The following is a 72,089-nucleotide window of genomic DNA, read 5'->3' on the forward strand; positions in this document are numbered from 1 at the left end:
CCCACTGGGGGGATAGCCAACATTGGCAAAAAAAAATAAATAAACGAACTGCAGCGTTCGCCGTAATCATGGCAACACTTTCTCGGAACTAGAAATATGCGTCATAGCGTACGCCCCTCCAATTGATTGATTGTAGGGTTTAACGCGCTGACGCAGCGCAGGCGATGAGGCGCGCCGTAGTGGAGGGCTCGGGATTGATTTTCACTACTTGGAGATCTTGAAAGTGCGCCGGAATCTCGTACATACGGGCGTTTTTGCTTTTCGTCTCCTTAGAAAAGCGGCTTCCGCGGCCGGAAATCGAACCCGCGACCCCGTGCTCAGGTACGTCGCTCCAAGGTGATATCCAGTGATTATCACTTCTAAAAGCAACGAAGGAAGCTCACACCTGTAGTAAGAATAATAAAGGCTCTTGCGGCAGCGAAGAAGAAGCAAATCTGCTGCAATTTTGGACTTAAATTGTCGTGATACTCGTGAAGGTTGCGTACAGCTTCGCTACTTTCATGCCTTACGCGTTAGTGTGAACTACCTTCATTTTTTATTTTGTAGAAATAATTTAGAGTAACATCCTGAGGAAACTGTGTTCTTCCATGGCGGTGTTGTAGTGCAATCTGCATTTGTGGGGGCAGGCTGGGAACGTACAGCGACCAGCGAATGATTGGCGTACACGCCAATAGGCGGGTTCTGTATACTTTCTTCGCGCCCCTGCGTGCAACTTGTTTCTATATAGCGGCGGGTCTTTTTTATGCCCTAAAGGTGCTGCATCGTTCCCGTCACAGCACTTAGGCTTTTCCCGACGTTTGTTTGATGATCGCGTGGCAAATCTAGGCGTGCGAGAGGTCATGGGCTTGTTTATCTGTTTGATCGGGAACTTGTTTCTCGTTCATTTTTATTTGGAGATGGCCCCCTCTTTTCTTTTTTTTTTTTTTTGTAAACGGCATTCGCAAATACGACTCGCCCATTCTCGCCCCGACATTGTAGTTCCAAAGCGCCCGAAACCCCCAGGGAATCTCCCAAAGAAGTGCTTGACACCACCCGCTTCGTAGAAGCTTGTTTCAGTTTTGAGAATGTGTCTAGTGATTTACGGAGCTCCATTTCCAATGCCCTCATCCACGTGTTTTCCCATTCCCTTTATATCGTGAGCCTTAACTTTAGTAAGGACACGAGGACACCCTCAATAGAAGGAACATGTCTTTCCAATATCGCAAGAAATGCCAGGCTTTTACCTATATTAAAACGATATATTGTCATCATAGAACCGATAGGCAGCTCGCCAGCGAAAAGCTCGCTTCTGTGCAATAAAGCTGATCAGCTAGTCACTTTAGCAAAGGGTGAAAATTGCGTCAGTACGTCCGAACATGCTCCTAGATGGCGCATTGCGTAGTTCCTTTCTCTACGATCAGCTCATGATGGTCGAGAGGGCCAGGGTAGGGGACACTGCCTCAGGAGCCCTAGAGACGGTCTTCTGCCCATATTTGCTCCCTCTTCCGTCACCCTCTTCCCTTTCTCTAAGAGAAATTTATCCCCCACCATCATTCCGCAAGACATTGCGAAGAACCTTTCCCATCAAGTAGAAGGACCCAACAAGTGCGCTACTGTAAAGGTCTCTTGTACAATTTACCTTAAGCACCTTGGGGGACTTGTTGATCAATAAATCCTGCATATCGTTTCTAGCCTTTGCTTTGAGGAGTTGTACGTACTCACCTTCGACGTTTTATTATTACGATAAATCTTCGTTCGCAAGTTAAGCCAATCCCCTTCTAGTGCGCACGCTCGAGGATGCAAGCATCATCATGGGGATTTACTGCCGGAATGGAGCCCCAAGACAGCGGTTATGCCTGACTGATTCCCGGCTCGGGTAAGCCATAGGGAGAAATCGATTCCATTCGCGGGCAGAGCGAAACTACTGGCACTTTGCACAAAACGTCGAGAGCGCGCCGCCGAAACGCGCGAGGGTACGTTTAGGACGCCGCAGCTTTCAAGTGACAGGTCGGCTCAACGGGCCACTTAGGTCGCCTCAGCGGGCCATGGAACGAATAATCTTAGGAATACCCCACATAGACAGGAAACGAGCCACCTGGATCAGAGAACAAACTAGAGTTGACGACCTCATTGTTCAAACAAAGAAAGGGAAATGGGCTGACCCTGTACTGAGACGAACCGACAACCGGTAACAGAGTGGATACCAAGAGATGGTTCTAGAAGACGGGGAAGGCCGTTAACCCGACGGAAGGATGAAATAAAGGAATTCGTGGGTAAATTATGGACTCCAGTAGCGCAGGACAGGAGCGGTTGGAGGTCAGTGGGAGAGGCCTTCGTCCTGCAGTGGACCTGAGCAGGCTGATGATGATGATGATGATTAGCCTTGAACAGCTGTTCATATGTCTTCGCGCAGTAGGAAAAAGTCACAGCTGGGAACTACATGTTCAAATGTAGCTTAAACGGTTTACCAAGCTTTCGCCACAGTTTGTGACGTTTCAGGGCTCACAGTAAAATGGCTTACACAGATGAAACGCTCTGAGTCTGGCCCTTTCGGACACGTAAATCGCCTTCCAAGGCCCTCTATGTAAAAACAAACTCCGAGACCAGCTTAAATGTAAAATTAACTGTGTGCAATTGCTCGGACAGATTGATTTTTGTCCCGCGACGCCGTTAACATGTCACAGGACACTCAGCTAAAACGGTGAATGCTAATAATGTTTCCTCGAATATGACTCGCAATGCGGCAGTTGAAAGCATCTGCCAGGCGTTTCATTTTTTCTTGCTTTTTCTTCCTACCGAGGAGTTTCTGTAGCATGAATAAAGAGATGCTCTCTAGAAAGAAAGATGTAGAAAAAATCCCAACGAATATAGGTTGCGCTACGCGGTCTGTGGGGGTTCTGCAGAGACCACGTCGTCTGGAGCGCTGCTGCACTAGAAGCGGTAACAGAACAAGCTGGATGTCTCTAGGAGGCGCATTACAACTTCCCCAGGTGCATTAAATTTCAGCAGACGCGAGGGATCGCGAGAGGTAGCGCAAGGAACGTTGAGCATCCAGGGAATTCATATTACATAGTCTTGGTCAAAAGTTCCCAGGCCGCAGTGCGAGAAGTATAACTGTTCTTGATCGTGCGAGCCACCAAAGCACCCGCCACGGTGGCTCAGTGGCTGTGGCGCTTTGCTTCTTTGCCCCAGGAGGCGGCTTCTATCCAGGCCGCAGTGACTCCTTTTCTGGTGGAGCCTAAAAGCGAAGACGCCCGTGTGTCGAGATTTCGGCGCGGGGTAAAGATCCCTGGGTGGTCAAGAATTAATCCGGGGCCCTCCACTACGCGCCCCCCATAGCCCAGGCGGAGCTTTGGCGCGTGAACCCCCAAAATCCATCAATCAATCAATCAATCAATCAATCAATCAATCAATCAATCAATCAATCAATCAATCAATCAATCAATCAATCAATCAATCAATCAAATGAGCCACCGTAGTGAGGTCAATGCTTCTTCTCGCACTCCTTTAACCTCGCAACCAGAGAGCGTCTGAAGCGGCGCTGATGACAGAGCAGCGATAGCGGAGCGCGGCTACTGGGCGCGCGACCGTTGTGGCCTGGGAAGTTTTGACAAAAACAGCACGTTATGGGGTTGCTGCCGAAAACGTTTTAGTGGGGTATACCTTTGAGTTTGGCAATTTAATGGTCGGCTATGTCTCAAACGAGTGTGGGTGCAGGCCGAAAGAGAACCGCAATCGTATCGGTTGAGAATGCGCCGTCGGTTGGGAAAAGGAGATGAGGGGAGGGTAGTGGTGGCGCATAGTGCCCAAAATAAAGGTTTCCGTTTTGCACGGTGAAGGAGTCCAGCATTACAACAGTACCTATTCCCCCGGTGACAATAAGGCGCTGCGGCAAGAGTTTCGATTCCGGAAAGAGCTACAATTTCCCTGTTTTAAATGTTTTTACCATTACAAAGTTTTTTTCAGCGCATTGCCTTTTTTCACTTTCCAGCCTAAATTAGAGGAAGGAGCCTTTCCTTCGGCACCCGTTGGCCTGAGTACTCGGCGGCAAAAAGGTGAGCCGTGTCAACTCGCTTTTTGCCTTTTCTGAAAACGGATTATTGCGTTGACCCGGATAGAACAATCAGGTCTTTAGGCTTGTGCTAGTTATTCCAATAATGAATTACAGTGCAGCCACTAAATGGAATTCGGTGACTTTATTCAAATGGACTTGCCGCGGTGGCTGAGTTGCTAAGTAGTTGTGCTGCTGAGCTTAAAAACAGGGGTTCGAACCCGCCCATGGTGGCCGCGGAGGCGGAAAGCAAAAAAGAGCGCTCCACCACGGCACGCCTCATAGCCAAGGTGGAGCTTTGGCACTATAAACCCTACTCTCTTCTTCCTTCTCAATAAAAAAAAACTGTTTCATTCCTTTGTCCCTTTAAGCTAACACTAAAAATTGTAAGAGCCGGTGACGATTAAACGCAGTTCTACCTGGTGGGAAATCTTCTGAAACAGTGTAGCTGTGGTTATTTTGTGTCAGCTAGAAGGTCAACGGGCGCCCACGCGAGAGCGGAAGCTCTGTTGCCGCGATAATTCTACAGTTCGCGTAAAGAAATCGCTAGCTAGACGTCAGGGAGGCTTCTCCCCTCTCCATACTCTACCGGAAGGGAGAGGGACACGTTCTTCGAGACCACTGTGCCCTCTATCGCTGGACCTGAGAAGCTGCTCCCACCCTGCGTGACGAATGACCTACAGCAGACGGAGGCCCATAACAGCTTCGCTTTTAAAAACGCCTGCGTGTCGGAATTTCGGCGCACGTGTAGGATCCTCAGGTCGTCAAAATTAATTCTGGCCCCACACTACCGCACGCACGGAAGAAATCATCAAAGTGTTCTTAATTCTGCGGAGGAGAAAAATATTTAGGCCAGGTAAAAATTATTACTCCCTTTTTACTTTCACTTGGTGCTAAATAGCAGCATATGATAAAGTACACACATGGTATCTTCTGGTACCTAGATGGTATCTGTTCCAGTTTTAACGTCAGAGCTGTTTACGCTTTTAGTGCCGCCGTATAGCGTTACCAGAAAAAAATACCAAGAAAAGAGACAGACCGCCCGACGTCGGCCAGGCTTGCGCATGAGCTTGCGCCACGTGAGGAGCTTGCGAAAATACCAAGAAAGAATACCGAGCTCACGTGAGCATGCGTCTATTAGGGAGCGCCCAACGTCGGCCAGCTCGACCTTCGAGAACGCTCTCCCCAGCGTTCATGGCGTGATCTCTCCCGCGCTCTTCTTCTCGCCAGTTCACGTCTGTTCGCGCCTGAGTAGGGGGGCACAGAACAGCTAACGCTACAGACGCCCAGTCCGTGAAGCCGGTTGCCGCAGGTTCCAGCTTTGTGAGAGATGTGAAAGACTGCGAGCAAAACGATTTGGGCGTGCCAGTCGTGGAGAGCTTTCAGCAGCACGTTCGGAAATCTGTGCGAGGCGCAACATCCGAGTCTTCGACGAAGGGAGAAGGGCCGCCGGCTCTGCTGTTTCTCCAGCATTTCACCGCTAGTGCAAGCTACGGATTTTTTTTCTTTTTCTTGAACTACTAATGACAAACCTTCGTGGCGCATGCGGAGGGAGCAAATAAGACAAGCCGTCCCCTAGTTCAGGGGACGTAGGGCCGGAACTTGCACAGGCTAGGTTACTCTAGCAGAGACTATGCCCGTGGAGAATAGAGCTGGCCAGTTCTTTTGACCGCGCTAATCACCGGAAATTGACGTCCGTGTGAGCTGGATATTGCCTCCTGCAAAATGTATATCGAAGTACCACAGGGGCAGTCTAATTGTGGGCACGTTTAACAGTAGGAAAATCAATTTAACGTGTTCCTGGGCTTTGGATCGTTTATGTTGGCTTGTTGGCCACGGTTGTGAAACATTATAGTTCGAGCACCGGGGAACAGGACGGAAGGATGTAGCGCTTGTCCTGTGTTCTTCCGCCCTCTCCTTTCTTGCGCTGAGTAATGATATCTGACAGTCCTTCGGAGTTCACCTGCCTCGACTGCAATTTTGCGTAGCGACTGTACGGAACTGGGTGCTACAATACTTCCAACTGACAAATAAGTCCAAATACCACGCGTAATAAAAGCTTCACAACCGTATAATCGGTGAATTCGGTAAGCTTGGTACTTCGACGTATTGAGCGCAATTGCATACCTATTCGTCCTCCGTCTTGGTTTTTGTTTCTCCGTGATGCTCCCAACCAATCTAAAGAACAACTCAATAAGGGCTTTTATTGGCGCTTCTTTCAGATGGAAAAATTGGCAACTGCACGGGTGCGCACAGGCGTGCTGCTTCTACTCCTTTCTCTATCTCACGTTGAAGGGGCTCCCAAGAAAAATCCCATTTCATTTAAGCAGTACAACTTCACGACGAAGGTAAGGTGACGACATGTTGCAGACAATTTGCTTTGTCCGCTTGTAGCGCGTGCCACGCTCGCGTTAAAACTACATCAAAAGATTCGAAGCACGTTGGTATACGTTTCTTAATAGCGTGAACCCTCGTTGAAGGGGCATACACAGTATTGAGGGCCAGCTACAAAAGAATCTTCAATTAATTTCTTTAAAGTACCCAACTTACGGTGTAAATACACATGAATCTTGCCTCGCAGATCGACCACTTCTCGTACCGAAACGATGACACCTTCCAACTGAGGTACGTGGTGGGCGATGAGCACTGGAACCGAAAGGGCGGCCCGATATTCTTCTACGCCGGCAACGAGGCCCCCGTCGAAGCCTTCATCTACAACACGGTACGATGCACTCTTTTATTTGGAGGTCGCAGTGAGAGCAAAGAACTACCCAACCATGCTAATCCCTGTGGGCGGTTTTCTAAAGCATGATGTAGACCCTCAAATTGCCCTCACCCAGCCTACTATAGCTCAGTCTGCATTTTTGCCGCAATTAACCGGTCAGGTCGTACTATGCGTTCCGCTCATGTGATCTACTTTTTTTTCCCCTAACAGGGAATCATGTGGGAATGGGCCCCCCGGTTCAAGGCGATGGTCGTGTTCGCCGAGCACCGATACTACGGAAAATCTTTGCCATTTGGGAGGGACACTTTCAAGGCAAGTCAAAGAACGCAAATACATACATTTTACAAGCCCTTACGCTATCATCATCATCATAATCATCATCATCGTCGTCGTCGTCGTCATCATCATCATCATCTTCTTCTTCTTCTTCTTTGTCATTGTCATTATTATTATTATTATATTAATATTACTAATATTATCATTATTATACATTTTCATAATTTTCATCATCAGCAACAGCAGTAGCCCACTACGTCCACTGCAGGACGAAGTCCTCTCCCATGGACCTCCAAGCGCGCCTGTCCTGTGCCACTCGAGTTCATTCTTTGCCTCCGAACTTGCTTATTTCGTCCCCCCGTCGAGCAATTGGCCTTCCCCTTCTTCGAGAGCCGTCTCTCGGTATCCACTCTGTTACACTAATTGTCCACCGTTTCTCATTTCGCCTAACTACGCGGCCAACCCAAGTGAATTTCTTTTTCCTTTTTTGAACTATGACATCTTCTACTCTTTTTTGTTCTCTGATCCAGGAAGCTCATTTCCTCTTCCTTCAACTTCTCCCTATCATTCATCTTTCCATGGACCGTTGGGTCGACCTAAGTTTTCTTTCAAGTGGATTAGTAAATCATCATCATCCTCATCATCATCATCTCTACGCCCACTGCACGGCAAAGGCCTCTCCCATTAATCTCCAATTATCCTGCGCTAACTGCGACCAATTTATCCCCGCCGACTTCTTGATCTCATCCGCCCATCTAACTTTCTGCCGCCCCCTGCAACGCTTTCCTTCTCTAGGGATCCACTCTGTTGCCCTTGATGACCAATTAGTAAATAGGGATCCGCAAATTCTTAGCGCAGAGATCTCTTGTAAGGATAAAGTGTGAACACGTGCATTCGAATGAAGTGATTCAACAGATTGTGTCATGAAACTGAGGCAGTGGCCCATTTGGCGTCGAATAATTTGCCAAGTATGGTCAGTGTACTTAACTAACGAAAATTGTTTGCCAACAACTATCGAAGTCTGGATGATATATTTTGGTTACGTCGTGCGTTTCCGTTCGTACAAAACTTCACTGGCATAGAAATTTCGAAAAATTTACAACACCACTGCGAACTAAATTTAAAGAGCCAATAAAACTCGCCACAATGACGGACCATCTGATTAGAAGACCATTTCATGACGACTTTCTTCCAAGATTTCTGCAATGTACTAAGAACTCCAGTGATTTCGCAAAACAACCGAGTTTACCGCAGAGCGTAATTCTGCTAATGGGCGACGAGAAACATACCGTCCAACGTCCCAGAAACAGCTTCGGTTTAGAGAGCTTGTAAGTTGCCCCCTTTTAACAAAATTACAAACTAATATTGAGCACTGGACAGAAAATTATGTACTTCAGCAGGAACATTTTTACGGCAAAAGGCTTGAATCTCTTTGTTTCAACCGCGTGTGTTGTGAGGCGCAGAAAATAGATAATCCAAGAAAGGTTGAATTTGCGCGAACCGGGGTGTATGAGCCGCGTAGTGTGCGCCAGGAAATAGAAACAGCAGTGCATCAGGAGGATTGTAGGAGGGCCCTGAGAAATGGCATGCAGCGCGTACCTCTCTCTCTCTCTCTCTCTCTCTCTCTCTCTCTCTCTCTCTCTCTCTCTCTCTCTCTCTCTCTCTCTCTCTCTCTCTTTCAGCGACCGCCGTAATTTTAATCTCAATATGAACGGAGTGAATACCGCTTCGTTGTGCGTGTTCGCGCAATTTCGCGCTACAGCGGTCGCTTCCACGCAGGGCCCGGAGTACACGGCTTATCTGACCAGCGAGCAAGCCCTGGCCGACTACGCCGACCTGCTCACGTGGATCAAGAACAACACGCCGGGTGCCTCGAAGAGCAAGGTGGTCTCGTTCGGCGGTTCGTACGGGGCCATGCTGAGCACCTGGTTTAGGATGAAGTACCCGCACATCGTCACCGCGTACGTTGCCTTTTCGACAATCACTGCGGTCCGTGCCCGCACCCGTTTGTTAAACTGCTCAGTGTAAAGCCTGGTAGCGACGCACCATTACGTTGTGCACCATTACGACCTCCCCTACACTGTACAACGATTTATAGGTTTTTTTGTTTATAACTAACGCCTTAACACCCCATCAAAGAATACACTCTTTGAAAGGGTGCAACCTACGATAAAACACCCTTTGAAGGGGTTTATTGTGTTTTTGTAGGGTGTAAAGCTGCTATAAGCCAGAAAAGACCCTGAAGGGTGTTTTCTTTGGTTTTTTGCGCTAAGGTGTAGGGGTGTCGGCTATAGCCAGTGATTCAGGGAGTAAATCACTGGCTATAGCTAACACCCTTATGGGTATAAATCTTCTTACAGCTTATAGTGCGATGATTTGTCGCGGGGATTATTGAAGGAATCGTTTTCGTTTCTCGTCATGGACCATATGTTATAGCGGTTATGCCCAAACCTTTGATGAACAGATTGTTTCGCTGTGTGCGCTTTTGAAGTATACCAATACCTCTGTGGGCAGGAAGCGGTGCATACAAAATAACGGCTGGTACGTTGTAGTTTAAGCGGTGGCTGTATGTGATTTTGAATTCATTTTGATGCGCGTTTTCTCGGACGATGGGGCGGTGTGGCTCGGAAGATTTACGTTACGGCGCCGCAATACTCTCCGAGACACAAACTCCGAGAACTCCTTCAAAAACGCGCAGAGATGCCCCATTTCCCCCTCTTCCTACATCCAGACGCAACCATGCGGGCAACGCTTTGATCTTTTCCGAGACGAAGCTGGCCGTCTGTATTCACATGGTTGTATGTGATTTGGATGGGTGGAAGCGCATCCTTTGCATCTGTTGAATCTTCCGTCCCAATGCGCTGCACTTCTGCTTATTTAATCGACCGAAAAAACCGGATGTTTGCTTTTTGAACCAGGGTTAGAGCTTGACCACTCCCCAGTCAAAACGGAGTACAGTAAGATCCCGTTAATTCCACTCCCGTTAATTCGGAATATCAGTTAATTCGGACGCGGCGTCTGGTCCAGTCCAAAATGGGCATTGTTCTATGAATGAGAACTGTCATAATTTCGCACGCACGCACGCACACACACACGCACGCACGCACGCACGCACGCGCGCACGCACGAACACGCACGCGCACGCACGCGCACACACGCACACGCGCACGCACGCACGCGCGCAGCCGCACACACGCGCACACACGCGCACGCGCATGCACACGCACACGCACACGCGCACGCACGCACGCACGCTCTCACTAGGCACAAATGCTAGGCACGGATGAGCTTTGCTCATTCGTGCCTAGCATTCGTGCCTAGCATGCACGCACGCACGCACGCACGCACACTCGCACGCACACTCGCACGCACACACGCACACGCACACACACATACACACACAGACACACACACACACACGCATTGCGCTGGTTTACGAAACCAAAATGAAAGGCAGTGCATTGCTACTGTCGTCAGCTACGGGCAACCGACAGATTTGCCATTTCTTTTTTCTTGTGCGTCCAACGCGTTTGCGCTGCGGTTGAGTCGCATTGTTCTCCTGTAGCGTGGTGTTGCTTATCTGCGGGTCACCACCGCGCTATCAACGCCTGGGTGTTTCTCCTGTGTATCCTGCCCCAGCGCCAGCAGCGAAGAGGGCGAAGTACGAAGCAAAGGATTTGGCTGCGAAGTGGAAAATTTTGAAGGCGTTGCGAGCGGGAGCATCTCGAAAAGAAGGGATCTCAAGTGTTTTTAAGATGTTTTTATCGCACTCGCGATAATTCGGGCCCTCGGTTAATTCGGACATTCTCCCCGGTACCGTGAAGTCCGAATTAACGGGGTTTTAATGTACGTAGCAGATATTGTAAAAGAATAGAATCGTAAGCCGTTTTCCTCCCTGAAGTTGCATGACCAGCGCAGCTTTTCAGCGCACGACATAGAGGTAACGCAGAATATCGGTGAATGGTAAGCGCAAATTTTATTTCTCTTGTGCGTTAACGGCGGCCATCCCTAACGAAGACACATGCTGTTAGTCATTGTCTGCTGAACATTCGGGATTAAGTTGGGATGGCCACAAAGTGTCTTTGCGCACACATAACAACAATACACGGAACCCCAGCCCATGTCCGCTCCGCACTTGGACCGTTTCATCCTTATTAAGTAATCTGAACTATTAAAAAAAATATTAGCAGTGGCTCAGCTCGGCTATGCCAGGATATACGTAGCGTGAGCTAAGGTTCAGCTGGTTATTCTTAGGTTTCCTGGTTGTCTAGAATTAGCTGATTATAATACTTACTGCCGCTAAAACGATTTCCAATCCAATCCAGTCCAGTCCAATCCAATCAAATCCAATCAAATCCAATCCAATCCAATCCAATCCAATTCAATCCAATCCAATCCAATCCAATCCAATCCAATTCATTCCAATTCAATCCAATCCAATCCAATCCAATCCAATCCAATCCAATCCAGTCCAGTCCAGTCCAGTCTAGTCCAGTCCAGTCCAGTCCATTCAATTCCGGTCCAGTCCAGTCAAGTCCATTCCAGTAAGTGGTCATCGCGCATGCGCAGCACGGCTCTCCAGGAGCCACGCGAAACGGCTATCAAGCAGCTCCGGCGCAGCGTCAGACTTGGCTACTGCGCATCGGAGGCGCACAGCTAGGCACGCGCCTCCGCTAGTGCGTCTGCCGCGGCTGTGACGTCACTCCTCTGGAATGCGCAGGTCGGCGAATGTGCTGACCCTATTCTCTACATCATCATCATCATCACCAGCCTATCTACGCCCACTGCAGGGCAAAGGCCTCTCCTATTATTCTTCAGGTACCCCTGTCCTGTTCTAACTGCGACCAATTTATCCCCGCAAACTTCTTGATCTCATCTTGATCTCTGGGTGCAGCGGTGGCGTAGAGGTAGAGCATCCGCCTCGCGTGCAGAAGGACCATGGTTCGAATCCCAGTGCCAGACAATTCCCACCGGATTAAAAAAATCCCCGTATTGATGGAATTGCATAATGGGGCTTAGGGTGCGGCCTGACCCCGGCGACCATTGCCGGTAACGCACTCCCTCACCAGAGCAGGATTGGCCACCCTGGTGTGGTAACAGCCGCAACCTCCCATGAATACGTTAATTCTCTACACACCCGTACTTCCGTCGGATTGGATTTCATCCGATCCAATGCAATCCAATTTAATCCAATCCAATCCAATTTAAATCCAATTCAAATCTAACCCAATTCAATTCAATCCAATCCAATGCTCCTCGCGTTTGTGCATGACGGCCCTTCAAGGTTCACGCGAAACTGCTCAACCTCGGCCAGTGTAGCTTACGCTACAAAAATTTCGACGTGTTCCGGGCGTCTGCTGCACTAGGGTCCAAGCTTGAGCTCCTTTCGTGGGGCTATCAAATATCCCTGCGTGTCCTACAATTGAACGGAGCCATTTAATTCACAGGTCGTTTGAAATATGAGGACGTACACATACGAGCATTCGTTTCTCAGCGCTTAGCTCTGTAGAATGTCTTGCACCTTAAGACGCGTGCAGCTTCAGTAGTTGTTTGCACATATATAAAATACATCGAACCCTAGCGATATAGATTCGCTTTAAAACATTTCCAGCCGGTGCCTTACGCCCGCTAAAACGTTAAACATCAGTACTATTACTTAGATGACTGAACATTCACGAAAAAAGTATTATGGTAAGGTAGCACCCTGGAATCATTATGATAATTATAGTCAATTTTTCTGATTTTAATTCTCTACCATTCTGGAAGTTACGAAAAGATGTTTTAGGCTCGCGGAGTAATAATATATTACACGGTAACATCCTTGGAGGCTAGCCCAATTCTCACCGCCTGTTCGCAAGCTTTGTATTTCATCAATTGCAAATTTTGACAATAATATCTGTGCTTTTCTATAAAGCAAGCCTTTGAAATGTAACTTTTTTAGCAGGGAAGCTGTTAGCAATTCGTTGATTCCGGCATTTCACAAAACTCAGTATAGCTGCACAAACAAAATAAATCACCGGCACCTGCCGTATTCGATCCAGTGTCTGGGAGATTAAAGAGCTGGGCTGAGTGTGGTCTTACGCACTTTGCTACGACCGTTTTTTTCTTTATTGCCCGAAGCAGAAAACTTACACAGAAAGGGGGGAGAGGTAAACCGGGGTGATTGATTGTCTCAAACATTACTGGCATACTTTCAGCTGGCAGTTATTTGCGCACTTTCATCACAGTAAGTCCATGCATTACTGACAGCAAGTCATCATCACGACCTTGCTTAATGAACACTTAGCGTAATGTACAAACATGTTCCACGAAATAAGAGCACACTGACCGTGCATCCACATCTGCATTTCTCCAGATTCCGTGCAGCCCCAGGATAAAAAACAAGTCATACGGTGCAGTTTAAGGCAGGATAGATAAGTATCGAATGCCGTTGGATGTGACTTTAGCCGAATCCGTGTTTGCCGAGCATCTGTATAGGGCCCGATTCCGTGCTGGCCCAGGTCAGGATTTCTTAAAAAGACTTAAAAACTGACAGTACCGGGAAGGGTAAAAACCTTTTTATTACCAGGTGCACACAGAAACGCTACCGGTTAAGACGTGGATGCAAAGCAAGGATCTGTATCTGCCAGTGGGTGCCGATTGATTCTTGTGCAAGAAGCCCGAAAGTGTAGAACACGTTTTCTTGGATTGTTGGGATGCCGTATCGAACGCTTGAAAAATACCTTTGAAAACTCGGCTACGACCATGAGTTAGTACCCCAGAGTCAAACGGCTTACTCACTCGGCACTGACTGGTTCGAGGAATCACGTCCTCTGCTCTACACAGAACACTTGAGAGGGTACACGTTGCATCTGCGGCCGCCTGGCGCCTAGTTTAAGTGTTCTGCTTCTTCGATTTGCTTTTTCTTCGCCACTATAGCAACAAAGATGGAGTAAAGTTCGTTGCGGCAGCGACGAAGCAGCAAATCGGCTGTAGTTGTGGACCTAAGCCACCGTGGTGGTCGTGAAGATTTATTACCGCTTCGCTGTCTTCAAGTCTTACGCGTTAGTGTGAGCTGCATTAATTTTTAAACAGGTTCCGTGCCTAACAGGAATGTAAATCACCTATACGTTACTACTTAGGCGGTTGTGACCACTGTCCAATTGTGCGGGGATTTTTTGAGCACAGCTACATATCACAGTGCGGCTTCAGTGGTCGTCTTCAAGATTACCACATTTTATTGCATTATTTCTAAGCGTTTTCTTTTGAAAGGGCTATTTTATACGCAATCGAATTCGAAGGGCAGCTTTGTTTGGCATCTCCAGTATTTTCAATTTTTTGTTGCTTTTTCTTCTTTTTTTTAAAATAGAATATTGAAGACGTGCTTCATTTTTTTTTTCTGTGCAACGAAAATCCGCTCTGGAAAAACGTACCTATTTTGGAAAATCAACACGATTTCACAGTGAAAGACAGCGACAGTTGTGCGTTCGCAGTTGGGCGGAAAGGCTATTCAAGAGAAAAAATACGCACAAATCCTCTCTCATTAAAATTCCCGTTGTCCCAAAAGCGTTCTCGGTGTTTCGATACTGTGAGACCTAAATCTCTCAAATTACCTGTCATTTTATTCAGCCTAAAACTGAACGCCGGAAGCTCTAAGCAAACTGTTAAGGTTGAGCGCGTCATTTGCCCTCACCAATGACGAACTAAGCAGACGGAAATTTCCTGCTCAACAAATTGTAATTCTTTAAGCCCGTAAGAAGCCCAGAGAATATGTATGACTTGTAGAAGGGACTCTAAGTGGCATAAGTACGCTACGCCAAGGCTGAATTGCCTCTGTCGGTATTCGCCTCTAGGCCCGACAGGCTGCAAGGTGAAACAAGAATACAATAGCTTTTTTATTTTATTTATTTTATTTAATAAATACTGCAGGCTTTACAGCCCCAGCAGAAGTGGGCAAGAAACGTAAAAAATACAAGAATACATGAGTCACAATTGTGTAAGGAATAATACAAGGTATAAAGAGAAAAAAACAAAAAAAACAATGAATTTAACAAGGGCGAGGCATCAGCTCAGCACAGTGGCATTTGGGCTAAATTATGCTTCGAGGGATTCAACCGAAGAAAGTGCAGAAGCGGGTAACGAATTCCATTCTTCAATAGTTCGGGGAAAAAAACGAAAACTTTAAAATGTTAGTCCTAGCAAATATTGGGGATAGAGATTTGTCATGGTTGTGACGAGTTCTGGTTGGAAGTATATTTACATACAAACCTCTATCTAATCCCAGCTTTTTACTGATCAATTGGTGCAGAAATTTCAAGACGAAGAAATTTGCGCCTTAATTCAAGAGTTTGGATGTTATTTGTGTTGATTCGATTCAAAGCGGTTATATTTTGAATAGATGAAACGTACAGCTCTTCTTTGGATTTTCTCGAGATTGTTAATGTTAACTTTGGTGTACTGATCCCAAACTGCACAAACATCTAATTTAGGTCTGAGGAGGGTTTGTAATGTGCACGTTCGAAGTAATGCAGGGGCTGTGTTTTGTAAATTTAATGCCACGTACACGGAACATCGGTATCTCTCGGCGGATATCATTTGCCGCGATTTGCCCTACATGAGTATCGAAAATTCGCTATTCATTTGCCTACAAACTAACTGGCATTGTCCTGTTAGCTGTGCGCGAACACGCCGTAAAACTGCTCTTCTAATCGAGAGTGTTCACTGGTTAACAATTAGCAAAAAGAGATGAGTCGGCTTACAAGACTGCACAGGAGAGTAATTATCTGGAATCTCTTGCCGAAGTTATCCGGTTTTTATAATTAAGAGCATGATTGAGCTTAGAGCGGCCATGAGGGTAAAATAAAACTTTGCCTCGTTAAGGAGACTGCTTTGTGCCGTCACCAATTTTATGGCTAATGTAAACCGAATGATCGAGATATTAAAGAAAGCAGATAAAGCGGTGGCTACTCTGCAAGAATATTTCGGCGATTTTTCTGAGTTATCATATCTTGTTCGCTCAATTGCCGGCCGCCGAGTTAAGCCCCTCCTGCCCATTTTGCCACTGTGGCGCGATATTTGAAAGCTTTTCAACCTTTGTTTCAAGTTTTTATGGTTAAAAAATATCTCTCGTGGCTGGAGTAGAGCTGAGTGGACTGCCAAATACTAGGTCTTTCAAACTGAACAAAGGCGTATTCTGTTTTCACGGCCCCTGTAAGCCTTTTGGCCCTGGCACTGGCAACTGACGCCGTCACATATAATTCCCTCTAGCGCGTACAGAACAAAACAAAAATTGGAAGTTTTCCGGGAAATTATCCTTCGAGAATGACTATTGCAATACACATCACCACTGTAGCGATATAGTGGAGCTGGCAGCTACAAAGATGAAAAATCTCCAGTGAATACAGTTTCTACATTGAAGCTATGTAAAAAAAAAAAAAAAACAACAGATGTCATAGTTTTATTCCCAAGCTGTAAATCGATAAGTATATGCACTAAGAACCTCATTTATCGTTTTCAGGCTTGTGTGGTCATAAAATTTAAGAAAACATGCAAGTTTTCTTCCTCAACATAACATTGTTAATTACTAGATGCTTAATTATTTGCCTTATTCGTAATTAAGTCAATACTTGCACTACCAGCTCCATTTTTTTGTTGTGGGCTTATGGCAGCCGTAACATTTAGTAGAACACACAGAAAATGTTTTGTAGCGTAAACTACACTGGCCGAGGTTGTGCAGTTTCGCGTGGACCATGAAGGGCCATGCTCCGCAAGCGCGAGGAGCATTGGATTGGATTGGATTGGGTTAGATTAGAAATCCAATACAATTGGAGTACGGGTGTGTAGAGAATTAGGTCTGCACATTCGCCGGCCTGCGCATTCCAGAGGAGTGACGTCATAGCTGCGGCAAACGTACTGGCGCCGGCGTGGGCCCAGCTGTGCGCCTCCGTTGCGCAGTAGCCAAGTTTGACGCTGCGCCGTGGCCGCTTGTTAGCCGTTTCGCGTGGCTCCTGGAGAGCTGTGCTGCTCATGCGCGAGAAGCAGTGACTGGATTGGACTGGACTGGACTGGACTGGACTGGACTGGACTGGACTGGACTGGACTGGGCTGGACTGGATTGGATTGCATTGGATTGAATTGCTGAACCTTAGCTGACGCTATGTATATCCTCGCATAACCGAGCTAAGCCACTGCTAATTTTTTTGCTTAAAAGAAATCGGGGTTGAAAGGGTTCAGCAAAGCACTCTGACAGGCTAATTGGTCTGACATTACGAAAGGGTTAAAGGAGGAAACACTTAAGCGATTTTTCTGCGCGGTCTGTGTAGTGCACTGGCAAGTAGCGCTCCGCTGAGGATGTTCCCCGGACTCACCCCGTGCGGAGCCTACCACCACGCCGTGACGACCGCCTTCGAAAAGTCATACCGTGGGTGCAGCAAAATCATCTCCAAGACCTGGGCTGTGCTTGATAAGTTTGGTTCCACAGGTGAGGAAGTTCAAATTAAGTATATGTGGCTACTACAGAATTGACAAAAAATATTCACTTTTCACCCATTATACTTTCCGAAAAGCGGATTTCAGAACAGGCATGCGTCGTCGACGGAAGGTGAAAAACATGTCCTTATTCTAGGGGGCAACGCAAACATATACCATCCCTTCGTAAAGTAAGTTGAGGGAAGCACAAAAACTAAAAGTGCGTCCATGCTTCGCTGAAAGGGCGTCCAATCAATTGTCAAACTTGCAAAAACCCAAATCGCAAACGGCGAACGAACGCAAGTTTTTTCATGCTGAGTAAACAAATCTACGAATTATGGAAATGTGTACCGATACATCGTTTGTATTATAGAGGTATACTTATGTACTCCTTCTTCACTATCGGTGCGTGTAATCTTTCATCTGAAACCGCTCCTTTCAAGAAACCGCTTTCAACTAACTATTTTGACACAATGGAAGCACGGTTTTACGCACGCTACGTGCCTCCAGATATCTTATCAGTGCTTTTCGGTCGACCGACCGGTCTATGGAGGCTTGCATTAGTTTTTTGACAGAACGCTCGATCCCAATCAGAAAGCTCTCGCTTTAAAAAGTGATCGCTTCGTACCAGTCATACTTTCTGAAAAAAATCCCCAGCCATCTCCACTAACGTGAAACCTGGAGAGGGGCGAAGCATGCAGTGTATAATCGTAATCCTGGCCCCTTGCGCTTTTGCCAATGGAGATGAAACCGTTGGGGTAGAGGTGTACAGCTTTGCTGTAAAAGTGGGCCAAGACGAGACATGCCAAGAATGCAACGTGCTTCATTTGATCTGCTTGATTTTCAAGTCACAAGTGCTTAAATTCCTCGTTCAGAGAAATTTCAAGATAATCATCGTGTTCAGCGAATCGCACAGAAAACTGCGGACACCGCCTTTGACCCGGTGCGGACACCGCCTTTGACCCAAGGTAGCAGCACGGTTTGGAGTGGACGTAGTGTTTTCTTCCCCGGTTAAATTAAATAGCGTTTGTCCGGCCGTCCAGCGGCGTGCTGAAGATGAGGTGGGAAAGAGGAAAAGTGCGTGTGTAGTAAATCATGTGTCACCCTTTGTACCGTGCTCTGTGGCTGTTGTTTACAAGATTCCTTTATCTTGCGGAAAAGTGTATGTGGGTCAAACAGGTCGCTGCTTGAACGTTCGATTATTGGAGCATTGCAACAAGCTTAAAAAAGATGATTACGCACGTCTGGCCGAACATTGCCGCACGTGTGAGCACCGATGCTATCCGCTTTTCCGCGAGACAGATATCTTGTTTAAGCATAAAGACAGACGTACTAGAGAGTTGATGGGAGCATACTACATCAGAAAGTGGGGGAGAGGTTGTATCAGTGAAACATCAGTTGTCCTGCACGAAAAAGAATTTGATTATTTGGAGCGGTCGTCGCGATAAGGTGTTCCTGTGTTAGGAAATGTGCGTTGTCAACAGTGGAGTGCTTTGGTCTTGATAGTATGTCATTGGCTGGTGTGGGCACGTGGCGTGGTGGGGGAGGAGGATTCGGTGTATGTATAAGTAGTTACGTTTTTTCCAATAAATCGAGTTGAAAGTCAGCGCTAGTCCTGTCCACTTCTTTCTTTTTGTGTCCCTGTTAGTTCGCGCTGTTCCCCAAGATGCATTTTGTCAAGACCCACGACGTGTTTTTTTCTGGGCGGGTGCGCTACGCCTACTACTAGCGTGGTGGGCTTCGGCGACAGTACGGCATGAACTCAGCCTCACCAGGGGATGCTGGCGCAGCCACGGCGGCGCCGGGCCATCTGGCCGTTAACCCAAACGCGGATGGTGAAGACGCAATGTAGCAATAATCAAGTATAGACGGCAAATTGAACTCATCGCCGGAGTAAGAAGGAAGTCGGTGGACCGAATGCGTTTCAAAGGCACAGCGCCGACGCAACCGGGAGCCGGCATCGTGCCTACCCCTACACTGCAGGCCGCACACGTAAGCCGAGTCCCGTCGGAATTTCAACTAAGCCAGGTCAGCTGCAAACCTACGCCCCGGCCCGCTCCCCTTCCCAGCAATGATATCAAACTGGTTCTGCGCCCGCAGGACGGCTTGAACTTAAACAAAGTTCTTCCCTCCACGCTATCGCTTGCCCCGCTCCACGCGACCAACACATCCTGGAAGCAGGCCAATCTCCGCCTTCCAGTCGATGTCAAGCAGAACACAGCCACGGTGAGCACACCTTCCGCAGAGACAGCCAAGCTTTTACTCAAGACGAAGCAGATTGTACTCAACAACGCCCATCACGCCTAGCTCTGTACGGCCTTGCGCCTGAAGATGCAGTAAAAGGAGTAATCCGTGGGGTACCCGTCGAATTTACGGAGAACCAAATTATTCAAAACATTGATCTGGAAGGCTTCGAACTCTACTCGTGTCGTCGCATAGGCAAAGAATCGACCACTGTCATTCTCACTTTCGCGGGATCCAAGGTCCCTCATTACGTACGACTACACAGGGCGGAACACCGTTGCACGTTATACAAGAAAACAGTTCTGGTCTGTGCGAGATGCCACGAGATTGCCCACCGCAACACCGCCTTCCCACAGCCCCGAGTCTTGGTCTGCTACCTGTGCGGCACACCGGACCCTGTGCACATCCACGACTGCCGTGCCAAATGGGATCTCTGCTCAAGTCCCCACCTCACGGCGTCCAGAAGGTGTCCGAAACGTTACATTACTCCATACATCCTACGTCCATGGGAACTCCGACGCCAGCCATAGCAACTAGCCGGTCTATTGTCCCGGCGGGACGTGGAACCCCAGGGGGGCCGCTCTCGGTCCACCAATCCTGACGTTCGAGAGCAGTCCAGAGACCGGCACCGGGACAAGTCCGCCACTCCGGCCAGTAAAGGTGGAAGTGGCCAGGACACAAGCGTCACCTTCGCAAACGCATCAACGACTTAACAAGACAGCGGCGGAATACGCCAAAGTGCTCTGTAGAGAAAATTGGCTTGAATTTTCCGACGGCTTTAAGGGACATTTTCAACCAAGAAAACGCGGCAACTTCTCCGTCACGTGATTGACCCAATAACAAGCAAGAGCGAAACCAACCGCAGCTTAGTTCGCATTTTCAACAACCACGACGGCGATGCTCCAGCACTAATCAAAGCACTCAAAGAAAAATACCTTCAGACAGACCCGCCAGACACACCTCCAGGTCACCACACGGGCGCCTCAACAGCGCCCTAGACCGGCCAATCCTTCTTCATGAACTCAAGGCAGCGATACCCGAGAGCAAAGAAAGCAGTGCCTCCAGATCCAACAGGATCCCGTACAAACGTTTAAACAATCTGAGAGGCTATTCTCTTGCCTCACTCCTGGAACACCTCAACTCATTCTGGGCCTCAGGCACTCTACCTCCTTCATGGAAAGCAGCAGAGGTACGAGTCGTTCCTAAACCTGGCAAATTCCCCATGTGGATAACCTCAGACCCATATTCCTTACGTCCTGCGTGGGAAAGGTGATGGAAAGGATCACCTTCAATCGGCTACAGAAACACCTCCACGACACCGAGCTGACGCCTACGTCCATGTATGGCTTCAGGCAAAACCTCGGCAATCAAGATATTGTCACGTAGCCAAGGACGAAGCAGTTGTTTGGAAAAGAAACAAGTTTATTGGAGCGAACTTGTGCTCCCCTAACAACTGAAAAGAATACAGAGGCGGCGAAGCAGTGGTCAACAAAGTGACGTACGTGCGTCGGCGAGCGTCGCAGAATCGAATGCCCCGGCGTCTGCTCTGCAGGCTTTTTATCTTTCGGCGCGCGTGGTTCTGGAACCGTCGATTCGCATCGAGAACATTGTAGATGCAAGAAGATTATTCCGGGATGTTCACGTTAGATCGGAATGCTCTCCCTATCTGAACAGATAACACATGCGGCACAGAAAGAAAGAATGGAACACGCGCTTCCCTTGGCACGGAGATAACACAGACTGGCGCAGCCGGGCGGTAAAAGCAAAACACAAATAAACAAACCCAATGCATGGTTCGCGGCATTACCCCCCCTCTAAGAGTGCATCGACCCGATGCTAACATAAGCGACAGTCCGAAAATGAAAATAAAAGTTCGTCATCGTTCGTAGAAAGGTTTTAAGCGAACCACGTGGACAACTTCGGGCCGCGTACGTCGTCGTGATGTGCCGGAGTCACCATCGGGGATCACTTCGTAGGTAAGTTGGCCAACACGTCGCAGAATCTGGTAGGGTCCGAAATACCGTCGCAGAAGTTTCTCGCTCAGTCCGCGTCGTCGGATGGGAGTCCAAACCCACACACGATCCCCTGGTTGGTACTCGGCGTCTCGGCGTCGGAGGTTGTAGCGGCCGGCATCCACCAGCTGCTGGTCCCTTATACGAACTCGAGCGAGCTGGCGGGCCTCCTCCGCACGTTGAAGGTATCCTTGGACGTCGGCGTTGAGGTCGTCGTCTTCTACATGCGGAAGCATGGCGTCGAGCATCGTAGTCGGTCGTCTTCCGTAGACAAGCTCGAACGGTGTCATCTGCGTAGTTTCCTGCGTAGCTGTATTGTACGCAAACGTGACATACGGGAGGACTTCGTCCCAAGTCTTATGTTCAACGTCGACGTACATGGACAGCATATCCGCAATTGTCTTGTTCAGACGTTCTGTTAGTCCGTTCGTTTGGGGGTGGTACGCCGTCGTTCTTCGGTGATCCGTGTTGCTGTAGCGTAAGATTCCTTGCATCAGCTCCGCGGTAAAGGCCGTTCCGCGGTCCGTGATTAGGACTTCAGGGGCTCCATGTCGCAGCACAACTTGGTTTATAAAGAACTTGGCGACTTCTTGTGCAGTCCCCCGCGGAAGAGCGGCGGTCTCTGCGTAGCGCGTCATGTAGTCTGTCGCTACGACAATCCACTTGTTCTCCGATCGTGACGTCGGGAACGGGCCTAGAAGGTCCATTCCAATTTGTTGAAAGGGCCTCCGCGGGACGGCGATCGGTTGTAGAAGTCCGGCGCGTCTTGTCGGCGGCGTTTTTCGTCGCTGGCAGTCCCGGCAACTCCGAACGTAGTGGGTGACGTCGGATGTAAGGCGGGGCCAGAAGTACTTCGCCTTAATTTTTGCAATAGTGCGAGCTGTGCCGAGATGTCCGGAAGACGGGTCGTCGTGGGACGCTTCCAAAATTTCGTCACGAAGGTCTGCGGGGATGACAAGTAGATAATTCGTTCTTGTTCCGGGGCTGAAATTCTTCTTCACGAGGACGGAGTTTCTGAGGCTGAATGCTGGTAAGTTACGCTTGAACGCTCTAGGCACGGCGACGTTACGTCCTTCGAGGTAGTCGATCATTACTCGCAAATCGGGGTCGGCACGCTGCTGGGCGGCTAGGTCGCTCTCCGTAACAACCCCGAAGAACGCACTGTCTTCATCGGAGTCTTGTGGTGGTGGGTCGACAGGGGCGCGGGACAGGCAGTCGGCGTCGGAGTGTTTCCTGCCGGATTTGTAGACGATTGTAATGTCGAACTCTTGCAGGCGCAAACTCCACCGCCCAAGACGGCCAGAGGGGTCCTTCAAATTGGCGAGCCAACACAGCGCATGGTGGTCTGTTACAACCTTGAACGGTCTGCCATACACGTATGGGCGAAATTTTGAAATGGCCCATATAATAGCCAGGCACTCTTTTTCGGAGGCAGAGTAGTTTTTCTCCTCCTTCGACAGACCACGGCTGGCATAGGCGATTACGTTTTCGCACCCGCTTTGTTTTTGGACAAGGACGGCACCCAAGCCTATATCACTGGCGTCCGTGTGTATTTCCGTTTCGGCGTTGTCGTCGAAATGAGCGAGCACGGGCGGGCTTTGCAGGTGTTTTTGCAGCTCGCAGAATGCCTTTTCTTGGTCGTCTTCCCAGCTGAAAGCGGTGCTATCTTTCGTCAAGCGCGTGAGTGGCTCTGCAATGCGTGCGAAGTTTGCGACGAAGCGCCGGTAGTATGCGCACAGTCCAAGAAATCTGCGCACGCCCTTCTTATCTTTCGGCCTTGGGAAGTTCGCTATGGCTGAAGTTTTCGCCGGGTCAGGCAGGACTCCCGCGGCGTTGACGACATGGCCCAAAAACTTGAGTTCCTCGTATGCGAAACGGCACTTTTCAGGCTTCAGTGTCAACCCCGACGTACGGATGGCCTCGAGTACTGACTGCAACCTTGCGAGGTGTTCGTCGAAAGTCCGGGAGAATACCACAACGTCGTCGAGGTATACGAGGCAGGTGTGCCACTTCAGGCCAGCTAGCACAGTGTCCATGACTCTTTGGAACGTTGCTGGTGCCGTGCATAGCCCAAACGGCATTACCTTGAACTCGTATAGGCCGTCCGGGGTTATGAATGCAGTCTTCTCTCGATCTCTCTCGTCCACTTCAATTTGCCAGTAGCCGGTCTTGAGGTTCATCGATGAGAAGTACCTCGCATGGCAGAGGTGGTCGAGGGCGTCGTCGATTCGTGGCAGGGGGTACACGTCCTTTTTGGTGATCTTGTTCAATCGCCGGTAGTCAACGCAGAACCTCAGTGTGCCGTCTTTTTTCTTCACGAGTACGACCGGCGCAGCCCACGGACTTTTCGATGGCTGTATAATGTCGTCGTTGAGCATGTCGTCGACTTGAGTCCGGATGGCTTCGCGCTCGTGGGAAGAGACGCGGTACGGTGACTGTCGGGTAGGTCGGGCTCCATCCTCGGTTATTATCCGGTGCTTCGCCAGAGGTGTTTGACGTAACTTTGAGTTCGACGAAAAACACTCGCTGTAGCGACGCAGCAAAGCCAATAACTTGTTCCTTTCTTCTTGCGGTAGCGCCGGATTCACGTCGAAGGGGTGCGGAAGCTTGAAGGTATCGTCGGGTGCGCGTTCAAAGTCGGCGACTGCTATCACGTCACTTGCTAGTTGCGTTTCTTCGACGAACGCAATTGCAGCGCCCTTGTTTAAATGCTGGTACTCCTCGGTGAAATTGGTGACCAAAACGTGGGATTTGCGATGCTTAAACCGCGCAATGCCTCTTGCGACAGACACACCGCGGTCAAGAAGCAACCTTCGGTCACTCTCCACGATAGCGTCGACGTCGGGAGCAGCACCTTCACAGTAGACGGTGATCATCAAGCTTGCGCGGGGTGGCAGGGTGACGTGATCATCGGCGATCCTTACAGCTGCACGGTGTTCGGGGTTCGATTCCGGCGTCATGGAGTGGTCGGAGGAAAAAGTTATCGACTTCGTCTGGAGATCGATTATTGCGCCGTTGTCTGTCAAAAAGTCCATTCCGAGAATTACGTCGCGGGAGCAGTTGGACAAAACGACGAACACTGCAGGGTACGTCGTGCCATCTATGGTGACGCGCGATGTGCACGTTCCACTTGGCGTCACGATGTGGCCTCCTGCTGTGCGTATGTGCGGACCGTCCCATCTGGTCATAACTTTCTTCAGCTTAGACGCAAATGGTCCGCTCATTACGGAGTAGTCGGCTCCCGTGTCTACGAGGGCGACTACATCAAAACCGTCGATGGACACCTTGACGTCGGATGCCGCCTTCCTCGAGTTCCGGGTGCGTCGGGGCGTCGCATCTCGGCTTGTGCGTGTTGACGGTCGGGCACTGTGCGTCGTCGTTGTCCATGTCTTCTCAGCGGACGTCTCGGTCAGGTCGGGTAAGCGTCGCGGCGTATAGCTGTCGTCGTGTTAGGGAGTCTCATCAGGGTTAGGTCGGGTCGTCGGGATGAGGGCATGTCGTGAATCACTGTCTTCGGCGCGTCCTTGCGTCGTTGGAGGGTTTCCGGTTTTTCGCCGTAGAGCAACTTCACCTCCAGAAGTTGCTGCTTTCAGTTTCCCCCGCGTGGGCTGGGGGACCTTCCACGGGCGAAGTCAGCGTTGCTACGGCGGTTCGGCGATTGGTATGGGTAGGGCGACGGCGAACGGTTGAAACGCGATGGGCCACGGCTGCTTTCAGATAGATACTCGTCGATCTCACGTGGTCGTTGGCCAGGGAGAGGGCGAGGTGCGTCGACGGAGAAACCACGCAGTCCGAGTCTCTTGTATGGGCAGCGACGGTAAATGTGGTCGGCCTCTCCGCAGTGGTAGCACAGAGGACGGTTATCGGAAGTTCGCCATACGTCCGTCTTCCTCGGCGTCTGGTTTCGGGCTACCGGGGGTCGGGCGGGTGACAGTGGGCGGCGGTACGGCGGGGCCTCTTGACGGCGTGTTGGAGCAGGGCGGGGTCGACGAACAGCCGCGGAGTATGTCATAGCTTGTGGCTCTCGGGGTACCTCGGATGGCGTAGAAGTTCCCAAGGCTTGTTGCACTTCTTCTCTAATCACGTCGGTGAGGGAAGCGACTTGGGGATGCGGCGGCGTTGGGAGAAGTTTCCGCAGCTCCTCTCTCACTATTGCGCGGATAGTCTCGCGTAGGCTGTCGGCCGGGATCCGCGTGCTGCCAAAGTCGTCCTCATTGGCCGCGCCAACAAAGTTGCGGTCATACTGCTTAGCACGCATTTCGAGGGCTTTTTCAATGGTGCTGGCTTCGGTCACGAATTCGGCGACGGTTTTGGGCGGATTTCGGACAAGTCCAGCAAACAGTTCCTCCTTCACTCCGCACATTAAGAAGCGCAACTTCTTTTCTTCCGTCATTTCGGGGTCCGCGCGGCGTAATAGCTGCTTCATCTCCTCAACGAAGATCACGACACCTTCGTTGGGGTGTTGCGTGCGTGTTTCCAACAAAAGGGCGGCTCTTTCTTTCCGCACGACGGTAGTGAATGTCTTAGTGAACTCGCTTTTGAACTGAGCCCAGTTTGTCAAGGAGCTCTCGTGGTTCTCGAACCAAGTGCGAGCCGAATCTTCCAAGTAAAAGAAAACGTGCCGGAACGTTTCTGCGTCGTCCCACCTGTTGAATTTCCGGACGCGCTCCAGTTTCTCCAACCATTCTTCTGGGTCTTCTGCGGGGGCTCCTCGGAATGATGGCGGTTCCCGTGGCTGCTGCAGAACGACAGGAGGATTGGCTTGGTTGAGCATGGTGCTGGTTGCGACGTTTTTCTTCTTCGTCTTCTCCGGTAGTAGACCGAACTCGGGTGGTAAATCTTGCACGCGGAGACTGGCTCTTGTTGGACTGGCTTGGCGGCTTCCAGAGGTTGTAGTGGGCATGAAGGGTGCGTACCCAGCACCTCCACCAGATGTCACGTAGCCAAGGACGAAGCAGTTGTTTGGAAAAGAAACAAGTTTATTGGAGCGAACTTGTGCTCCCCTAACAACTGAAAAGAATACAGAGGCGGCGAAGCAGTGGTCAACAAAGTGACGTACGTGCGTCGGCGAGCGTCGCAGAATCGAATGCCCCGGCGTCTGCTCTGCAGGCTTTTTACCTTTCGGCGCGCGTGGTTCTGGAACCGTCGATTCGCATCGAGAACATTGTAGATGCAAGAAGATTATTCCGGGATGTTCACGTTAGATCGGAATGCTCTCCCTATCTGAACAGATAACACATGCGGCACAGAAAGAAAGAATGGAACACGCGCTTCCCTTGGCACGGAGATAACACAGACCGGCGCAGCCGGGCGGTAAAAGCAAAACACAAATAAACAAACCCAATGCATGGTTCGCGGCAATATATTCCTTCAACTTAAAGGAGTACTGACACTAAGTTTCTCGCTTTCAGCACTTATGCTGTAAAGAATACCTATCGGTGCAGAAATTACAAAAATCGAATTAAAAGAGGTCAGCCGCCAGCGTAGAATTAATTATAACGCATTCATTCTAATCACTTCCAAATTCGGTCATTGCGCGCCGAATGGCCACTCAATGTAGGACGGGCTATGTTACGTCACGGTTTTACGGTCCCAAGAATTGCTGGTGCTAACGTCGATCGAAAGTCGTGACGTGAGGGACGTTTGGCGCATCTTATGCTACGATTACATTGATTGCACATGGTCCGCACTCGCCCGCGCAGTCAATGTGTCGTCTGAATCGCCCGACTCGGATGAGTCGCTGCCATCCGACAGACGGATTGAAACAACAACTTTATTTGGCCACAGCTGAACCGATTAGGCCGGCGACCTCTTCGCCGTCGCCCGTTTTGTAATATCGCTGCGTCTCCGACCGGCGCAGACCATGGTAGCAGTAGCTTGTTGCCACTCTTCCAATCAATCTGATCGCGGAAAAGAAGTTTCGCATGCGAGAAAGTATATATTAGTGTGGGGAAAAATTGTGCTAAGGATTGTTATCGGCGCCGAATTTAGAAGCGTAGATCAGCTATCTGCCGCGATGCTAAGCCTACGCTGACCAGCAGCGGAGGTTCGGCGGTACGACTCGGCACTGCCGGCACCGCGGTGTGGCAAGCGGCCGGAAGATCGCGCTACCTGCGCAGTAGAATCAAAACAGGCCACGGCAGCTGTCTTGGTCACCGATCGCTCAAATGGCAATTATCGCCAAAATAAAGTTCCACATGCGAAAAAGGGGACGATATTGGGGTGAAAAGTTGTGTTAGGGATGGTCATTCGCAGTTGTACAAATAGCGGTGATTAAATATTCGTCACGATGCTAAGCATTAAGTTACCAACACCCGAGCTGACCCGAGCTACGCAAGCCGGTTGCGGGGCTGGTGGGGCGGCACTCTTCTAAAACTCGCCTCGCGCAAGCGCGTTGCGTTTGGGTTCCCCTAACTTCTTGGGGGCCCCAACGCCGGCTTCCACTATTCTAAAGCTGTCTAATCATTTCTACTCCACTTTTACTGCAGCCCTCTCCGTAAACTTCGGCCTCTGCAGCTAGCAGTCATCGGAGAAGTGCAGCGAGCAATTCTGCTCGCTGGCTTCGGCGACCAGTTCTTGCGGCCGCCGCCGCGCACGAACTCAGCCCACGTTTCGCGCTGCGTGTCGTCACGTGGCAAATAATACATCCTGGTGTCGTCCGCCGATTTGCTCGTACAGGCTTCCATTGAGCAGTACTTCGCATTCCGCGAACTTGCCGTAGCAGAACTTTCGCGAGCTCGACGACGCGCACAGGCCGCTCAGATAAGACACCGCACAGATTTCGACACCAGTGCAAGGGAACACCATGCGCCGGCTACGAACTGAAGGGCAAAGACGTCGAACACGCAAAGTGCGCAAAGATTACAAGCATTGCTCACAGAGGCACACCTACGCCTCCTGCCGAAACAAAAACCACCGACAACATCAACGCAGGCTATCGTTTCCTGTTCCGAAAACGACTATGACGTTCCCCTGAACCGGCCAGACTCGCTGGAAGATGTTTCGTCATGCCGATAGCGATTTCGCTAGTGCAGCCGATTGATGGTAGCACGCGGCCAGGTCAATTAAAATCGATTTTTGATGTGACTCCGGCCTCGGATCGCTGCAACAATTTCTGTGAGGCATCTGTACAACTACTGAAGCCAATTATATCATCTTCTAGGCGTCAAAATGTGGTGTCAGTACTCCTATAAGGGGTTGGTTCACCCGAAATTCCCCTAGAGCAGTTTTGGCCGTCGACCTGAAGGGGCCTTCGACAACGTTACTCATGACAGCATGCTGGCTGCCCTTATTGCCATTGATAGCGGGAACGAACTTTTTTATACATCAGAGACTTCCTATGCGATCGTACGGCGACACGATCGAATAGGAGCGAGAACGAGAAGGAACGTTGTAGTGACTCAAGATTGGCACAGCTACATCCGATCCCATCCTGCTTGGTGTCCACGGCACCCCTCAGGGGTCAGTGCTCTCTCCGTTGCTGTTCAACCTGGCCCTACTGAACCTCCCTAAAATACTTGAGGATGCACCAAGTCTCGGCTACGCCCTGTACGCCGATGATATTACCCTTAGAGGGGACGGCGCCCCTCCGAGAGTTCCAAGACACATTCCAACAGGCCACGGATGTAGTACGTCAATATGCTAAAGCCTGTGGCCTCCAGTGTTTCCCTCAAAAATCACAACTCCTTGTCGTACGCCCTCACACCAAACGACATCAAGGAAGACATTCAAATACTCCTTGACGGCCTGGTCATCACTCCAAGCCACAGCATCAAGATCCTGGGCCTACATCTCCAGTCCAACACCAAGAGTGACGTATCCTTGCAGCGCCTCAAACACAGCATCACTGAAATCATACACATGATCAGACGAGTTGCCACCAAGAAGCGAGGCCTCAAGGAAGCTGATACCCTTCGATTAATTCAAGCTTTTGTCCTTTCAAAAATCAGTTACATTACCCCTTATCTTTTTATCGGCCAGAAGGACATCAAGATACTTGATATAATGATCATAAAGGCGGTTAAGCAGGCCATTGGTCTTCCCATGAGTGCGTCTAAGGAGAGGGTACTTAGGATGGGCCCCACAACATGGTGGAAGGGCTGATAGATAGCCATATTTCTAACCAGAAGCTCCAAGAAGAAGTACCCGCACAGAACTGCAGTGGGTCGCAGCATCCAAGGCCCGATTGTCAGGGCAACACAGAATGTCACTCCGCGTGATTTACTCCCGGCCTCTTGGCAACAAGAACTAAAAATTTCCCATTACCTCGAAATATGAACCCCTCACACCACGAAGGTCGCCGACAAGCACGGGCTCAAGCGCTCAATATTGGCCTCGGCGGGGATCATGCAGGTATCTACACAGATGCCTCCTAACATCGAGGGTAGAAGCACTCCGTCATCGTGGCTACCAGCACAACCAATCTACTTGCGTGTGCCTCACTCAAGGCCCAAGACATAACTGCAGCAGAAGAGGACGCCATCGCCTTGGCTCTGCCTTAACCAGGGGTTCGGAAGGTAGTCGCCGATTCTCAACAAGCCTACCGGAATTATCGGTTTCATACGGCTCATCTGGACGCCCGCTCACGCTTCCATGGGGGGCAACGAATACGTCCACCAACAAGCCCTCGCTTTACTCCCAAGGCTACACACAGAACACAAATAAGCCGGAATGGGAGTAAATGGCTTGTGTCATAACTCAGTACCAATTCGGAGTTTTCAAAACTCCTTCCAATGGGAGTTTCGCCTTACTCCCATTATTTCGGCAGTTTTTTTAGTAGCATATGGGAGTTTCATTTTACTGCCACTACAATGGGAGTTTCCAGGGGTACCATTGGGAGTGTATTGTTTCCTCCAACTGGGAGTTTTCAGGGGGCGCATTGGGAGCAGTGTTGACCTGCATTCGAGGTTTTTTTTGTGTGTTTTTGTGCGCTTCATATATATGCGCTGCAGTGGAATTTATTACTGCATTTGGGAGTTCTTAATAAGGGCACAGGCCGCATTTTTATTTTTCGTTGGGGATCACGTAATTTCTAGTCTTTTTCCGCTTCAAACATTGAATGGCGAAACGTGAAAAGTTTGTTTTCTGCACAGTCAATTTATTGCATAAAAAATACATGGATACGATACACGTGTGAACACGTTAATAAGACAATAAAAACACTGAATCAACAAAACACCTACATCGAGAACACAAGGTATCTTGGTAAGAACTTTATCTACTACAACACTGAACGAAAAAAATTTAAGCCATTTGCAAACAATGAGGTCAGCATGGTGTCGGTGCGCTGTTTGCTTGCACCTGCCTCCCAAACGCTGACGTTGTCGCACCCCCTGGCACGTTCTTCTGGAAGCCACAGCAGCACATTCATTAGAGGGATAGCGAAACGCTTTAAATCTGCGGTAACAAATACATAAGCATATTGGGCATCTGACCTGAAAAAAAAAAGAAACGGCACTGTAAAGACGCTGAACTTGTCACTCCTGTGTCCAACTTTCCGTAATGTCTGAATGTTTGTTTAAAGCTACGCAAAATTGCACTTCTGTCCGAGACACCTGCGCTCACTAGTTCGTCAAAACGAAGTGTTCCTCTGTTCAAAAAAGTGCGCGACCCTTCCTTGTGGCGACCAACTTCTCAAAATGCTTCATTTCCCTCTTTTCCTTGCGTGTAGTGTTCTGGGAACGAGCTTCAGGTTTTACCCCCCGCACTTCCCCTCTCTCCCCTCACCGAAAGTTAAGGAAAAATTTCGGTCGGTGTGACGCCTGCGCGTGCCCCCCTTCAAAAAAAAAAATAAAATAAGCAGTCGTCTGTCGACTCTACAGAATGCTCCTGAATGGCGTTTGCTGGTTATAGTTACACGCGCCTAGCGTACGGAGAGCTCCCACGGAGCCCCGACCTTCTCCCTTTCCAGTGAAAGCAATTAATCGCCGGCGGCACGCGGCAGTCACCCTCCTCGTAGCAGGCGCGGCTGGCACCACACCTACTTCTCAAGAAAAGCGGCTGTCCTGCGACGTTTGACCGGCCAACTTCACCCTCGCTTGCCAGTAAGCCACAGACACAGCCTAACAAAAACACCTAACAGCTGTCCAGAGTTCGGACAGTTTTCATTCTGCTTGCGAGTGTAAACCAGTGAGTGTTCTGCTCGAGACCCGCGCAAATACGCATTGCTTTCACACCGTTCGGCCTCCCCAATGACGTTCCGGGCATGGTGCCGTCTTTCACGCACAACGCTCACCTCCAGTGGCGGAGAATCGCCCGTGCAGTGGCGCGGGAAACACGTTGAGTTTATTTGACGCTAGAAGGGGCACAAGTCTCCCAAAATGTTGCGTACAATAAAAAACGTGAACATCTTACCTTCAACCACCTCGCAGAGGCACAACCGCGTTGTTTTTAACGAGCCACTCTCAGCGATCACTGCATTTAGGCCTCGCGTCGGCTCGCTGGCGTATTCCGTCGGCTCGAAGGTCGGTGACACGGAGGCGACGTTGCAGTCCGTCGCACGTCAGTCCAGGCTGGTTCCACAATGTTCGCAACGAGCTTCGGTTGTTGGGAAGCACTTCACATCCGTTCGTCCGGCCGCAAGTTCACACTGGCAATAAATTTTCGGGGACGGTGGAGCTCACACAACACACGACACCAACTGGCAGCCATTTTGTAAGGACGCGTAGAGGAGGAAGGGGTGAAGGAGGAGGAGAAGGAAATGGAGGTGGCTTGGTAGTTTTTAATACTCCCATTCGGACAAACGCAGTAATCACAGCCAGATACTGCGTTTTGTGAAGAGGTACAACCGTGGTAAATGCGCTTATTTACGACGGCTTGTGGCCTCCGGTGTAAACTGGCAGTTTTTCCACCATCATACTACCACACGTGGGAGCAGGCCGCCTGTCGTGAGGAGTTTAAAAGACGTATTCCAGCCAAGAAACTCCCATTCAGGCTAACTTGTGTTTTGTGTGTATGGTGCTGCACGAGGACAGTCCCCTGTTTGTCACTTTCCGGAACAAAATCTAGCATTATCGCCTTCAGAGGCAGACCCTACCTCGCCCCACCCTGACCTTTCCAGGGAACAACAAACTACCCTACGCCTCTTACAATCCGGCTCCTTCCCACACCCGACGCGTCTTCACTTAATGCACCCGAACCGCCACGGCGCTGAATGTAATTTTGCTCAGAAGTAGGAACACTCCACCACATTATCGGGATGTGCGGCTTTAGCCCTGAGCCCACTCCTCTCTTCCCGTCCACTACCCAACAGAAGCAATGCGATATGTTACTGTCCAGCCCCTCTCTGCCTACCCAGCTGCAGCTGCTGGACAGTGCCCAGGTGGCGCGGACTGCATATGGGCTCCAGTGAAGAAGGAACCACTCCCCTGGACCGCGCTCTGGGCCGTTCAGAAATCTGTATAACAGTATTTCCTCCTCCTCCTTGCTGTGAGAGGCTCTTGTCTTTGAAGCATGAAGCTCTAGTGCGAAGCGTAAAGGAGTTTACCCAGTGTCTTAGTAACGTGACTACATTACTACGACGACAACGATGACAACGATAGGAGACGCCAATAGCCCAAGCCCCTAACAGGCTTCGCCTAGCAGAGCTGTCAGAACAGGCATGTGTCAACGGAAAGTGAAAGACTTGTCCTAACCGTAAAGCAAACACAAAAAATCCCGGGCCATCTCCACTAACGGCAAACCTGGGGAGGGGCAAAGCATGCAGTGTAGAAGTGTATTCTTCACGCCTTTGCGTTTTTGCCAGCGGAGATGAAACCGTTGGGGGGTAGAGGTATACAGCTTTGCTGTAAGAGTCTTTTGTCTTTGAAGCACGAAGCTCTCTAGCGCGAGGAGTAAACGAGTGTCCTAATGTGTTTTTTTAGTACGAGTTAAGAAGCGCTCCAGCGAGAAACGTAAACGAGTGTCCCGGTGTTTTTTAAAGCAAACGTTACGTTCTAGCGCAAGGCGTAAACGAATTTCCCGGTGTGTAGTACCATGACTACATGAGAAGACGATTATTACAACGACGACAGGACAGGTCAACAGCCCCAGCCCCTAAGGGGCTCCGCCCCTAACAGGTATTGACCTTTGCTGATGTATCATCGGGTACAATTTTCAATCCTTCCTCACTTCATGTCAGCGCCTAACTGCCCCGTCAGAGCGGACTTCAGGAACCATGGATGCGTGTGGACAGAGCCTGTTAAGGGTCTGTAAAAAACTACCCGTGCATGTTCCTGAAAACGCCGGTATAATGTGGGTATGCTCTTTCGACGGGTGCTTACGGATGCACTCATAGTGCGAAATTGCCTTGCTGATGAATTGGGACGCCCCTACGTAAACCGTCATTGAGCGGCCAATACGGTAAAAGAACTTCTAAGAGCTTCTACTTCTAAAAGAACCTCTACTCCATGCCCTCCCAATTTTTTAGCTACTGCGGTGGTTCGGACTAAACCAAACGTCTTCTCATTGTATATTAGGTCCATACGTAGTGTTTTTGTTCCGTGAATGTTTTAGTTACCGGTTCCAGTAAAATACGGTGGGGAACCTCCGAGGCAAAGGCTTGAATTTTTAACGACGTGGTGAACAATGATGCAATGGGCACTACCCACCGTACGATCATCATTCCATCACTAAGATCCTCCTCCATGTGGAACTTGGTTATGAGGTGTAGGAGGATGTAGTGGGGTAAGCTGGAGTAGGGTTGGGTGAGAGTTCTCACAATGAGCTCCTGTGGCAACGCCATCCCGGGTACCAAGCCGCGTGCTCCAGCTCGACCCGGGAAAGCATGAAGGTGGACCCTGCTCGTGGTGGGTCCCTTGAGACCCTGGAACAGAGCCGTCAATTCCCCGCGGTCTAATCCCAATATCTTTGGGAGTTCTCCCTCGAAAGTGCGTACAGAATACGAGACAGGCGGGACAATAGGTTGCGTTATAGAAAGGTGGAGGCATGAAACTGTAACTTTATTATTTCCAATTTAGAAGAGAAAATATCGACCTGTTGCAGTATGATCTCGTCGACAGTAGTAACCCATTGTCATACGAGTCCTGGTAGGTGCATCAAATGTTCCCCCAGTACATAACTTTCTATTGAAACGCAGGTGCCGGCCGCAAGATGCTGCGAGAGAAGTTCCGGACCTGTGAGACCCTGGACAAAAGCACGTACCCTCATTTTCGGGAGTGGGTTCGTGACACGTACACGTTCCTGGCTCTGGTCAATTACCCGTTCCCGGTGAACCTCATCACTCCGCTGCCCGCATACCCCGTAAAGGTAATTCACTTCACCGAATGTTTATCTCGCAGTTATTTATAACATGGAATGACAGAAAAACGATTTTTAAAGATGATAGTCTTCCTCGGACTACTTCAACGCAGAAATTTTAATCTGTCTGTCTGTCTGTCTGTCTGTCTGTCTGTCTGTCTGTCTATCTGTCTGTCTGTCTGTCTGTCTGTCTGTCTGTCTGTCTGTCTGTCTGTCTGTCTGTCTGTCTGTCTGTGATTCGATTCAGCCACCCGGCTGAAGTGAAACAGATGCTGCGTAACAGTCTTATATACTCACAGCAAGTCTAGCGTGTCTGCTAGCCGCATGGGACTGGCTTGGAGATGTCCAGGCTTACAGTTTAGACGGCGCTCGCACTCGACAAACATCCACTGCTTCTATGATGAACGCTGAGCTACATGCCATCCTCGCAGCCCTCGACCACTTGACCTATGAGACGTCTGCCCCATAACCACCCCGGTTTCGCTTTCTGACTGACTACCAAATGGCGCCACGCGAGCTCCGGAAGTCGTTCTCCGATCACCCTGTGGTTCATCAGATACAACATAAGATTAGTCTGCTTGCTCGCAATGGTACTCTGTACGTGTTGCGTGGATACCAGGACTCATGACTCAGGGTTTCGGCAACCATGCTGCCCTTGACGCAGCGCAGGAGAGTCTTCAAGTAACTCCTCCACTGGTTGGCAGCCCTGCACCCCCGCTCTCCCTCAGGCAACAACTGGATCACGCTCGTCAGGCTAGACACAAGCTCCTTGCCGCTGCCACTCCTTTAGGTTGCCTGCATAACACCCCTTCACTAACTCGTCCTGCCGAAATTTGTATTAACAAATTTCGTGCGAACGCTGCATTGACTTTCCACGTCACACGCAAATGGCATCACCCGACCGGCGATCCTCCGCCCTACTGCGCATAGTGAAACACCGCTACAATAGCAAATATGACCCACCTTATTTGGCACTGCTCTGCGTACCAATTTTTCCGACCCATCCTGCTGAATCCAATCCAAGCGATTTACCCCCCCCCCCCCCCCCGACACTCAGCGACCCAGATTTCCTTGCTGCCATTCGGCGCTTCCCTCTGAAGAGTGGCCTCGGAAAGGTAGTATAGCCGGGGACTACCACCCCTATATGCATGCATTCAGGAGCTGACTATTCATCTCCAGGATCTTCAAGTGAACATCACCTACAGGCCATCTCTCCTGTCCACTTTTAAATGCAGAGCATTTCTTTAACTCACGATGTCACCCGGCGTTGTCGGCGTGCCTCGGCGTCCGCAACAGCCGTTCCAGGTGCGCCCTCTCCCCCACTCCTCCTCTCCCGCATCACGCTATCCTCCTCGCTCTCAACAACAGGTCCGCACCCCTCCCCCTACACTTTATAAAAAAATAATAATTACCGGCGCCTGGTTTCGATCCCACGAGGTACATGGTGCTCTACCCACTGCGCCACAAAGCCGACACAGAATGGAAGGCTACGAACGCGCCTTATATCCTTGACTCATTCAAACTACGTCAAGAAGCTGCTGATACAACGCATTCACTACCTGTGGGCGGAACGGGAAGTACATGGTGCTCTTCCCACTGCGCCACAAAACCGACACAGAATGAAAGGCTACGAACGCGCCTTATATCCTTGACTCATTCAAACTACGCCAAGAAGCTGCTGATACAACGCATTCACTACCACCAACTCCCCAAACACTAAACGTTAACGCAATACACCCACCCCCTATGCGACGCATTTACTCGAGTCTCCCTCGCGGGGAGATGGGCCCTTTTTTCCCCTTCTCCCCTTCCAGCCCCTGGGCCCTCCTTGTGTTAATAAAAGACTTTCACTCACTCACTAAACGTCTAACTCCGGTGTCACTGCTCATACTTGTCAACAATGTTGAACAAGAACAAGGCATTGCGCAAATATAAGGCCGAAAATGAATACATAAGTGACATTCGCAGTGTTCTTTTATTAAAAATTTATGGATGCTTGGTTTTTGCGTTAGCAAATGAGATACATTAACTGCTGAAAACCGCTGCCTGCTGTTTCCAGTGCTCCTGGTGGCATTTAAGAAATCAAATAACAACAGCAACGAAAGGTTCCACTGGATGGGTTCCACGCTCCGTTTGAAACGCTCATGGAGTAGGGCAGCGGTTCTACAAACGTTGTAGTAGGGTGCCTCGATCCACGTTTGTCTCCGCCGTACAGCAGCGGTGGCTTCGAGACACCCGAGTTGTAGCAGTGGAACGCGGTAAATTTAAATTGACTTGAGCAAACCTCTAGCGTGTTATCTTGGGAGGAACGAGATGGGAGCGGAACAGCATGACAGGTGAGCAGGAGAGGGAAGGGAGGCATTTACCTGGCAGAGGCGCCAGTCGACTATCGTCTTTCGCCGACATTTGCAACGAAAGGAGCACTTGCGCGCCATTTTTCGCTTCGGGTCTGGAAAGAAAAGGTGTAGCTAAGTGCCCTGATGCTGGATCAACTGTGTCAAGTGTCAGAAAGGCCTTTTGCAGAGAACGGCTAGCGGCAGGCTTTCGTTTATAACTGAGCCAAACAACTGGAGAGCAAAAGCTTCTGCGTCAGTTTTTAGGTTTAAATGACGAAGACTAGTTTTTTATTATAAATATGATGTTTTATACTGTTTATTTGGAGTGCTTCCAGTTGACTCTGGAAGCATGCGACGCGGCACCTGTAACTGACTTAAAGTTCCCATCTGACCTGGTGCGACTGCTTCAGTTTTACCTTCGTTATATTTATTTTAGGTTGATGCTTACTACCACCAGTCATCTTAATGGCTGCCTCTGTTCAGTTCATGGCCGTCATACTAGTAATAGAGTTGCTGGAACAACGTGCGCTCGACTGTTTTAATCCTTCCCACAAAGTATATTGGGGGATAAAAATTGGATGGTTACATTTGGGTAATAAGTGATAATGTCTCTACCATGTCCACACTTTGCTTGTTGGTATGTTAACCACAAATATATCCTCATTTCCCCCTTTTAGGCAGTGTGTGACCTCCTACACAAAGGATCAGCCAACGCTGAAGCGATGGTGACTTCGATTGCACAAGCGATGCAGTTGTTTTACAACGGGACCACCAAACGACCGTGCCACAGCATATACATCGCTGTGAACCTGCCAGCATGGAGATTCCAGGCGAGTGAAGTTGTCCGAAATGCAAAGAACTTCTCCTTCAATATGTCCCGTAGGGCTTAAAGGAGCCATGAAGAGAAAACACAAGTTTGGTTCATTCGAAAGATTGCCTCGTTAGAACCATAACGACACCACTTATAACGCAAACTTCGCTCAAATAAGCTACATAATTAGGAAAAACGGAAATGGCCATGCGACCCACCAGCTCATTTTCCGCAATAGAACCTATGATGTCACTCGAGAATGCTCTGCGATTTGCGGAAGCCGGCAAAAGCAAACGCATGTTAGGCAGGGCTTACAGTTTGCATAGTGAGCTATATGCCCGTGAAACATACTGCACATTCTTTTTATGAAAAAGAACGGTGGAGTAAACGGTTGAAGTACCGAACGAATACGCAAGCGTGTGCGCCAATGCGTACGAAACTACCGCCGGCCGATCTCGACATCTCGCCGTCGCGCAGACGAATTTACGGGTTCGAGGTTCTTAGGGGCCAACGAACCGTTCCAGCACGTACAGCAGCGACCTTGCTTGGTATCTTAATTCCTTGACAGGTGGTTGGCCGTCATATCGCCAACCAGCAAAGGTAAAAATAGAAACGTGGGGAGTAAGGAACAGCAAGAAGCGACGAGATAGTGCCAGTCGTCGCAGAAGTTTCGAATGGTGTTGGCTTGGTGCTGTCGTTATGAGCTCGTTTCCAGTTTACAACCACTGAAAACTTCAGTTTGTTCGAGTACTTTACAATGAAATTTTGTTGCTGCGTTTTGAAAGGCCCATGTAGTACGGGCAAATCGTCGAGGGAGTGCGACATCCCCGCCGGTGAAGAGATCTCCTTTCATGTGCTGCCCAAGGACGAACCTCGGTGAAGCAAGTGGCTACGTTTTGTGAACTTTGCAAACGCAGGAGAAAGGGAGCTAAAGGAAGTACGAGTGTGCTCGCTTCATTTCCGACGAAGTGATTACGGCAGGGACCCTTATGTTAGCTCACTCCTGGGACATGCTCGCGCTCGTCGCCGACTTCGTGAAATCGCCGTTGAAGCGCTCTGACCTTGGGGGAAAGATGCCGTACACACCGCGCATTGACGCTCGTATCTTTCTGGTCGGAGCAGACAGCTCGCGCGAACGGCTTTCCATGCCCGACACCGGCCAACTGGCATAAGCGATACTGCTACTGAAATTGAACTATTATTAGCCGTAATAAAAATACGGCACATACGTACCAGTCTGTATTCATCCGTCGCGACGGGGCTGACGAGGCAGCGGTGCCGACGGCTGGGCGTTCGTATGTTGTGGCTATCGAAGAATGGCCGCTTTCCGGTCCATCCGCGTATCCCACAACTCCTGCCGCTCGTGCACTTAGAAACATTGAGCGTTCGAGTGGTGTGAGGTTGTTAAATGCAAGCCCGAGCTTCTCGGCGAGAGTTTTGTTCTCCCGATCAGACGATTCCATGCCTAGGGCTGCGGGTGCACTAGGTTTTACTAGTATTTTTAAAATGGCCGCCGTCTCGGTTTCGGCACGATTTCCGGTTCCTGTCGGACTCCCGCGTGTGAGTGCTATATGGAGTCGACATACTAAGTATCTGTTTCATGGACCGCCTCGTATGACGCCATTGTTCACGTCACGAAATCTGCAATTTTAGCGGGAGATTTAAAATTTTGGCTTAAATTGCCTTATTTCTCAGTGAATAAAGCATCATTTGCTTCCGGGAAAGCGCTTGGGGTACTATGAAACACCTAATCTCTCGAATAAAAAAACTTTTGTTTTCTCTTCATGGCTCCTTTAATCAAGCAGCGTGTTTATTCTGACAGGGGTGCTTGTACGACTGAAGTACGATAGTGAGATAACTGCGGTTCTGGGAAGGAAAATTTGGGTAGTGTGTGTTTCCAGTTCGGCAACAAGAGTAAATATGGCCCAATTTTAGATATCAGTGCACTTTATTCATCTCATTTTTGCATAATAAAAGAGTAGTCTAGTAAAGAGAAGTACAGGGTGGGACGGGACGTTCTTGCTAATAGGTTAGCTCAGATGAAAAGCTAAGATTTGCTTTTTATATTATCATCCACGCAGAAGTTAGGATCTACGTTACACTTACTACCAATTCAAAAAGTCTTGTTTGCAGAACCCCGGCTAAAATCGATGTGACGTCTTATTGTACTACAAATAACGCAGTAAACAGACTACAAAGTTTGACTCGATAGTTCGGTCTCCCCTGTGGCGTCGGTAATGTAAGCATGACGTCATGAGCTGCGCAGCTCCACAGAGCTGACATTTAATAGTGAAAGAGCATGCACGTCGGTCTCATTCGTCCAATGCGCTTTTTGGCTGCATGAATTGGTAGCTAAAGTGCATTGAGGTGAATCTGAACCATCGGATTGCTTTGAAGTGTGGCCTCTTCCACAGGGTCGGCTACAAAAAAGGGGTTCCTACTTGTAGCCATATTTAGGATGTACTCACGCAAACTACGGAAACAAACGCTCTCGAATACGCTCTCTTGAGGCTGAGGGAGTAGCTAACGGCATACGAAGTGTCTGTGTAAGGGCGTCCCATTCTTCCTCAAGAGCTTTCGCTCACGCAAAACAAGTTGATTTGACGACTACGCGCCGGCCTGATAGCTGCCCTAATTTCTTTCTACACCGTTCTCTACTGATAAAATGTGTCGTGACTGTGTGCAACTACAGTCTTAACAACCATCGGCAGAATTGGGGCTTTCCTAAAATGCCTTTCCGAGCCTAGAGGGGTCATGAAATACAATTTCGTTCAATTTGAGAGAAGTATCCCTTGGTAATTCACATTCCAGCTTAGAAGGACATTTATAACCGCAAAAGCATACTAGATGTTAAAAATCTTTCAAATTTCGCGCTACAGTGACGCAGTATGTGCAGGACGGATGTAAAATGGGCCAGCACTGGAAATGTTTCTATCACGGTGTGAACTGCGCGCGAGCATCGAAGTGATGCGATCAAACGGAACTACAGGGCCCACTATAATCGCCCAGTTATGTTCCTTGGTGGTGGCTCAAGTCAGTGGTTGCCAATCTCGCAATCAAGATTGTGTGACGTCATAAACCAATCTCCGAAAAGTGGCTGCGGAGTTGCCACTGCTTCATATTGTTACGGGGAAAATGCTATATTACAAATATTTACAAACGTCACACGGGGAACGCAGTAGCAGTCTAGAGTGCGTGCGGCCAGACAGAGCGCGAGAGTTCCTCTTGTTTCTTCTCGTCACTCAACCTCGTCACTCATGTTGGGGCCAATCCCTGGGAGTCTATGTTCTCAAGGTACATAGGAGTCCCGCGGTATAACCCCCGCCGGTGGGAGCGCCATTTCGGTGCTCACGGTTCTGGTGCGGAAGTTGTTTGACGGAAAGGCTCAAGACGGGAGACATGCACGATGTCCGTGAGGTTGTGGCGGGTCGGGTGAGGTTGAAGAGGGGCTGTTACGCTGATACTGGCGTAACTTCACATAGTATGCGATAAGGCCCAGAACTGAGGGACAAGAGTTTTTCACAAAGGCCCACACGGCGTGAGGGCGACCAAAGGAGGACAAGTGAGCCCGGAGTAAAGTGGCCAACTTGGTGCCAGCTATCATAAAGCGTCTGGCTGTGATAGCAGGTTGAGTAACGAGAAGGAAGAACAGCAACTCTCGCGCTCTGTCTGGCCGCACCCACTCGAGACTACTACTGAGGAGGAGGGGGAAACCACGTTATTCAAACACAACATTGAGCGTTGAGAATGTCCCGGGCCAGGTTCACGAATGCCAACTGGTCCGTGAGCTGGTCCGAGGCTAGCCAAGTCCGCCACGTTGAAGGAGGAGGGTGGGGAAAATGTGGGGATTGAATTGAAATGAGGCAGGAGAAAATGCAGTGTTCTAAATTAGCGTATGGTTCGGGACCATTGGGATATGCTGGTGAGTGTCGGATACGGTAGAGACAGGAACGAGCAGGTGTAAGGAGGGTATTCGACTGTGTGCGTGGAAGAATGCGTAGTTGCATGGTGGTTAGAGATTTGTCTGGAACAGGAAGTGTACGAAGAGTTCCTCTGGTGTTCTTGTAGTGAATCTTTATTTCTTGTTTGTAGTGGAGAGTAGTGTCACTGCGTTGCCCGTGTGGCAATATGCTTTGACCATTAACTCGGTCACTTCTTTGAAGTTTACCATAGAATTGGTATCATTGTAATCGGGATAAAGCAGTCTCTTGAATGCGCCAAGCCTGTGTTAACAGCGGAGCTGTTGTAGGTCGAGCCTGTTCGTCCGTCTGCAGTAGGGCGTGCGTCACGCGGGGGTTAGAGCTGGTTCCCAAATCCAGCGATGGAGGGCACTGGGATCTGACCACCGATGGCCTCCGAGAAACCGGTACCCAGATCCGCCGATAGAAGCGCACTAGTCTCGCCACCCGCCGCTTCGTAGAAACCGGTTCCCACACCCATAAACAGAGGGCGCAGTGGTCTCGCAGGGGCGGGCTCCTTTCGTCCCTTAGCAGCCGATTCCTTTGCGTGAATCATAGAATTTGCGTGGCGACGCCGCTGCTGTTCTCGGGCGAGCGCCCGAGTTGACGTTCGGGCGTACACAAGAAAACGACAGCTCCACTGTTTCAGGAGATTTCACACTGGATGGAACTGAGTTTCATTTTTTTTGTCTTCATAGTGCCTTTACCTGGTTACCGCAGGAGTGCACGGAGCTGGTGCGGCCGAGTTGCTCAGATGGCGTTCACGACATGTTCTACCCCGAAAAATGGGACCCCGAAGCATTTATCGCCAAGTGCCGGAAGAGGTTCGGGGTTACACCGGACTTTAACAAGATTACCACGACCTACCCTACGCCAGAGCTGCAGGCAGCCTCCAACATCTATTTTACGTAAGTGGCGTTTACTCGATATAAAAAAAAAGAAACAACTAAACCTGGGGTTTGTGCCAGCTTCGTCATTTGCTAGATAAATGGTTCGTACCTAAAACAGGCAAGTTTTGGACACTAAAATGTTTCGGTGGCTGTATTCGTATCTCGGTCCTTCGTATTTAATCAGGGTGACTGCTTTTCTTATAGAGATGAGAAGCGAAAACGCCCGTGTGTCGGTATTTAGGAGCACGTTCAAGATCCCCAGGTGGTCGAAATTAATCCGGAGCCCTCCACTACGGCTCGCGTCGTAGCCAGGGTGTAGTTTCGCCGCACTAAACACCGCAAATAATGAACCGTATTTAATCGTGCTGTGAGCGTGCGGTATCTGTGGGACATCTCCTCTTTTTGAAGCACCCTTCGGCCCTGTGCTCATGGGTCGATTTTTTATACAGCGTAAAAAATGCCCCGCTCCCTGTGCAGCCAATCTCGGGACTCCTCGGTCACCAGGAAAACGGCACACAATTATAGCCACTACGCAGACATTCTCATAACAAAATTTCACGCCGAAAGCAATTCCAAGATTCCTTGCTTCAAAGCGTATATGATGTGTGTTCATGAAAGTTTGTTGGGTTCAAACTGCTTTTTTAGAAAGACTTACGTCCCTTGGTGTCGTGTACAATCACTCGTACTAGACAGGGAAGAGAGAAAAAAAGTCCTATTCTGCTTCTACATCGCAGCCGGGAAGTGAGTTTCCTGAGCAGCGAATTTTCTTGTGGAAGTGGCACTACACCGGATGCAATGATATCGAACTGTGTTCCTAATGATAACCTGTCTATTTTTAAGAGAAAATGAGCATATTCAGGCCACGCCCCAAACCATGACATTCAAATTCGCAAGGCCATCTGAACTCACGGTTCCGACTTCGTGCCACAACTAGTTGTGCCAAATATCCGAGTTGGATAATCTTCTGAGGCAGCAGGACCCATTTTCGTTTCTAAGGTTTAAAGAGAGGTTGCCGCGTACTCCCGTATAAGCACTAACTCAGATGATTAACTGTGCGACATACAGTGACTTGCTTGTTGCTTACTGACGTTCATTTGTCTTCGTGGAACTAACAATTGCACGGAATTCGGTCACAGGACAGACTCGCGTTTATCATTACAAACTCCGACTTTGGCTGAATAAAAAACTGGGAACATACAGTTACTAATAAATAATCCAACAGGATTGTGTTATCGCGAATTGCAGCAGCTAAGCATGATACACTGGACCAAGAAAAAAGTGAATTTCTTTAGCCCAGTATCCAGATGCCGTCCGACGGCGCTGAAGCTCTAAGCTGCCGTAATGGCTAGAGTGTCATTCGATGAATATTTAAGTCTAGGCTGGCAGAGGCAAGAGCGTGTGCCATTGTGCTGTATAGATTCCGTATTGGCATTCTGATAAACAAGGGTGGTGTTAGAGTCCTGAGGAACACAACGATATCGATGCATATGACGGTGAGTGTGATGAATGGCCACGCGAGAGATTGCCCGCGCAAGTGAGCCCAGGAAAACGCCAAAGAAGAGGTGCAGGGGTGAAGCAATCAGGGGAGCGCGAACGAAAACGGACAGAGGCTAACTGGCGGAATAGGGCGCGGTGCCGTGAAAACTACTCTGGTGGTTCACGGGCCACCCTAGAGCAAGACCGTCACCACCCTCCAGCATGGTTCGAGAGTGCATTTGGGCGCCGCAATCGTGGCGCTGGTGCGCCGAGTGCTGAGGCTCTGTTTCTTATTGCGCGAGTAGTTCTGGGTGAACTTTTGAACTATTAACTTTGCTCTCCGTGCTAACCGAAACGGTAGTGTCCGTAACGCGCCATCGTCGGTCAGGGTCACCTCATGTGCAAGTCCTTTATCCTGTTACTATTAAATGCAGAACACTTCAGTAACTCACGATGTCACCCGCGTTGACGTCCGTAGTCGTAGTCCGCACCCCTCCCGCTACACTATATAAAAAAAATACTATCCGGCGCCTGGTTTCGATCCCTCGACCCGGCGGGCGGAACGCAATGTACATGGTGCTCTACCCACAGCGCCACAAATCCGACACAGAATGGGAGGCTACGAACGCGCCTTATATCCTTGACTCATTCAAACTACGTCAAGAAGCTGCTGATACAACGCATTCACTACCACCAACTCCCCAAACACTAAACGTTAACGCAATACACCCACCCCCTATGTGACGCATTTACTCGAGTCCCCCTCGCGGGGAGATGGGCCCAATTTTTATTCATCAGCGTGTCAACCAGCATTCGTCTCTATGCCTGCGTGGTCCTCAACCTATTCCTCACAAAAGTGGCAAGCCTGCCAAGTTCGCGCATTTACCATCAGCAAAAAGAAGTTGAATGCTGGGATTAGGCGGGAGTAAAGACTCCAACATATACGTTGAGAAAGTAATGGCGATCGGGACGCATCTAGGTCTTACAGTACGGGAACTCCGCCAGTGGATCGACACCCAACAAGCGGAGCAGCGTGCTGAGAGGGCAGCTGAAAGAGAAGCCCTCCGAGAAGCAGCAGAACGGATGAAAGAGGAACGTCGGAAGCTGCCGAGTTGGCCAGGGAAGAAACTGAGAGAGCTTAAGAGTCTGTCGAGAGTGAAATACTAATCCTGGAGTTGAAGATTCGTCTTGAAGGAGGATCGCAAAACACCGCAATTACTGCCCATACCCAGCTTTCTTGCTCAAAATTCCCATATCGTTTGAAAACAGCGCGGAAGACGGGACTGAGCAAGTAATGGACGACACAACACTTACAACAATACCGTTTTCTCGACCGTTTCCTCGAGGAGCGAAATCTTGCGATCTTAGGGAAGGTTCCCACGGACTCCCGATATGACCCCAAGGGCGCAACCTCCTCACCGTCATCACCATCATCGTCAGCCTACTGAGGTCTACTGCAGGGTGGAGGCCTCTCCCATTGCCTCCAATCGCTCCTGTCCGGCGTTGCTTGAAGTGATTTTTATGCGATCGTCCTGGACACCATGCGCACGACTGTCCCACTGTGGCCGGATTAAACACCACCTGCTCTGAATTTGGCAGATCAGGTCACAGTGCCGATAACTGTCGAAGCGGATCGGGGGGCAAGGACAAAGTAGCTGCCTGTGCCATTTACCAGCCACCAAAGACAGCCGTGAAACCAAAGTTCCAGAGAGCCCAGCCGTCAGACGCAACAGGACCTAGTCCCAACTCTAAGGGCACCAGCGGTAGAAATTCGCCATTTGTGGTCAAGGGAATGCCAGTTGTTCTAATACGAGTGCCCAGGAAATTCGATAATGTCTTCAGAGACACTGCAACGACACAGCCATTGTTCGCCGTAATTTGAGAGATGGCGTTAGCTTGACTGGGACGACCCGCCGAGTTGTTCTTGATGGCTCCGTTGCGGAACTACCAAAAGCAAAAATGCAAGTTAACACAACATATCTTGTGGGAGAGATCACCGCGGCTTGGATGAATCATCTCGTTTGCGGCCTGAGTCTTGGCAACATGCCAGGTGTCAAGGAACCAGACAAAACAGATCCTGACTGGGCATGACGCTGCAGGCGCCATTGAAACGGGTACGAGCAGTCTATGGCGAACACTGCCTACGGAACCTCCTTAACTGATTCCCCTGTTGCAAGCCTGAAGCCCTGTAGGCCTCCAGTCACGCACGCTAACCTCAGCAGTGTGAAACTGGTTCGGAAACAGCGAAAAGACCCCCCTTTGAGGTCTCGTTGCTGGAAAGTTGGGATTGAGCCTCGTTCTGCAAGAGGTCGCCATTACCAATTCCTCGAAAGTATGGACCTCTTGTATAGGGTATGTCGCCTTTTAAATTGAAATATGTTCAAACAAATACTAATGCCGAGGACCTTCAGAGAGACAGTCCTTCGAGCCGCACGCGAGAGCGCGTCATGCCTTGTCATGCGGGCATCCGAAAGATGGCTTACCGAATTGTTGAGAAATTCTACTGGCCAGATTTGGAGAGATGTGAAGTGTTTTGTGCGATCTTGCAACATTTAGAACCAAGAAACGCCTGAAGCGAGAGTTGCTGCGGTATTTCTGCCCAACGCTCCGGGTACACCGACATGCATGCTGCACGCCGGTATCGCAACAGAAACGTCCAATCAATTTCCCGAGGCACAAGGAGGAGATTGATGGAGGCACGCTGCAAAAAAGCCCGAGTTCGACGCCTGGATATGCATCCTTGCCTCCCCCGGCATGTATTCACACGAGTAGCCGCGTGTAGAAATTCTCGACAACTGAACTGGCGTGCAGCAGTTTCGCGTTGTGCGTGCGTGTGTGTAACACAACGGCGACACAATGTCATTCAACTGCATTTATTTTTAACTGACAGCGTTGTGTGCGTGAGTGCGCTGTGAACCGTGACTATTTCGCTTCCTAACTAGAGCGTGGAATAGAATAGTTGTTTCCCAAACAACTCTCATAGGTGGGAGTGATGTGATGAGTGTCCACGCGAGAGATTGACCCGCAAGTGAGCCCCGGAAAGCCACAAAGAAGAGTGGCAGCACGGGAAAAATTCCGGAAAGCGCGAACGAAGACGGGCAGAGGCCAAGCGCTGAAATTGGGCACGGTGCCTTGGAAACTACCCCTTGCGACGCCTGCTTCACGCGACACCTTGCAACAAGACCTTCGCTACCCGCCGCCAAGGCTCGAGAGTGCTTGTATACTCGCTTACAATTTAAGAACGGCAACGGAAGTTGCCGCTGTGCCTCATCACCGCGGCCGGATGTTACTCCGCGCGGTGCAAGTGGTGCTTTAATGCGAGTATTTTGGACATGGTGGGAGCCGTTTCCGTGATTTTGTGGACTCAATATGCTTATAAACTACTGCAGCGACGACAAACAAACTACGTGAGAAAAGACAGATGGCATCACGCATTCATAGCAGTCTCCTTTCAAAACGCGCGCGCCCGTTGACATCGGGGTCCGTCCTTTAGGCGGAGTGATACCGTACATGAGCTATTGCCGTTCTTAGCTTGTTCCCGAGTATAGGCGCCGTCATTATGGCACTGGTGCGCCCCCTGCTAAGGCTCCATTCCTGCTTTCGTGTGCTGCCATTCCTAGTTTGGCGTGGTCGTGCTCAAGGCTCACGCAGGCTACAGGCTTATTCGTTCTTTATCCGCTCGTCCGGGCCAATAGACACGCAACCAAAAAAAATTGGCCGCGTATCTGCTCCTTTCGTTGCAAATGTCGTCAAAAGACGATAGTCTTTATCGACTTTTGCCAAGTAAATGCCTCCCTTCGCTTTACCGCTCACCTCATGTTGTTCCTCTTGCGTCGCGCTACTCCCGAGGTAAAGACGCCAAAGGTTTGCTTAAACCACTTTAAATTTCCCGCGTTCCACTGCTCCAAACTGGGTGTCTCGATGCCAACGCTGACGTACGACGAAGACGCGCGTAAATCGAGGCGCCCTACTTCAACGTTTATAGAACCGCGTTTCCCTACTCCACGTGTGTTGCAAGCAGAACGTCGAACCCATCTAGTGCCTTTCGTAACTGTTGCCGGTTGATTTCTTAAAATGGCGCCAGAAGCTATAGTGGCGCGGGCGACAGCAGGCAACGGCGGAGTGAATTCTTTTTCTGCAGTTGAAGTATTTACTTCGCAAAAGTCAAGCATGTTTGATTTTTTATAAAGGAACACTGCAAATATCACTTCTGTACTAATTTGCTGCCTTATATTTGCGTAGTGTCTTGTTCTTCTTCAACAATGTTGACAAGTATGAACATTACACCGGACTTAGACGGGTAGATTTAGCTGTGACTATATAAGACTATTGCGCAGACATTGTTTTACTTTGGCTGGGTGGCTGAATCGAGTCACAGACAGACAGACGGACAGACAGACAGACATACAGACAGACCAAAATTTCTGGGTTTAAGGAGCCCAAGAAAGACTATCGTCTTTAAAAATTTGAGACCATTTGCGTATTGGCCATTTCCCGAGTAGTTCCCGGACTTTCCGAACTAGAAGACTGGTTTGTGAACTTTTGTGAACTGTGCTTTCCGTGCTAACCAAAACCGTAGTGTCCGCAACACCCCGTTGTCCATCATGTTCACGTCCAGTGCACGTATTTCATCCGGTTAAATATAGTCACAGCGTGTAAACCAACATTCGTCTCGCTGCCTCCGTGGTCCTCAGCACCTTCCTAACGATGACTACTGCAAGCACAGTGCAAAACAGCAACGTAACGTGTAAATAAACAATTTAGAACTTGTACAAATGCGTGATGATGTGTCCTGCGATGTTCACGCAGAAAGAACTCCTGCAGCCTCGGTGTGGTTCAAGCCTTGCCCGACTTAATGCAAGCTTCGCCAGTTGAGCTGGTTGATTGATTGATTGTTGGGTTTAACGCGCCGACGCCACGCAGGCGACGAGGCGCGCCGTAGTGGAGGGCTCAGGGTTAATTTTGACCACCTGGGGATCTATAACGTGCGCCGAAATCTTGTAAACACGGGCGTTTTTGCTTTTCGCCTCCACAAGAAAGCGGCCGCCCCGGCAGGGAATCGAACCCGCGACCTCGTGGTCAGCAGCACAACGCCTTAGCCTATAACCCACCGCGGCGGGTCAGTTGAGCTGGTAATAATCTACAGAGCTGAGGATGACTTTGCATGCACCACTCGCCGCGAAGAAGACGATGACCTCTTGGATGCATATTAGGACGGTTACTGGCACAAAACTATGCAAATAAACGATGATACAGAAACTTACATATATATCCAGCACTGCTCACCTACAACAGCTTCGCAATTCAAGTGTTTCGCGTGGGTAAAGGCTTCTTATAAAACACTGCGCTAAATTGACATTGACAAAGACGAATAATTTTTTTCCTTTCGTATTAATTCCATTTTGAATGGCTTAGGTTATTGTTTGGTTGTTTAAATGATTGCTTTCGGTTCATTGGTTGTGCCAAGTTACGTTGTTACATTACTTAAGATAGAGCGAGGTAGTTAGTGCCAGACGTGTCATATTCTCATCGAAACACAGGTGGGCGTTACTCTTTAGTGCAGTGCTTATATGCCGTCGTACGGCACCCCAGACTCAGCCTTCCTTTAAATTGTTCTCTTTGTCTTTTCTTCTTAGGGACGGTGAACTGGACCCGTGGTATGCCTACGGATTGAAGAAGGCGCCCAACAAGAACACGAATTACTACATGATTTATGGGGCCGCCCACCACCTCGACCTTCAATTTACGCGGCCCGAGACGCCGCGGTCAGTCAGATACGCCAGGGTCGCCGCTATGCAGGCAATAGCGCGTTGGGTATTCGCATAAACCTAGGATACCCAATTTTTTCTGGATCAGGCACTTACAAAATTCTCGTCTAATGTATTCTTCAGGGCCAAAGAGAAATTTTATCATGGACCGACAATACACCGGGTTTTTGTCGATGCTCCAGGCTCTCCTTCTATGGAACACTTTAAAGTATGATCTACAGCAGAGGTGGGGCAACAACTCATAACGTAAAGACAGTAAATGCCATAGCTGTAGTCGACTTCTTTGATTATATTTATAGTGAACCATCAGAGTTGATCATGATCCCTCTATCTTTCTATATATATACATATATATATATATATATTTATATATATATAGACTGTCGGCATTTCTTTTTGTATATATATATATATATATATATATATATATATATATATATATATATATATATATATATATATATATATATATATATATATATATATATATATATATATATATATATATAGCGAACGCACCGCACCGGTTATGCGGAGATGTGGGTTCGAGTCCCGCTCCCGGAAAAATGGCGGATTTTTTCTCGACTTAGATTTTCGCTTATTTATCAATGTATCAAAGAAACGTGACAGACACACGTCATTCGGCCCTATTAAATATTTCGAAAAAAAAAGCCGAATAGCACTGGCAATGACGACTGCAACCTTGATATATATATATATATATATATATATATATATATATATATATATATATATATATATATATATATATATATATATATATATATATATATATATATATATATATATATATATATATAGCGAATCAAAAATGGGAAATGAGGGGCTCGGTGAAATAAGACAGAAAATAAGGGTTGGCAATCAAGATCAAGAAAACCTCGGAAAGCAAATGGGAGGTTGTTGTGGTTCATAGAAACAGATGAATAATTTTTGAGTAAGAAAGAAAGTGGTGAAAAAATGCCCGATGGGTGAGATCCGAACCCACGACCTCCAGAATACCGGTCTGGTGCGATAAATTGGGATACCAAATTTTCTGGGTATTCTGGAGGTCGTGGGTTCGGATCCCACCAGGCGGGCATTTTTCACCACTTTCTTTCTGACTCAAAAAATTCGTCATCTGTTTCTATGAATCACCACAACCTCCCCTTTGCTTTCCGAGGTTTTCTTGACTGCCAACCCTTATTTTCTATATATATATATATATATATATATATATATATATATATATATATATATATATATATATATATATATATATATATATACAGTACAAGGTTCACCGGACAGGTCGATGTTGAAAGGCACCACTTGAAAGGCAAAGGCACGGGGAAGCACAGGCCGTTTATTCCGGCTTCGCGTAAGGAGCAACCCGCAGAGACTCCGACGAAGCTGACGGTAGCGCGAGGCACGGGATATCAGGGTGACAGCTGGTGGCGCGTTAATGAAGATGATGCTGATGATGGGAGTGTTTCTGGATGCTATGAATGGGGGGAATGACCACTGTAGCGATTGGTATGAAAACATCGCTCACAATATATATAAAAGGACAAGGTTCACCGGAGAGGTCGATGTTCTGGGGGGCGACCGTTTATTCGGAGGCGAGAGCGAGGATGAGTATTTACGGAAATAAGGAGGAAGTGCTGGAGCATGTTCCCTAATGATGATGATAATGCACAGGTGAAGAGGAAGCACTGAAGGCAGTCCGAAGGTCCCACACCAAGAGCGGCCCTGCCACCCTGTACCGGTAGATTGACCAAGGATGCTCCCACTTCCCCCACCCTTGCGGAGTCGGCAGCCTGGCCTCGAGTCACTCTAGCACGGCCGCTCGATGAAAATGAGAACCTCCTTTCCCTCGAGCGGCCGTGACTCTGGAGTCCAGCGTCTGAAGGGCTTGAGACGCGATACATGGAATATTTCGACGCCAAGGCGGCCACGGTCTGTGACGGGGCCTATCGGTGGTATGCGGGAATTAACCGAAGAAACCTCTTCCAGGATGACGCAAGGGCTGAGGAAACGCTGAAGGAACTTCTCACAAAGACCGGGATTTGTTCGGGGGTCCAGAGGAGCACTTCATCACCAGGGTGAAAGCGAACGCAGGAATGTGTCGAGTAGTATCTTGTCTTTCTGACTTATTCATGAGCTTCAGTTTGCCAGCGTGCTAGTTATCTGCAGCATGCGAGGCGTGAAATATACTATTCATGAGATGGTCCTTCGGAAGAAGCAAGAGCGGAGAAGAAAGTTGACTCGAATGTATAGGAAGGTGAGCGGCCGAAGACGAGAAAGAACGTGAGTAGCACGCTGAAGTGCAGCATTTTTCGGGCCACCACCACCACGACCACCTTATAAGCAAAGGTGACAAATAGGATGATATCCCAGTTGCGATGGTTGGGGCTTATATACATAGATTTCATATCAGAGAGGGTTACGTGGAAACGTTTGGTTAAGCCGTTAGTCTGCGGATGGTAACCAGTACTAGTCTTGTACACAATGTTGGAGGCACGCAGGAGCTCCTCAACAATGGTTGCCAGGAAGGTCCGCCGTTAGTGTGAGCATCCTTGGTCATTCTGCCAGTACCGGTTGGCAGAGTCGCTCTTCGTGTAGGACCTTCGGACTGCCTTCAGTGCTTTCTCTTTATCTGTACATTATCATCATCATTAGCTAACCTGCTCCAGCACTTTATCCTTATCTCTGTAAATACTCATCATCATGATGTGTGCTCGCTCGTTCCTTGCTCGAGCCCCCGAATAAACGGTCGCCCTGAACATCGACCTCCCGGTGAACCTTGTCCTCTCAATATATATTAGACAGACAGACAGACACAGACAGACAGACACAGACAGACAGACGACAGACGGACGGACAGACAGACAGACAGCCAGACAGACAGACAGACAGACAGACAGACAGACAGACAGACAGACAGACACGGCCTGTGTGAGCACCGAGGGGTACGCTTTACAATCATTATCATCCGTGAATAATCAACATCATCGTTGGCTGTACTCGCACTCCCCCCGGAACATTCGGTCCGAGCAGGCGTCGTCTCAGAGACCTCCGGCTTCATCGTTTTTTGAACAGACTGCTCCTACCCGTATCTCGCTTGGACAGTTGACTTAAACACCATTGAAATATATTGTCACGAAGTCAAAGACGACGCAGTTGTCTTCAAAGAAAACGAGTTTATTGGAGCGAACTTGTGCTCCCCTAACAAAGAATACACAGGCGGCGAGACAGCAGTAAAAAAAAATCCCCCGCATTTCCCCGAGGGGGAGAATGTGAAAGTGCGAATGCACGGTTGTCGGCCCGCTTGCGGCGCTTGCGCTCGGCCCCCGCAGCCCACCGCCTCGCCGCCTTCTCTTCCATCTCTTCCATCGGGTTTGTAGTATCACGTGTACACCACGCAGTTATCAAGCCGCTATAACGCCGCTGAGTCGCCAACGCACGCCGCTGACGACGTAGTTTGAATGCGTTAAAGATATAAGGCGCGTCACTAACACTGATATCAGCGTCGCGTCCGTGGCGTGGTCGGTAGAGCGTCGCGCTGCGGCCGCAAAGTCCTCGGATCGAAACCTGGCGCCGGATGCTGTTTCTTTTTTAAATATAGAGGAGCACTGCGGACGCCGCCGCCGCCGCCGCCGCCGGCGGTGGATGGTTTGGGGTCGCTTATAAAGTGCATTCGCACTTAAAAAGTTACGTGCGTGGACGAGCGTCGGGAAGTGGAAATGGAATGTCGCGGTGTCTGCTCTGCAGGCTTTTTATCTTTAGACGCGACTGTTTCTCGAACCGTCGATTTACACCCAGAACAAAGAAGATTATTGTAGGCTGTTCACGTTAGTTCGGAGCGCTCTCCCTATCAGAAGAGATAACACATGCGGCATAGAAAGAAAGAATGGAACACTCGCTTCCCTTGGCACGCAGATAACACAGACCGGCGTACCCGGGCGGTAAAAGCAAAACATAAATAAATAAACCCAATACATGGTTCGCGGCATTACCCCTCCTCTAAGAGTGTATCGACCCGATGCTAACATAAGCGACAGTCCGAACAAAGAAAAAATAAATGTCCATCATCGTGCGTAGAAAGGTTTTAAGCGAACCACGTGGACGACTTCGGGTCGCGTGCGTCGTCCTGATGTGCCGGACTCACCATCAGGGATCACTTGTAGGTAAGTTGGCCAACACATCGTAGAATCTGGTAGGGTCAGAAATACCGCCGTAGAAGCTTCTCACTCAATCCACGTGGTCGGATTAGAGTCCAACCCACACAAGATCCCTTGGGTGGTACTTGGCGTCTCGGCGTCGGTGGTTGTAGCGGCCGGCATCCACCAGCTGCTGGTCCGTTGTACGAACTCGAGCGGGCTGGCGGGCCTCCTCCGCACGCTGAAGGTATCCTTGGACGTCGGCGTTGAGGTCGTCGTCTTCTACGTGCGAAAGCATGGCGTCAAGCATCGTAGTCGGCCGCCTTCCGTAGACAAGCTCGAACGGTGCCATCTGCGTAGTTTCTTGGATAGCCGTGTTGCACGCAAACGTGACCTATGGGAGCACTTCGTCCAAGGTCTTATGTTCAACATCGACGTACATGGATAGCATTTCCGCAATCGTCTTGTTCAAACGTTCCGTTTGTCCGTTCGTTTGGGGCTGGTAGCCCGTCGTTCTTCGGTGATCCGTGTCGCTGTAGCGTAAGATTCCTTGCATCAGCTCGGCAGTAAATGCCGTTCCGCGGTCTGTGATTAGAACTTCCGGGGCTCCATGTCGCAGCACAAGTTGACCTATGAAGAACTGTGCGACTTCTTGGGCAGTCCCCCTCGGAAGAGCAGCGGTCTCTGCGTAGCGCGTCATGTAGTCTGCCGCTACGACAATCCACTTGTTCTCGGATGACGTAGGGAACGGGCCCAAAAGGTACATTCCAATCTGCTCGAAAGGCCTCGATTGGACGGCGATCGGCTGCAGAAGTCCGGCGGGTCTCGTCAGCGGCGTTTTTCGTCGCTGGCAGTCACGGCAGCTCCGGACGTCGTGGGTGACGTCGAATGTAAGGCAGGGCCAGTAGTACCTCGCCTTGATTTTTCCAATGGTGCGAGCTGTGCCGAGATGTCCGGAAGACGGGTCGTCATGGCACGCTTCCAAAGTTTCGTCATGAAGATCTGCCGGGACGACAAGAAGGTAATTCGTTCTCGTTCCAGGGCTGAAATTTTTCTTCACGAGGACGGAGTTTTTGAGGCTGAATGCTGGTAGGTTTCGTTTGAACGCCTTAGGCACGGCGACGTTGCGTTCTTCGAGGAAGTCGATCATGACGCGCAAGTCAGGGTCGGCACGCTGCTGGGCGGCTAGGTCGCTCTCCGTAACGACTCCGAAGAACGTGCTGTCTTCATCGGATTCTTGTAGTGGCTTGTCGACGGGGGCGCGGGACAGGCAGTCGGCGTCGGAGTGTTTCCTGTCGGATTTTTAGACGATATAACGTCGAATTCCTGCAGGCGCAAGCTACATCGCCCAAGGCGGCCAGATGGGTCCTTCAAATTGGCGAGCCCACACAGCCCATGGTGGTCTGTCACAACCTTAAACCGTCTACCATACACGTAGGGGCGAAATGTTGAAATGGCCCATATGATAGCCAGGCATTTTTTCTCGGAGGCAGAGCAGTTTTTCTCCTTCGACAGACCACGGCTGGCATAGGCGATTACCGTTTCGCAACCGCTTTGACTTTGGACGAGGACGGCACCCAAACCCAAACCTATATCACTGGCGTCCGTGTGCATTTCTGTTTCGGCGTTTTCGTCGAAATGAGCGAGCACGGGCGGGCTTTGCAGGCATTCTTGCAGCTCGCAGAATGCTTTTTCTTGGTCGTTTTCTTAGCTAAAAGGCGTGCTATCTTTCGTCAAGCGTGTGAGTAGCTCTGCAATGCGTGCGAAGTTTGCGACGAAGCGCCGGTAGTATGCGCACAGTCCGAGAAATCTTCGCACGCCCTTCTTGTCTTTCGGTCTTGGGAAGTTCGCAATGGCTGAAGTTTTTTGCCGGGTCAGGTAGGCCTTCCACGGTGTTGACTACATGGCCCAAAAACTTCCATTCTTCATACTTGAAACGGCACTTTTCAGGGTTAAGCGTTAACCCCGACGTACGAATGGCCTCAAGTACAGACTCCAACCTTGCAAGGTGTTCGTCGAAAGTCCGGGCGAATACCACAACGTCGTCGAGGTATACGAGGTAGTTGGCTCTACAACTGATGGACAATCACCCAACGTAAGTAAACGAATCGGTTTATTTGGAAACGCAGCGTCTAGCCTGCTGTCCGACGGCACTGTAGCTCAGCGCTACAGGCATGGCTAGAGTTCCGTCTGGCGAAATTTGAATACATAGAACAACTATAGCTCCGCCCGAAGCGTCTGTCCTTCTGGTGTAGTGGTTCCGTCATAGCTTCTTGATGCTGAGGACGGTGCTTCGAGGCGGGCTCTGAACTTGCTTATTAAGTGCAGAGCACTTATGGGCTCGCCTTGTCGTCTTAGCCCGCTAACGGTCGATGCAACCGCCGGAATCAAGCGGCGCAGCGAGATAACGGACCCAAGTTGAGAATTCTGTCCCGACGTCAGAGAGTCACGCTGAGGCTTCGAAAACCGCGCGGTTTAAATAGTCATAACTATTCAAACCTCGTGAACCGCTGGCGCTTGTCATACATCTCCCCGTTATTTAGCGCAGAAAAACTCCCGGTACATTTCAGGCAAAATCTGTGTACATAATTGGCAGCCCTCGCGTTCATTTAGTGAGGAACGCTCGTTGGATTGGTCTTTACGATAGTAAGCAAAAAAACGGCCGCGCAAGTAAGAAATGTCGCGTTCGAAGTAACGCGAAACAGCTCCAGGGGACATATTCTAGACTGCACAAATTCCCGGGGAAATTGGGAATTTGCCGGAAGTTTTTTTCTGAATATCGTTCAATATCGTTCAATTTCGGTGACTATAAGCGGTGGTGTGTGCTTTCGTCATTTGGACGTTTCATGACGTTTAGGGGCACCAGTTCTAAAGCTAGCTTTATTTCTTTTTTATTGGAAGCGCATAAGTTTTGGCCGGCAATGAAAAATTAGACTATATGCACCTGACATGACAACGTAAGCCCATCTTTGCTTACAATATGCTTGTAATACACGCCCTCTCTCTGATTGGCTGAGAAGGCGTGGCGTAATGTAAACAGTGCGGGAATGATCACGTCACACATTGGCAACTTCAGCCTGCGTAAAAGTGACCTAATGTTACGTAACTGCTTCAAAATGGCGGCTCCTTTTGCTGCGAAATAGGGGAAGTGAAGTGAAGTGAAATAGACTTTAATGATCTCCGGCAACAGGCGTAATGTCTCCACTACGCCCGGACGTAGCCACTCGTCGATCCTGGTGGCATTCTACTAAGCAACACTTTCGCTACTCACTGCGGGGGTGGACACCAAGGTAAATATAAATGGTAGCGAAGGTTCGGGCAAAAAGCAGTTCAGAACCTATTGCCAGCGACATCAGCATGGGGGCTTATGGGAGTTGCGATTGAAGCGCGACTAGGTGAGGAGGGAACAAACACTGGTAACAAAAAACCAAGTTTTGTTCAACAATAAAACAACATTTATATTTTACGAACTATATTTATTTCTGAATCACATTTATTTAGGCACAGTGTGTAAATAATTTATGAAAATGCTGTTCATTCCCAAAAATATTTTTTGTAGCGTCCTCTGAAGAATGGCACATGTCATTACTCTGTGATGCAGTCCTTGTAGTGTTCGGAAAGGCGCTCCTAAAGTTCGTCTGCTAGGAAACGCCCCTCGCGTGTTTTGGTGGTGCGCATTTGCATTCGTTTTTCCTTGTTAATTTGGTTTGCACTTAATTTTTGCTGTGCGTGGAGTTGCGAGGTGCGTTGTATCGTCGGTGAACACGTGTAGTACCGTGCCCGGCGGGCACGGTGAACTACGGGACGATGCTGCCAACGGTTGGAGCGGAGCGCTTTCGTCGGTACCTACAGAAACGATGTGCTGTACAAGGTTGCAACAGCAACTCCCGTACACCTGGCGTTTTACCACACCATTTTCCTCTCATTTCTACAGGTAACGCGAAACTATTGTACTGTTAATGTGTGCACGGGGGTTGTGTAAGGGGACGTGGCGGTGCTTCGAACAAAATGGGTTTGTTATGTCACAGTTATCTCTTGATTTCACCTCAGGCTGGCTCAGAGCAAGTTGTGTCACTTACTCTAGGACTTATCGGCGTAGTACTACTCGAATTTAAACGAGTCGCTTTAATTGTCTATCTCAGTGTCTTCTCTATTGCATTACAACGCTTGTAGTGCTCGTTGCTTCCCGCACTTGTATGCGCAAGCATTATTTCCATCGCAGTACTGTGTTGTGCTGCTCCGTGCTGCGCTGCTGCCAGACCTTTCCTGCTATGTGCTTTTACATACTGCCGTCGCTTTCGTTTGCATTGATCTATTTTTCCTCTTTTTACTTATCTGTTGCGACACTTGCCTAATAATGCAACCGGGAAATTGCAGGCGTGAATGCTGAGTGAAATTCTGTAGTAACCCTTGTCTACTTGATAAGACGCCGGGACAGCTGCAGTGTGCTCGCTGCACTTTCGTGAATCGGCATTCCCGCGGCCCGGTTTTCTGCGTCAAGATGCAGTGCCTAGTTTTTTTTCTCTTGTTTCGAAGTGGTTCTGCTGTGACGCTTTCATTGCTCATAATGGTATGTGTTACGGGTAAAGTCAATTTTTCGGCGCGTAAGGAAAATCATAATGCATGTAGTGCCCACCAACATTTTGTACTTATTGTATACGTGCTGACTTTGTGCAGTGTGGTAAATTTGTTTTATGTTTATCCTGGAATAAAATTCAAATGTCTTGATTATAGCATGCCTATGCGTTATTTCTTCTCTTAGAACAGAAGTACACAAACTGAGCAGGCATTATATAACCTTGATCTATACTTAAGGCACGCACGCAACCTGCGTATGTGCGACGCAATTAAACTTAGCAGTGGCGTTGGTAGAAATTGGTATCGGGGTAAGGAGTGGGCACGTTTTTTTATATAAAAGGGGGGCCGGGGAGAGTGGTCAAGTGTCATTTTGGGCTCTGTATCCCAAGGCAGAAAAAAAAATTCCGGTCGGGAGGGGGGGTTTTGCAACCCGCTGCAATCCAAATAAACAATGATTGCTTTTATACAGCAGTGGAAGGCATGAATACAGAATAAAGGTTCAGAGAAGATGCAAGATGTTTTTATAAACACCGAGGCGAATAATACGACAGTATGCAAAAGTACGTTTCTCTAGTCACGAGTATAAGCTGGCGTTGACTTGAAGCACACACGCCAAGGGATCACCAACTTGCGTCAGATGGCAATGACATGAGCCCTCAGTGATCCGAGTCCTGCTACAGCTATTTTGAAGTCAAATTTTCCCGCTAATGCCACCAAAATGACGTCACTTTCAGACCGAATCTTGCGTCACATCCTGTTTATTTTTTGTTCCGCCGGAAGTGTTCCCTCCTCACACAGATGGCGCTAAGCCCCATGAGCAGCTTAAGAGCCGCCATTTTATGAACGTATGGGCTTCTATGGAAGCTTCGCTACCAGTTATATTTACCTTGGTGGACACTCTTGTCCCCGAAGGGAGGGCGTCGGCCCGCAGCTTTCTCTCCGGTGCTGCCGTTCGAGAGCCGTTAGGACCTGCTGGACGGCTGAGAGTTGAATGTCCTTGTCGTAACTGCGTATGGCGTCTTGTAACCACGGCGGAAGGTCGGTCCCGGTTGAAGCTTCGTGTAGTCGCACTTCACAATCCCATAATAAGTGGGCGGCTGTTGCCCTGGAGTTACTGCACAACACACACACTTGTCGTCCGTGTAGAGTTCTGGTTGGATATGATTCATAATGACCGGGGTCATTAATGAATTTGTCTGTAGCGGTCTGAACGTAGACGCTTGTTCTCTAGTCAACTCGGGGTGAGGCGGTGCCAGCACCCTCCTGTTGTTCCTGTAATACTTAGTGATACCCTGAAAGGCATCGTACCTATCCTTTGTCTCCGTCCACCACTCTACAGACGAATCCATCACAGCCGCGCGGCCTGCTAATCCTCGCGTCACTGAATTTGCCGTCTCGTTGTGGTTGGCAGCCGATTCTGACACATCGTTCCCTGCGTGAGCGGGGAACCACTTGACTGCTACCTTACGTCCGTCGATGTTCACCGGTTCGAGCAACCGCACTGCTCCACAGCACATCCGGCCTTTGGGGAAGTTACGCACTGCACTTTTGGTGTCACTTAGCACGGTCGTTGTTTCTGGGTCCGCGATGGCCAGGGCGATGGCCAACTCCTCTGCACACTGCGCTTCTCGTGTAACGATGCTCGCAGCGTTCACCGTGTCTCCCGTCCTTGCATCAATGACTACTGCTGCAAAGCATCGGCGGTCGCTGTACTCTGCAGCATCTACGAATCTGGTGCCGGGAACGCTGAGGTGCTGCTCTAACATGGCCGTCGCCCTGACCATTCTATCCTTGTTGTGAGTCGGGTCCATGTTCTTGGGTAGAGGATAGACTCTGGTAGCATTCCGGATGACAGCCGGGATGTCTCGTTCTTTTTGCTTGCCGGGGCTACGAGTGGTGGACGCCGTTTCCATACCGAGTCGGGCAAGGATGGATCTTCCCGTCTTCGATCCTTTGAGCAGCTCGATCTGGGCTACTTGCTGGGCTTCCATGATTTCCTCCAAAGTATTATGGATTCCGAGCTCGAGGAGCTTTTCGGTGTTTGCGATGTCGAGAACACCGATGGCTGCCTTGTATGACTTTCTTATGGCAGCGTTCCGTCGGTTACGCTCTTGAAGTAGCCAGTTGTGGAAGGCCGCGGCGTAAGCAACGTGACTTATTGCAAATGTTTGGATCAACCTGAGTAGGCTGTCCTCTCTCATGCCGGATTTTCTGTTTGCCACTCGTTTGATGAGCTGCGTGGCAGCCGTGACCTTGCCAACCAGGCGGGTAACCGCGTCGTTGTTTCTGCGATTCCTTTCAATCAGGAAGCCCAGCACTCTGATTTTAGCCACCTCCGGGATCGTTTGCCCGTTGCTGGTCCGTAATTTGATGGTACTCTCTTGCCGGAGTCTTGACATTGGCGGGATGATTAATAGCTCCGATTTGCTCGGGGAGCAAACCAGACCCGTGCCTTGTAGCTGTTCTTCTATGGCGTCCACCGCTAGCTGCAGGGAGGATTCAATGTGGTCATCGCATCCGCCCGGCACCCATAGCGTGATAAAAAATTTCGCCTTCGACGCCGCGAAATGTCTGCGAATTTGCAGCTCGCGCAGTTTCGCATGACGCGCGGTTTAAGGCACGTTTTCTGCCGAAACAAATAATAGTTTCGACTGTTTCTAAGCCAGGCGGCCGCTTTTCTGATGGAGGCGAAAAGCAAAAACGCCCGTGTGTTCGAGATTTCGGCGCACGTTAAAGATCCCCAGGTGGTCAAGATTAATCCGGAGCCCTCCACTACGGCGCGCCTCATCGCCTGTGTTGCGTCGGCGCGTTAAACCCTACAATCAGTATCAGTATCAGTTTCTAAGCCAGCGATCGTGCAGCATACAAATAACGTGCAGTATTTTGATTTTATGTTGACAATAAAATAAAAAGTATTTGTTTGGCTTAAACGCAACATGAGAGGGCAGTACAAGCCTCTCCATGACAATGAGAACACAATGCAGGGTAAAAATAAGAAAGAAATGTGACTCTACTTTATTACGGCGGTGATTGAAGTCGAGATTGACGAATGAGTCAATCGGCGACATCGGTGCGCTCCGCGGTTATCAGGCGTAGCGCTTGGCTGCACTTATATGTTATAGAAGCGATGGTCGCGGCCGTCTTTTTCTGTGATCACGCCATAAACTTGTAACATAGCAGCAGACGATAGCGTGGCGGTGGTGGCGGTATGGAAGGTAAGTGATAACGCAACGAAGCTTGCATTGAAGCAGAGAGCCCAACTATGTTACTAAAAGCGATTGAAATAAATAAATAAATACGGTAAAAAATTGTGTGATGTTCTTTAGCTCGACATCCGCCTTTCGCTCGCTTTTGGATCAACGTTACTCGATCGCCTTGTGGTGTTGACGCCAATTTTCACCTCCAGAAATGTTTTTCTTGCCCGCCTCAGCTACAGTATTAATTTTTATAGTACATGCCAAGTGTTTTTATATCTTTTATGCGCAATATTAGATACCTTGGTTGCGATCTTTATGAGTCAAGCGTTAAATTACACTGCATGTTGTCATAACTATACGTGCACCACGTCTCTGATTGCTTACGTCGTGCTTACGCAAAAAACGTGGTGAGAATAGGGCATTCTCGACTGCACAAATTGCCGGCAATTCGCCCATGTTTTTTTTTGCCTAAGCACTACGTAAGCAATCAGTGACGTGCTGCATCTGTAGCTATGACGACATGCAGTGTAAATTGACAAGTCACTCATAAAGATCGCTACAAAGGTATCAAATATTGTGCAAGAAAGATATAAAAACACTTTGCATGTACTATAAAAATTAAGACGGTAAGTGAGGCGGACAAGAAAAACATTTCTGGTGGTAAAATGTGGCGTCAACACCACAAGGCGATCGAGTGACGTTGATCCAAAAGCGAGCGAAAGGCGGATGTCGAGCTAAAGAACATCACACAATTTTTTTACGGTATCTATTTATTTCTTTCAATCGCTTTTAGTTAAATAGCTGGGCTCTCTGCTTCAATGCAAGCTTTGTTGCGTTATCACCTTCCCTGCCGCCACCCCGCCACGCCATCGTCTGCTGCTATGTTACAAGTTTATGGCGTGATCACAGAAAAAGACGGCCGCGACAATCGCGTGAATGACACGTTAGAGCAGCGATGCGCTACGCCTGATAACCGCGGAGCGCACTGATGTCGCCGATTCACTCATTCGTCAAACTCGACTTCCATCAGCGCTGTAATGAACCAAATAGTCCCTTTTCTTTGTCATTTTGCTCTTGAGTTCGATCATGTGACCCAACAGCTTACTAGGACGAGTGTGGACAAATGCCATACATTGGGTTCTCTTTGTCATGGAGAGTCTTGTACTGCCCTGCTTATGTTGCAGTTACGCCAAACAAATAATTTTTATTTTATTGCCAAACATAAAAGCAAAATTCTGCACGTTATTTGTATGCTCCATGATCGCTGACTTTGAAGCAGTTGAAACTATAATTTGTTTCGGTAGGAAACATGCTTTAAACAGCACGCATGCGAAACTGTGCCTTCTGTGAATTGCCGCACATTTCGCGGCGCCGTAAGCCGGGGCAATTTTTTGCCCTATTTTGCTTGTATTTTGCGACAAAGACAGCCGCCATTTTCAAGCTGTTACAGAATATTACGTCCCTTTTACGCAGGCTGAAGTTGCCAATGCATGGCGTAATCGTTCCCGCCAACGGTTTAAATTACGTCGCGCCTTCTCAGCCAATCACAGAGGGGGGTGTATTACAAGCAGTATTGTTGTTGAATAGCAAAGACAGGCTTACGTTGTCATGTACGCTGCATTTAGTCTGGTTTTTCATTGCCGGCCAAGAATTATGCGCCTTTAGTAACGTAAAATAAGGCAAACTTTAGAACTGGTGTCCGTAAACGACATGAAACTTCAAAATGACGACAGCACACACAACCACTTTGTCAACCAGAAGCACGTGACCAAAAATGAAAGCCAATCAGAAAAGACTTCCGGCAAATTGCCAGAATTGCTGGCAATTTGTGCAGTCGAGAATAGGGCTCCAGTATACGAAATGAAAGCAAGCGCAAAAAGAACAAACTCCCGCTGGCACAGTTTCAGGCCGGGGGCGCGCGAGCGCTGCGAAGGCGGGAAATTTAAAGTGAATTGGGTGGCAGCAGTGAGCGGATAACGGCGCTGCAGCCCATTATGGCGAATCACTGCTCGACACTTCCGACAGCTTCCACATTAAGTGGAACGGTTTTATTTTTTTTATTATTCACGGTTAAACTGAGTTGTAATTTTCATGGCTTAGGCTAATTCTTGGTGTTCTGAATGATTTCTTTGTGTTTGTTAGGTGATATTATGTTAGCTTAGGTTAGTTTAGGTGGGGTTACCCTACGTTACGTTTGGTAGAACGATGTAATGCCAGACGCGGCCTTTTTTTTTTTTTCACGAAACGGCAATGGGCGTCGGCATAGAGTAGTGCTTATTTGTACCGTCTGACGGCTTTCTAGACAGCCATTCGGAAAATTACGGGATGGAGCTAGAAGGGTTACTTGAGCATTGCCTAAGAATGACAAACATTATGTGAAATGGCTTTGAATTGGGGAGTATTTTAAATATCGTAAATTGTACGTTAAAAACGGGTTTTAGTAAAAACCCCAATGACTATAAACGATTTTGGAATCCACCACTTTAGTTCAACCCTAATATTCTAGGTTTTTTTTAATAAAAGCACCTCATGGAAAGCTACTGATTAAAATGAGTGAATAAATTGGTTATCAATGACAATACGGGGTGTGGAGTTAGTTCTCTTTGCGAGGAATGAAAGAGTATTAAAGTAGCTTTTAGCGTACCAATTGTAGGTTTTTTGGCCCCGGCTGCGAGGAATTTGGTGGACCTCAGATAACTTTGCTATCAACTGCGTTAGAACGGTAGTTTGGGCTAGTTGGTGCATACTGAAATTCAAAACAGCTAGTCAGCGCCTTGTGCCGTCGTTTTCTTGTACCGTGTTTTTGCGCTGTTTTGAATTTCAGTTTGCTGTGAAAACAGAAACACCGCGATGTGACGCAAATAGGGTGAACTTCACCAGCAAAGGAAATACAATTGCTATGTTCCCTATTTATAACCTTCACAGCAAAAACATAAAAGAAGAACCGTCGCCACATTCCCCTTCCTATTGTCTTTTTGCCAGGTAATCTGCTTATCTTAAGGCACCACTTAATCAGCTTACTTTAACGGCGTTTAAAGAGAGACAGACTTCCTTTTAAAGTTAAGCCCGTCTTAGTTCCACTCCGTGGCACTTCGTCGCACCTCTCTGAGTGTCAAAAGTCCGGAAATCTTCCACATACTGTGTGACGGCCACATTGATGGTTTTTGGGGCATGCAGCGGCTTTGTTGTAACGAAACAAAGGGAAGAGGCTGCGTGTTTGGAATGAATGGCCGGAGAGGTTCCACAAAATCAACAGTACCTTTAAAATTTAAGAAAAAACGCGGTGCCTTAAATGCACGTATAGAGAGATTTGATTCCAAAACACTTACATTGAAGCCTAATCCTACCGGTGAACATTTTTAAAGCCCCACGCCGGCCTTTTAAATTGTAGTTTGCGCGATGAGAAAGCAACACCGGGTTGCAGCATGCGTGCCGCCGCAAGGATTGTAAGAGGAAACGGACGAAGGGCTGCACCCAATAACGAAATATGCAGAAATCCTCAAACATTACAGGGAGAACAGAAGAAGCCTTCCGCGCCCTCATCCTAAACTATCCAAGGAAGAACAATCAATATATCGACAGATACAGACAGCCTCTTTCCGACCCCTTCTACTCCTCAACATCATGTTCCCAATTAGATACGCAAAGTTATGTTCCCTTTGCTCAAAGCCAGGCACCCTAAAACACACCATGGCAGAACTTTTTTTTTTTAACGTTCACTGAAATGTAGAAAAAAACACCAGGGGTCTCTTGCTAGTGCATCACACCCCCTTAGGGGTAGCGATAAGTTATGGTTCATGACGGGTATGGGTGGGAAATAGCAAGGGAAAAATAGTGGGTTTGGATATGAAATGCACTGCCTTCGCTAAATTAGGTGAGGAGGAGGGACGCAGGAGATCATTTAAGGAATTAGGTCGTAAGTTAGCAGGAAGGGTGTCTAGGGGAACCTGTCTTTCTTTTTGAAATCTAGGGCATGTCCAAATAATGTGTTGATACACAAAACTCAAGTCCCCCCCCCTCCCCCCAATTCTTGTTGACTCCGTCAGTATAGAGGATGAGCGACGGGAGATCTTGCTCACTAGCCCCGCCCTGGAAGACCAACTTCGGCTGATCCACACGGGCCAACAAAGCTCGGGAAGCATATGGGAACCTGTGAATAAGAAACCACTCCGACTCAGCTAAAATAGCTCCATCGCAACGCTTTTGCTAACAATAAAGTTTATTCTCTCTAAGGAATACGTTAGACCGCCCTACTCCATTTATCATGCACAGAGAACTCGTAGGCGGGCGTTAGTTTCTTTTGACCCCCCCCTCATTGAAATGTCACCACCAGTACTGCCGGAATTTGAACTTGCGAGACATATTCCCTTATAAACTACTTTAATGTGACGGGAATGTGCCGCCCTTTAACGGGCGTTTGAATCCCGTAGAAACTGGCGTTCTTCTTTCGCCGCGGTTATTGACGCAGTTACTAAGCGTACGTACACAATTCGCCGTAAAGACTTGGACACTAATGCAGAGTCCTGGACGCGAAGCTTGCTAAGGGTACTATTTACCGTGTTTGCTCGCATAATCGCACTCGCTGAAGTTCGTCATCGAAATTCGATTTTTTTATTTCCCGCGCAATGATCGCACCCCGAACTTGCTGGAGCAATAGGTCGTACATGCACCAAGTCTAGCCAAGTTCCGTCACCTCTTTTTAGATGTGACTGCATCTCATTCACTCGCCTTGTCCCTGCATCCGGCGTCGTCGGCGTCCGCCCCTCCCCCATTCTCCTCGCCGCGCGAGCTGCGCTCTCCGCCGCTCACCCCCTCTCCTCTCCGATAGCGAACACTCTCTCGCGAGGGGCATTGGATTGGATTCTATTGGCTTGGCTTGGCTTGGCTTGGCTTGGATTGGGTTAAAGTGGATTGCGTTGGATTGTGTTGCGTCATAGCCGCGGCAGACGCACTGGCGCCTGCGCGTCCCCTCACCGTTATGCACGCTATAAAACGCGGTGCCTGCGCCGCTCCGCTCCATCGTTCCAGCGCCGTTCCTCCGCTATCCAACGCTGCAACGTGAACCCCCAGTGCGTCGCATCTACAAAGGGGTTCCCGCGAGGGGAGGTGGGAGTTTTTTTTTTAAATACGATAGTCTTTCTTGGGCTACTTAAACCCAGAAATTTTGGTCTGTCTGTACGTCTGCCTGTCTGTGTGTCCGTCTGTCTGTCTGTGACTCGATTCAGTCACCCGGCCAAAGTAAAATGCATACTGCGCAATAGTCTTACATACTCACAGCCAAATGTGAGCGTCTAAGCCCGGTTTATATGTTCATACTTGTCAACTTTGCTGAACATGAACAATACATTACGCAAATATAGGACCGAAAATTAATACACAAGGGATATTTACATTGTTCCTTTATTCAAAAAAATTCATGGATGCATGGTTTTTGATAGCACATGATAATCTACATCTACTGCAGAAAACCGCCGCGTGCTGTTTCCCGCGCCACCTCCTGGCGGCATATGAGAAATGACGCGGCAACAGCAACGAAAGGTTCCACCAGCTAGGTTCCACGTTCTGCTTGGAACGCACGTGGAGCACGGCAACGCGGTTCTATAAACCTTGAAGTCGGCCGCCTCGATTCACGCGCGTCTCCGCCGTACTGCAGCGCTGGCATCGAGGAACCCGGCCTGTAGCAGTGGAACGCGGTAAATTCAAATCGCCTTGAGCAAACCTTTAGTGTATTTACCTTGAGATGAGCGCGACAGAATAGGAACAGCATGAGAGGTGACGGGAAAGCAAAGGGGGGCATTTTCTTGGCAAATGTGTACAAAGACTATCGTCTTTTGACGACATTTGCAACGAAAGGAGCAGATACGCGGCCAATTTTTTTTCTCTGCGCTCGTTCTGTCACTTTTTTTTCTGTCCCGTCTGTGTGCACAGGTTGAAGTTTCAAAATGAGATGTTGTTGAATGAGAAATAATTAATAAAAATGTCTGTGTGCTGTCCATGTGATGTATGCGTTCATTACAAAAGTAAGCCGTATTTAACCTTTATTTGTAATCGTGTTCATGACACCTATCGTAAAATTATTGACCGGCAACTTGTTTTGTTTTCTGTGCTCAAATAATTTTCGCAAAAAAATTACCCCGCGTAATGATCTCACCTCTAAATTTGCATGAAGTTTTTTTTTTTTTTTTGAAAAAAAAAGTGCGATAATTACGCGAGTAAATACGGTATGTCACTGCGTAGACAATTGAGGAGGCTACGGGCCGCCTTTCTCTCTCGCGCGATATTTTTCCGGGGCGCGCACATTGTATTCATCAACTAATCAAGATCAGCCATGAAGTTCGCATCCTCGAAAAGCATTCATTAAAATATTCTCTTGGCGAAGAGGTTGCTGGTGGGGAGGGGGAAAACTGGTTTATCTAATCCGACAAAGAAGAGCCGTGTAGGGATGACAAGAAAAAAACCGCGGAGGGCACAGCGGAAAGTGTTTTGCTGTTTCCACTGGGTGTTTAAGTTCATTGCAGGAACGCGCCGACGCAACGCAGGCGATGAGGCGCGCCGTAGTGGAGGGCTCCGGAATAATTTTGACCACCTGGGGATCTTTAACGTGCGCCGAAATCTCGTACACACGGTTGTTTTTGCTTTTCGCCTCCATCAAAAAAGTGGCCGCCGCGGCAGGGGAACCGAACCCGGGACCTCGTGCTCAGAAGCGCAACGCGTTTGCCACTGAGCCACCCCACAGGTCCGCGTGTTTAAGTTTACCCATTACACGTCGTGAATGGAGCGGATCATTGGTTCGTTGAGTTTGGTAAGATATTTCACACTAGCTAACGCCTTACTTAAACGGTATTACTCGTTGACAAATTTCAAAGCCTAGCTCTGTTCGATGCGCAATACTGCAATACTGGCTGCTCCGGCAATAAACTGCCTTTTGCCCTTCCCTTTCGTCCTTCTCTCTTTACTGCTATTCCCTTTCCTATTTTTCTCAACTTTGTTTATTTGGTGCGGTTTAGTTTCTTTTGCTGGCAGCTGGACAACTGCTCCAACCGGTGTAAGCTGGATTCCAATATTTTTTTCCGCCCACAAAGATATCTTATTTCCCTACTGGAAATCTGTGGCGAGCCCTTACGACACCGCTTGCATTTACCCACACCCGAGCCTCAAAACAAACGACTAGAACAGTCGTCCACGAGCTTATCTGGAGCAGCAGACTGGCGTTTAACGTGGGATATCTACGAAATTCAGGAGAAAAACTGTTCAAACGAATGTGCATGACAACTGCCCGCTGAAGCTTGAGAGCGATGTAGAGGTTGCGGGCATACTACCTTACGTCAAGGCAAAAGAAGACGACAAGTGGGTAGAGCGTTGCTCCAGCTAGGACGGTTGGCGGCTGTACTGCAATGCCGGCGTATAATATGATTACAAGAGTAATATTTCAGTAGCACGTCACCCAAGTGAAAAGACCCGAAAAACTTGGATACTTACTGTTGTCACTATACTTGTCAACGAGCAACTCTTTTGCAGTGCAACCGCTTATGGGAATCAGCCGCGCTGCGTGACGGTCGGAGCCGTGCAAGTGAAAGATAGCCAGCAAACGAGTATGTAGAATTCTTTTTTTAAGTTTAGGTTCGTGTGAAATTCTAGCAGTGGTCTAGTTAGCAAGCACCGCACAGGTGCATCTCAACTTCCTCGGCAATTAGCAAGTAACGCATATTCCAGCGACAGCATAAATTCAGCGCAATGAACGCGATTAGAGGGAACCGCGACGGCCGCTTTTCTGATGGGGGCTAAAAGCAAAAAAACGCCCGTGTGTACGAGATTTCGGCGCGCGTTAAAGATCCCCGGGTGGTCAAAATTAATCCGGAGCCCTCCACTACGGCGCGCCTCATCGTCAGCGTTGCGTCGGCGTTCTAAACCCTGCAATCAATCAATCAATCAATCAATCAATCAATCAATCAATCAATCAATCAATCAATCAATCAATCAATCAATCAATCAATCAACGAGACTCAAGGGAAGACAAAACATTTTCCCTAACCCCCTAAGGAAAGTAGAGAGAAGCCCGAAAGCTAAAAGTGCGTCGAGCCTTCACTGGAAGAGCGTCCAATCGATCACCAATCCTTCGAAGACCCAAATCACAAGCGAAGAGCGAACCCATGCGACCAATTTTCCCGCAATAAGTAAGCGCATATAAGGAACTATCTAAATGTATGCCGATACGGGGCTTATGAGATAAATTGCTATACTACTGCAGACCTTATTCATGATCGATGTGTGTACTGTCTTATCTAAAAGCTTTCCTTTTCCGCGCTTTGAAGTAACAGTTTTGAAATAATGGAAGCCCGGTTGCAGGCGCGCGCCGTGTGTCCAGAGCTTTTCGGTCGACCAACGGGTCTATGAAGAAATGCATTAGTTTTACAGACAGGACGCCGTAAGTCCCACTAGGAAAGCTTTAGATTTAAGAGAACGGGCGCTGCCCTGTCTGCCTTCCTTTGTTTGTCGTTTATTGTGCTGAATTTATCCTATGAATACGTGCGCGATTTCTCAGCAGCTACCTTACTGTAAGATACTGCACGATCACTTAAACAAAAAGTTCTTTTCAAGACCCGTAACGCCCAATCCGGCCCAGTTCTACAGCCTCGGCTTCGCTGCCTTTGAGAGATGGGGCGTTGCATTGCCAAATGTATGCATGACACATTTCCGATTAATGAAATGTGCGTACGCTCGTGCGTGGACGTGCACGCCCACACCATTTAAACGAAGACGGGTCCGACAGAGAGAGACAGAGAGAGAGAGACAGCTCGTTATTAGATGAAAGCAGAGAGGTTTACCGGGTCCGACATACTTGCATATGCAGTCGTGTGTGCACATGCAGACAATCAATTCCAATCCAAGAATGGGTTTGATCAACAATGCCATTTCGGACGTGAAAACTTGATTAACCCTTGTATGGTTATAACTCCCGACCGAGCAAAATATACAAGAGGAATTAATTAAACGAGCTTAAAACAACAAATACTGAAATAGTTCTTTCAGTAGTTCCTATCAACGCATGTTCTCAGACAGTAGTTAAGTCGGTCAGCGTTCCCAACTAGCCGATTTCAAGCAATCGGTAAATTCAATTTAGCATCAATTAACTCGCTAATTATTTTAGCTTACGCTGTATTCCCAGCCATAAGTGGCTATAATCATTGCTAAGGACTTCTTGTTTTATCTGCGAAGATTTCTGAGGACGCTGTACGATTGTTGTTTTTATATCCGAATTACTGTATTTCGGGTGGACGTCAATGTTTTTTTTTTTTAGGAACACACTATACCTTAAAGAGTGCCTTACATTTTTACAACACGAGAGGGCAATGCTAACCTCTGGGTCACAAAAAACATTTTTATTAGTTTTGACAAGCACACCAACTTTAGTTTTAAAGTTCAATAATGTCATGTCGGCGAGTTCGTACACAACTCGAAAAGGTTAGAGCGCTGCAGAAAAAGAAGGGGCGAAACACGAAGATACGCAGTGCGCTAGTATCAGTCTTAGCACATTGCGTGTCTCTACTTGTTTTGTTCCTTGTTTTTCCGGAGCGCTTTTAAACCGCCTTAGCTTACGCCTTTCCATATTGGTGATATCTGGCACGTAGTATGTTATCGCCAGGCGGCCCGTTATCAAAATCGAAGAAACAACAAGTTATTAAAGAAGGCGAAAACCTTACCCGTTAAAGCGCACGAATAAAGCACGAGTAACAAGTGACAACACAATAGCAAAATCTGCGGCATCCTTAGTTCCATTTAGTTGCCCCTCCCACTCAAACATTCCTGGAGTTTTGTTTTTTCGTCTAAACCCTCTTTGTGGCAAAAAGCGCATTTTTTTCTAAGCACAGTCGTAATTGCTGTCTTTTTTTTTCAAGAGTTCCTCTCCTTTGTACTTTTCTACCCACCATTTCTCTACCGCCTCCG

The 72,089-nt window shown here is 48.8% G+C and overlaps 1 protein-coding gene across 1 annotated transcript; it reads left to right on the forward strand.

The window, feature by feature from the left end:
- Nucleotides 1-6,252: 6,252 nt before the first annotated feature.
- LOC144159934 (lysosomal Pro-X carboxypeptidase-like) lies at nucleotides 6,253-50,352 on the forward strand. Its single transcript, XM_077691583.1, has 9 exons — nucleotides 6,253-6,378; nucleotides 6,612-6,752; nucleotides 6,966-7,067; nucleotides 8,811-8,992; nucleotides 17,333-17,490; nucleotides 34,809-34,978; nucleotides 37,983-38,135; nucleotides 42,796-42,983; nucleotides 50,078-50,352. Exons 1-9 carry the CDS (start codon nucleotides 6,253-6,255, stop codon nucleotides 50,265-50,267), a joined length of 1,410 nt encoding a protein of 469 aa, XP_077547709.1. The 3' UTR covers nucleotides 50,268-50,352.
- Nucleotides 50,353-72,089: the final 21,737 nt, after the last annotated feature.

Source organism: Haemaphysalis longicornis, unplaced genomic scaffold (assembly GCF_048455015.1).
Source record: "Haemaphysalis longicornis isolate Haplotype H1 unplaced genomic scaffold, Haemaphysalis longicornis Haplotype H1 scaffold_10, whole genome shotgun sequence".
NCBI classification, from domain to species: Eukaryota; Metazoa; Arthropoda; class Arachnida; order Ixodida; family Ixodidae; genus Haemaphysalis; species Haemaphysalis longicornis.

Bases quoted from the DNA above. Each gene is read 5' to 3' on its own strand.
- LOC144159934 (XM_077691583.1), top strand. From the start codon at position 6,253: ATGGAAAAATTGGCAACTGCACGGGTGCGCACAGGCGTGCTGCTTCTA. The intron at 8,993-17,332 runs GTACGTTGCCTT...CGGTCTGTGTAG, and splicing joins TACCCGCACATCGTCACCGC to TGCACTGGCAAGTAGCGCTC. The intron at 34,979-37,982 runs GTAATTCACTTC...TCCCCCTTTTAG, and splicing joins TGCCCGCATACCCCGTAAAG to GCAGTGTGTGACCTCCTACA.